Source organism: Carassius carassius, chromosome 11 (genome assembly GCF_963082965.1).
Source record: "Carassius carassius chromosome 11, fCarCar2.1, whole genome shotgun sequence".
Classification (NCBI taxonomy): Eukaryota; Metazoa; Chordata; class Actinopteri; order Cypriniformes; family Cyprinidae; genus Carassius; species Carassius carassius.
Window position 1 is genome coordinate 24,362,677 of NC_081765.1, and position 72,089 is coordinate 24,434,765.

The 72,089-nt window shown below is 36.1% G+C and overlaps 1 protein-coding gene and 1 long non-coding RNA gene across 5 annotated transcripts in view; one reads left to right on the forward strand and one right to left on the reverse strand.

Moving 5' to 3' along the window:
• Positions 1-28,091: 28,091 nt before the first annotated feature.
• Positions 28,092-40,503, reverse strand: LOC132152501 (uncharacterized). Of its 4 annotated transcripts, none has more exons than XR_009436532.1 (5): positions 40,448-40,503; positions 39,022-39,076; positions 31,563-31,665; positions 31,424-31,486; positions 28,092-28,968 (listed from the first exon to the last, which is right to left on the reverse strand). It is a non-coding gene; the product is annotated as an uncharacterized LOC132152501 (long non-coding RNA). The 4 variants fall into 4 exon arrangements; XR_009436530.1 differs by having other exon boundaries at positions 31,563-31,830; positions 40,448-40,459; XR_009436531.1 differs by lacking the exon at positions 40,448-40,503 and adding an exon at positions 39,317-39,340.
• Positions 40,504-68,355: 27,852 nt separating this feature from the next.
• LOC132153075 (serine/arginine repetitive matrix protein 2-like) overlaps positions 68,356-72,089 on the forward strand; it is an 8,276-nt gene continuing 4,542 nt past the window's right edge. The window contains exons 1-5 of the mRNA XM_059562252.1: positions 68,356-68,512; positions 70,163-70,262; positions 70,710-70,902; positions 71,003-71,073; positions 71,222-72,089. The exon at positions 71,222-72,089 is cut by the window's right edge and continues 1,601 nt beyond it. Coding sequence (XP_059418235.1) covers positions 70,235-70,262; positions 70,710-70,902; positions 71,003-71,073; positions 71,222-72,089 — 1,160 coding nt within the window. The 5' untranslated portion in view covers positions 68,356-68,512; positions 70,163-70,234. The remainder of the gene's footprint in view (positions 68,513-70,162; positions 70,263-70,709; positions 70,903-71,002; positions 71,074-71,221) is intronic.

The following is a 72,089-nucleotide window of genomic DNA, read 5'->3' on the forward strand; positions in this document are numbered from 1 at the left end:
AGATGAGAAATAAGTTTTTCATCTATCAAAATGATCTGTTTTTGGAAAACATTCTCCAGTGATCAGAACATTTCACATAATAATAATAATAATAATAATAATAATAATAACAACAACAAAATATAAAAAATGTATTAATTAATTTTAAAAAATCATCACTTGTTTACAAATGCAGTATATGAAGTTTTGCATGAAATGTAATGAAATTCAGACACAAATTTAGAATTTTTTATTTTATTTATTTATTTATTTTACATCTATTCTACATTACGTCTCAAAAATTTATTTTGGTGTGAGACGCCGCTGCAAATGATTTAATGTACAAATGAATCAAATTGAATTGCAAACAATTCCAGACCTTTTTGCAAACCTGTTTCACAACTGATTAGAAAAAAAGAGTGATTATTTTGCATATCTGGTACCAGTTGTAATTATAAACAGCTTATGACTTAACTGCTGAACTTATGACTTAACTGCGGAAATATCAACAGAGAACAGAATGTACAAGGATTTATCAGTGATATTTTATTGGGGCATAGTGGTATTTTACAATAGGCTTCTGCTCCAGTAAAAAGGGTTTAGTGATGCCCCTGCTCCGAATAAGGTGAGAGAGCATGAGCTAGCTCACAGTGAGAAAAAGTAGTGCAAAAGTACCTCAATCATGTTATTTTCCTTAAAATGGAACAATGCAACTGCATAAGTTACAATGACTTATTACCGCAACAAGTTTTGACCTTGATAAATCACCTTTGCTAAACCTACAGGAGCACAAATCTGTCATCCAGTGTCCAATCAAATATAAAATTCTGTATATTCAGTCTGACCTCATTGATAAACCCATGATGAAGTGCTATTAGGCTGCTGGCATCTTCTTCTCTGGCTCTCCTCTCAAGGGATACCAGAGCTTAGTCGCATGCCAACTCTGAGGATTTCAGAAAACACGCCGACGCTCAACACATCTCATGTGATTAATGCAGGTTGCTGACAGCTCCAGACTGGAATTGAAACACTAATGACACCAGCCAACACATTTTCACATTTTTATAAAACCCCATAATGTAGTGAAGAGCTATGGCCTGTGTGCAACTGTGGCATTTTAGAACAGCTCAAGCACTGAGACAGGCAGCTATGAAGAGGTTTTAATTGAGTGCCCTGCTACCTCAAACTTATTGAGAGACAGAACTGCTGCTGGCAGAAAGAAGCAGTTCGATGTCTGCTTTGTAAAGAGAAAGAATGCCTGAGAGGCACTTTAAAGAGCTCAGTGTTGGAAATGATGCATTTTATTAAAGTTGGATGAAGAGTGCCCATTGGTAAATGTAAAGGAAAGTTTGAGTAACGTTTTGGAAAAGCACTTTTGAAAACTGCCCCTGCTTTTAATGGATCCATCCGTTTTTTATCAGTCTGAAGCTTTTAGATAATATTCTGAGTCAAAAAATAAATAAAAATAAAAAGGCTCCCAAAAATGTCAGGCTAGATGATACATTTCGTATATGGATTTAGTATTTCATATATAGTTTCATCATTAGTATTTTCAGCAAATTGCTATCCGTCATCATCTATGTCTCAAGAAATTTAATGGAGAGAATTAATTATTACAACGTGTAATTCTCATGAAGCATTTTACACTTTATACAAAACTTTACAATAAAACAAACAATGGTTCTGTTAGGCAACAATACGGCAAGATAATCTGGAGTCCATGTGGTATTAAGGCCAACACTATACACAGTCATTCTCATATAAACACAAAGAAATATCACTTGATATTAATTGGCTTCTCACAAGTTGATCCTGATTGTTTCTACAGACTTCACAACTAGAATAGGGTTGTCAAAGCTATACAGTTTTGTACAAAGATTTACATTCTCCCAAGTTCATTCTTAGTATAGAATATTACGCATCAGTTAACAAGTTATACTAAATCATTATATATATATCTCTTGCTTTCCATACTGTGCTTTTGCTTCGATTTAAATTATCCGCCCACATCGGTTATCACCTTAAAATATATAAAGCACCCTTAAAAAGAAATAAAATTACAACAGATGCCTTGTTAAAATAAAAAAATAAAAAAGGGATGCTAGTGCGGGAATTTGAATTTATTTACATGTAAATGAGTAATGAGGGATTGTGTAGGTCATAAATAGTGTTTCACATGAATGATAAAGTGCTCTGCGCATTTCCATTGTATTAATGTCAAACTGGACGACAGAGAAAGGTCTCTGGTAAAATAGAATCAGGGGTCTCTCCAGGGTCATTGAACGTGGAAATTAGGTCGTACATATTTAAAACTTTCCAGGCCAAGCATGGATGAAGGACTCTGGCAGTCTAAAGGGAGGAATGTAAACTCCAAAACTGCAGGCAGAGATCTACTGAGGGTCTAGAGTCATTAGATACTAATGGCTGGTTGGTCCACTTAGCTTTGGCTCTACCTCAAGTCCAAGTCGGTTTCAGACTTTTAATTGATGCAGAATATTGAATATGTACTTACTGAAAAATATGTTGTGTTTTGGATGCTGTGTTGTCATGGGCAGATTAACCATATGACTAATTGGGCAAGTGCCCAGAGGCACTATGTCCAGGGAGGCACCACGGATATTTTAACAGTCTCTACAAAGGAGACTGATGTCAGTGGACAGACTGATATTAATCTACTGTATTGGCAGATTCACATGTACTGCATGAGCATCGCATTTTTAGTTTGCACCCTACAAATACATTCAAACTGGAAGTGTATCTCAATGGATCTATCGATCACTGAAAGTTTCTCATGATATACTTTTCCTTTCTAATTAAATTTTAGTTTAAATTATAATTAAAATTACATTTAAATTCTCCTTTATTATGTTCAAATCAATGCAATTTTTGTATCATTAATCTACTATTACAATTTTTGTTAATAATTTAAATATTTATATATTTATTTATATTTTTACAATTTAGAAATTTAGTTAGTTTTTATTATTTTCTGTTGTCTAATAATATGTCTAAACTGTTTTTTTATAACTAAAACTCGATTATGTTAGTTTATTTAGTTTGAGCTATTTTAGTACTTAAACTAAATTAAATTGTTAAATGTTGCCTACGAAATGCTGAATTAAAATTATTTGACATATTGTAGGTCTTATTTTAATTAAGTTAATGTTGATTATATGTAAAGTAAAGACATGTTAGGGTTTTAGTTTTAGTTAATAATAATAACGCTGGTTTAAATATGAATTATAATTCTGTATTCTTTTTGATTCACAAATTCACATTCTCAGTTCAGTTCTGAGTGGTGCACAGCCCTGCTAACCAGAATAAACCAGCCTTGACTAGCATTTAAATATTTGCTGTTTTAAATCTAGTCTTTTCAGTTGGTGTATTAGCCCACTGCACCCTAACATACCCTCTGTCCTTCACCACTCAACTCTGCCCCCTGCCCCCTGCCCCCTGCCCTAATGAGGACTACACTACTCAAGGAAGTACCCAATAATCCTCCTTTCTGCTTGTGTCAGGGCACCGGATCATGTGCAACTAAGAAGCAGAGTCTACAAACCCACAAAGGCGATTATGGATTTATCCAATTTTACCTCCATTCCTGATTCAGACCCCTATCCACCCCCCAAAAAGATGCTTTGATTGAGTCAGTGAGGCAGTAAATTTGATAGAGTTTTTAAAGCCTGTAATCTTCTGATCTAGGTTGGCTGAACAACAGGCAGTGACCATGTTTAGAGCAAATAAGACAAACACATTGTGAAGTCTGCGAACTCAGTGGGGGATTGCTGTGTTATGAGGGACTTTGCTGCTAGTTGGGTCAAGGTGACCCAATCCGCTGTGCTGTACGCCACAGACTCATATATCCCAGGGGTCTACATGCTCTCCACACTTCTTCCAGGTAGCAGATAGGAGGTTTTGATCTTGATTTTAAAGTGTGACCGACATTCTATTGGGATCACAAGCATCATGCATCTAGTGACAGAGAAAAACACATAAGTAAAAAATAAAAATGTCAAACTCCCAGTAGTGTTAGTAGTAGGCCTAACATACTAAAAGTAGCAAGAGTACTAACATAACTACATTTTTATTTATACATTTGGAAGGTGCCTTTATCCAGAGACATAATGTATGTGGCGTGGCTAGAATGAAAAGACCTCAAGGGTCTAACTATTTCTAAAGATTAAACCCCCGAGGGTCAACTTACCAAGCAACAACCACGTTCTAGCACACCGAACGATCACGCTTCCTTATTGTTAGGTGTAGTTTGAATCCCAAAGCCTCCGGCTATGTCCATTGCATATACCTGAAATATGCTAAAACAATATCCACACTAAGACAATGATAACACCCACAATATCTCAAGCTTAAAAATAAAACCTACCAGAGAGGATCGGCATTATAAAAAATATTGAAAAAAAAAACACGCACAGTCCGAGTGAAGTCGAGAATGACAAAGCGCACATGCGGTGCTAGCGGAAGAGGGAACCCCCCTAGACAATAGGAAATGACTCGCCACGATAGAGACTCCCGGACTATTTGTAGACAGGTAATTACTTCCAACTGCCTTCCATCCATTCAAGACCGGAGGAATAAGCCATCCCGTCACACATAACATGTATTCATAGTTTCCTTTTTTTTTCAGCATCACAGTAGTTCAGTTGTTTTATAAATAGTATAATGTTTCCAGTAGCATGTACTTTTTGTAATGAGTAGCAGCATGAGATAACTAAAAAAGCCACATTGCTATAAATATCTTTGTACTGAACACACAGCTTTACAACAGAGTGAAGGCAATAAGAAAATATGCGCTCTCCTGAAATATCCTCTCTCTTGTGGCATTGGAAAGTCTGATTCAATCAAGTAATAATAGTTTACAATTGCAAAGATTTGTGAGATACAATGTGAGATAAAATCACACTTGTGGGGGGGACGTTATAATTGGGCAATATACAGTACTGTCAAGTAACAATGCAAGATAAAGTAACATTTCTACTTTTAAAATCACATTATGAGAAATAAAGTCACAATGAATAGTGACAATTATGAGTAGCAAACATGTTCCATAAGTAGCTTATAGCACTAGCATGTCAAGCTAGTTTCACCATAGATTCCCCAACTCTGCAAGCCATTTCAACCTGTGCCACACATTGTGTTTTTAAAAGTGCACAAATCCACCTTTATGTAGTATGTTGTACTTTTGGTTTTTACTAGTGTAATTTCTAAAGATCTGACCAAGGTACCAGAGCTCTATCAACCAACAGCAGAGGATGTGAAGCTGCAGTAAATAATGCTATTAAATGGTGCTTCACATTGAATTAACTCCCCCAATGGATTTACAGCTCCTAGCATAATGAAGCCTGAGAGCAGACTCTCCTGCACAGTAAAACACCTGATCTAATCGCTCTCTCTCTCTCTCTCTCTCTCTCTCTCTCTCTCTCTCTCCTTCCACAGTGCTTATTCACTCCTTCTTACTCTTCATTCACCACACTTGCCTGGTGATCTTTTGTGTGGTTTGCTCTTTGACCAGAATTTGCTGGCAATCACCATTGTGGTTTTTAATACACAGTTATGATTGATTGAAGTGCTCTTTTATTGAGCAAGTGTGCAAGTCCGTTCAGAATAAGAATGACTATATGCTCAGATAAGAATCTCTCTCATTCAAACCAACCTTTGCAGCCTCCTGCTTTTGTCAAAATAGTCAATAAAGGATTTCTGAATAATGATGTTGACTTTGACTAATGATCAGTTAGAAGGGGGGTGACGTGACGGAGCATACGTGAACCGAAAAATATGTAAACCAATCTTTCAGCACAGCACTTACAGAAAGTCTGAGAGACTTTATGATGAAGTCATTCAAATTAACCTTGAATGAAAGCAACAGCACAAAAGCATACTAAAAAAACAGCTTCTTTGTTTGAAAAATTGACTCTCTGTCCTCCCTTCATTTTAGTCCATAAAGGCAATGTGAAAGGACACTCTGAAAGTAGATGATCAGGGGTGTTGAGCATATGGACCACATCTGTAGGTTCATAACAGCAGTCACTCATGACCATTGAGCGCAAATAGCAGTAATGTGCTATTGGCACACACTGTGAATAGCATGATGTGACCATTTTCATTTAGAGTGAACAACATGATTATAGAGAATTAATTTAGTTTCTGGCTGTTAATTTTCATTTGGGGCTCTCTGTGCTGTAAAAAGGTACATTAGGCCAACTATGTGAAGCCATGAAAATAATAACATATTATGCATCTCTTAATTATTTTTTTTTAAAGTGTGCATTTGCAAACTGTATTGTAACAATGACCTCATGTAAATGTGCTGTTTCTGATTTGTAACTTTAATCTTGCAATTTACAACAGGTAAATTACACAATAGCTTTCTTAAAAAGCAATGCTCAAACTTTAACCTTCATTATGACCCCAAATAAAGAGATTTATTGTGGTCTCTTTTTTTAATTATGAAAATGTGTGTGTGTGTGTGTGAAATGTTTTGAATTGAATTATTGACATCTTAAATAAACAACGTTGTTAAAATTCAGCCCCTAAAAATGCAAGACCTGAAAATTCAAGGCATAAAAATGCAAGCACTGTTTTTTTTTTCAATGACATTCATCATTATTTTTCTTCCATAGATTTGATGGATGAAATCACGCCTCATTTGAACTTTTTTCATGTCAAAAGTGATAAGACTGGATGTCACCATCTTTTCTGCTCTGAATTATACCTGGTTAAGGACAATGTAACTTGCATAATTGTGTTTGTAATATTAGTAAGATGTTCACATTGCAATGAAGTCCTGTATCTTCATAACCCATAGGCACTTGTTAAGAAAGAAGAAGAGGCTCAAATTTGGCATATTTGTGACATATTTAGGGCCTTTTTTGAGCAGTACTGATTTTTTTATAGGCTCTCATTCGGTCAGCAAAATCTTTCAACTTTCTGTTCAATACAATAGAAATGCCAGAGAACATAACACAGATGGTATGCCATATCTTCTCTCTTCCCATTTCTGCTTCTAACTCCTTTCAACAGATGGATGGTAGATTTGACGTTCTTCAAAATACTTTTACGTTTATTTGAAGATAACTGCTCAGACTTACTGCTCAGCACTGTTTGCTTCTGTAGACACAGCACCATTTACCACAGAGCACTTTACTGTTTATACTGTTTATATCAGCAAAATCACATACTAGTGTGCAACTTTCTAGGAAAAGCTAAGTATATACGGCCAAATATTACATATTCTGTATTACTATAGAAAAGTTCATATTTATGAAGAATTCCAGTGCTTTAAAAAGCAGCTTCCTTTGAAATAATAAAAATAATAATTTAAAGATGTATTTTCATTATTGTATTCGTCTTTGAATCTAAATCTTTAATTGTCTTTATTTCAGGATTTTTCACAGCAAAAATAAATAAATAAATAAATAAATAATAAAAATAATAATGTATGCAAATAATGAAATTAATTGGCATATCATACAATTTATTTAATTAACATTTTAATTGATTGACAGCCTGCAATTAAATTTTTTTCACTCTGAAATCTCACTGAAGCTGAAATACAGGTAGAATGTTGATGTAGGTAATGTAAGGCTGTCAGTTTAACAGTAATTTACTGTGATATATTGTAAAATAATAATAATATATTTGAAAATGTATTTACAATTATTTGAAATATTATGAAAATATATAATATAAAACATTATATGATGTCATTTTTTATATTATATTATCAATTTTTGTAATGATTTCATCTTTGAATTGTCTCTGTAAATTTTTCATGTTCAAAAATAAAATTTATCTGATTGACTAATTTGCTGCATGTATAATTCAGAATGTTTAGCGTCCGTGGTATGAAAATAAACGCTGTGAGACACTTCTGAAGTGAACGAGTCTTCCGAGAGCTGTGAGCGACAGCGTGAGACGCAGCCTCCGTGTTTGCCAAATCCAGCTATTGTAAGCAGTTTATGACTCATATTTTCACTTGATTTGACACTTAAAAAAGTTGGAAGTTGCTGTTTGGGATCAACGATAACTTTATCTTATCTAATTTTATATATAGCAATATAGCAATATCTGGCAACATTGCAACACCGCCATTAGTCTGGCAGTAATCAAAAAAGGCAGTCGCTATTTACACTAAGTGCAATTAGCAGCATTTTTTAGTGATATGCTATTTACGTGCAAATAGCTATAGATGTTAAAATATCAGGATTTTCTGCTATTTATAATACCTATTGCAAATAGTGGCTATTATCTGCACCTTAGTATTGTAGTAAATTATAAAACAGTATGCAATAATTAATGAGTGTACATTTTAATTTAATAATATTTTTAATTCAAATTATTAAATGGATGTCACCTTATTGGGGCAATAAAGCCCTCCCTATACACCTACCAATACTTTATTTTCAACTTTTTGATTATTTACTTCATTTTCATTGAAAATAAATGCTCTTCTGGTGTGATTTGAAAAGGGAGAAAAAAAGTTGTCTACACTCAAAAAAATAAATCGTTGGTCTAACTTAATATAATTATGACACCTATTTCCACACATTTGAATGGTGTTGCCTCAACTTAATTTAGGCTAATGGAACCCAAGAGCAAAATTCATTTTGAACCAACAAGATCAAATCATTTTCATTTGAATCATATTTTGGAATTTATCTGTAAATTATTTAATCTTGTTGAGCCAATTAATCTTAATCACTTAATTTAGAAGACCAGCAATATTTTGTTAACCACTACTGTTAAGTTAATTGTACAACTTTATTTACTGTAAACGAATGTTTAATTACTGACATGTATATCAAAATGTAATTTAATGCACAAATAAAATGTTCTCAACACTGAAAAAAAAACCTGTTGGATTAACATAAAAAAAATATGTACATCGGTTGCACATAATAAAGTTAGGTTTACGCAACATGATTTATACATGTTAAAGCTATATAATTTGTGCTTGTTAAACGAACATGATTTTTATATGTTCAAGATACATAATTTGTGCTTGTTAAATAAACATGATTTATATATGTTCAAGATACATAATTTGGGCTTGTTAAATAAACATGATTTATATATGTTCAAGATACATAATTTGGGCATGTTAAATAAACATGATTTTCATATTTTTCCATTCATATATAAATAAAACTAACCTGATTAGGTTTTAGAATACTATAAGCTGACTTTAATCTATTAAATGTATTTTTTACATCCACTAGTTTTAAGTACATTAACAACATTACTGTACAGCTTAAAAGCAGTAAGACAAGCAAACATGTTTCTTAAATCAAATCGCTGTATTCTTTTTTAAAGTTACATTTTTTTACACTAAGTGCTATTAGAACATTTTTGAAGTTAAAAATAGCTTAGATTCCATGAACAAATGTCAATGAACAATGACAGCACATCAGTACTCATTTAATTTACTCATAACTTTAAGTCAAAGACAAGGCACTGTCAAACACGTTGTGTAAAAGTTTAACAGTAATGACCATTCCTACAGTAAACTGCAACAAAACAAACATAAAGACAAATACACCGTCAAACAGGTGTAGAGGAAAAGTATCAGTATCAAGTAGTCAAAAACATACCTTGACATTTTTGTTTTCAATTTTAAAATCATAAGTCAAATTGATGCATTTCTTTGAACAGTACAACTCATTTTTATGTATGTCCTACAGAAGTGAACAGTATCAAGTAGTCTAAAACATAACATTTTTGTTTTCAATTTTAAAATCATATGAGATGTCAAATTGATGCATTTCTTTGAACAGTACAACTCATTTTTATGTATGTCCTACAGAAGTGAACAGTATCAAGTAGTCAAAAGCATACCTTGACTCCTATCAGAGTGTCCTTTTAACCAATAGACCATGGAAACAGCTCACTCATAGAGTCTGTTTCTGAGAACTTGTGCTTTCTTAGATAGAGTGGAGCCATCCAGCTCCATGACTATCTTCTGCAGTACCTCAAATGTACTTTTCATTTCAGGTGGGTAGTTCAGATTCAAGGCATACATAAGGCCAAAAAGCATTGCTGTAGCTAATGCAAAGTTGTCTAAGCCTTGTAAGATGTTCTGGCCTTCCAGGACAATCCCGATGTCGTCTGATCTGTCACGCAATTTGAGAATGTATATTCCCACTGTGGTCTCCTCTGTTGATTTTTGGAAGTCTTCGTCACCATCCTGCAGAATGCACAGACATAATAAGATTCGACAGAACACCGGGCACTGCTCTAGTAACATTCAAACAAATGCAATTTCAATAATTTAATAATGTAGATATCATGAAAAATTTGAACTTGTACATAACCATACAAGACCAAGAAAGACAGATGACTGATTACAGATTACTGATAGACCTCAGTTCTAGGATTGTGGATGGTAGTCCTACAAGTTTAGATCCAAGATATCCAATTGTGCAGTGGTCAGCAACCTTACCGCAGGCAGATGGATAATCACAGAATGGTTTGTTGGATCTGTCCTTTCTGAAACTTTATTAGTATCTTTTGCACCTAACTTAATAAAACATGCTATTTGACGATGTGGAATAATTCTCAAAATATACGTCCATATGCAATAGGGGTGTCGAAATTAATTGTTTCTACGATGCATCGCGATGCAGACAAGGACGATTTGGTATCAGTTCAGTAACAGACCATAACCAATAATAATGTACCGACGTGCTTTGTCGCGGTAGCATACAATAGCAGAGGGAGTTGAGACGCGAGTAATTAAAGCAACAATGTGTAATAGTTTAAGTTGATTTTTTTTTGCCAAAAAAACTTTGTTCTTCCAAAATTATGTTCTCATTAATGTGTAATCACTTCAAACAACTAATTAAGTATTCTCATAAGTGTATAAGTTGCCATTTAAAATACATACGAGTGAATCGTTCAAATGGCCAAAGAGGGACATACCTGGAAATTCAACCTTTGTGTGCATCTCTAATGGTAACATAATACACTGATGAATGAGCACTGCTTTTAAACGAAAATTTATTTTAAAACAACATTTATTTGACCAAATTTAATTTCCTAATGGCATAAACAGGCTTTACACCCTTGAAACTTAAACTGCAATGTAACTGTCTATGTCACTGCGACTTCCTGAACAGGTGAACACAAGCACACACAAATCACTTTGTGAAGTAAAATTGAAAATTGAGGATGCAATTGAACTAACCTTGTGTGTATTTGACCGTATTAGCACAATAAAGACTCGAAAGATAACTTAGTCAAGTATCCAGGCGCTATTAGACAGGCTTTTAGTGCGTGAGCTTCACACGTTAGAACAGTGCATCAGTGCGCAAATTAAATGTTTAACCGACAAGGCATTAAAGCACATGCAAATTATGAACTTTTGTGAACTGCAGTGTCCCGTTCCTCTGCGTTAACATTTAATGTGAATATACGTTGTGTTGTTCAGTATGTTGGGACAGAGGCGCCAGCAGCATGCACGACACTACGATATTTCTTCAGAAGCAGATTGTGGAGACATTTTAATCGTCCACGATCAAAGATTGTCATATTGCACACCCCTAGTTCAGCTTGACATTAAATCTTGTAGGCTCTTTAATAAGCCAGAGTATCCTAATTAGGGCTTAGACTTCGAACTTCGTTATTCGAATATAATTCGAATATTTAAAAAAATTATGATATTTGAAAGAATATTAGGCAGCCTTTAATATTCAAACCTTTTATGGGCATTATTTTATGTAGATGTGTTTGCTTGTAAACGTTGTTTTCGATTCAGATTCCGAGGCTTTTTCACGCATGGTGAAGTTGTGAATCGCGACCTCATTAGCAAGGCTATTATTGGCCATCTGGGCTCCAGTAGGTGACGTGAAGCCTTGTTTATACTTTCGCCTAGATCTGCAGACTGCGGCGCGCACCGTCTATGGCGCGCACCTCCACAAACAGACGAGACATTAGCGCCTATTTTGTATATATAGGGGAAGTCGTGGCCTAATGGTTAGAGAGTCGGACTCCCAATCGAAAGGTTGTGAGTTCGAGTCCCGGGCCGGCAGGAATTGTGGGTGGGGGGAGAGCATGTACAGTTCTCTCTTCACCTCCACCTTGCCCTTGAGCAAGGCATCGAACCCCCAACTGCTCCCCGGGCGCCGCAGCATAAATGGCTGCCCACTGCTCCGGGTGTGTGCTCACAGTGTGTGTGTGTGTGTTCACTGCTCTGTGTGTGTGCATTTCGGATGGGTTAAATGCAGAGCACAAATTCTGAGTATGGGTCACCATACTTGGCTGAATGTCACTTCACTTTCACTTTCATATATATATATATATATAAAAAAAAAAACAATGGTCGCGCACCAGCGCCTACGACAATCGCGTCTGACGAGGAGTTCAAAATCTACTCTTGGTAATTGCTGTCAGATCGCTGAACAATGTGTCAGTAATGGCCTCTATGGTAATGACTGGCTGGTAGAATATGTGAGGGAAACAATCTGTTAATGGACCATAATGGCTGGTGGGATGTGCTTGTTTTGAGGTCTACCGAATAGGACATAACTTTATTTATTTTGTCTTTTCAGTAGCCTACTTAGCCTGACTGGCTTATTTTATTTATTTTTGATAAGAATAGTGGATAAAACCTGTCGAAAGCATACTGTTTGTGTTTAATCCAGGGTCTGATTTTTTTATCAAAATAAATAAAAAAAACAGTCGTGACTGTGTTAGAAGGCATTTTAATGGTCAAAATATTATTAATAAATATTCAAATATATTCGGATATTCGTTTTAATATACAAACGAACTTCGAATATGATTTTTGGGCAAAAGTCAAAGCCCTAATCATAATATGGATAGTGTTCTCCATAAGGCCTGTTTTTAAAGGCCTATTAAATTGTAAAAATATTTGTAGTGCTTTTTTATTTGATTCTCAATTAAAACCACAATCTATAGCATTACTGTAAATCAAATGTAGTATTACTTGTTTGAGAAAAAAAAAAACAGAGCATTGACATTCAACAGAGCACTTAAGTATTACTTATTAATCCTGATCGGAACATCCCTACTTGCAATGGTTAATAAAAGTAATAACGTGTTATCTGTGGTATATTTTCACAGCAAATTCAGTCATTTTAAACCGTGAAAAAAAATCCTGTGAAAGGGACTGATCAATTATCTAACTAGCAGGTTGATTAATGAGCTTTTTTTTTTTTTTTTTATAAATAAATTGAACTTACCACATACTCTTTCACTAAATTGTCTGGGTCCTCGTTGAGGTATACGCAGAGCCCCTTGATAATACACTCTCGGCCTATATCGACATCATCATCCTGGCCATGGGTGACAAGCAGAGCAGAGGTTTTTTTTAATACATTTTTACCCCCACTGATCTATATAAATGACTGGATTGCTCATGGAATCCTAAACTCAAAAAAAGCACGAGGTTAAGCCACCCGAAGTGTTCGAGTGGCCATATTGCTATTCCCAACTGACTTAATATGCTTTTACGTACAACCTAGTCTTACAACTGGGTGTGCATCCAGATGGTGCAACCAGCCCCAGTTCTCTATTATATATCAGTGTTTTCCACAATAAAATGTGTATACACAAACCAAATCCTGACATACTTGAGCCATGGGTTCCATGATGGTCTGCAATCTTCTTCCCATCTGCCCTCCTCGCTTTTGAAAGACTTTTAGAAGTTTGTCAGACAGCAAATCGATTTGTGACAAAAATCTGGACTGTAGGGACATGGTGGTAATACGCTTAAATTCGGCATTTATCTGAAAAGAGAATAAATAAATAAATGCATTTCAAAATACAGTTGAAACGCAATTTGTAAAGCTATACACTGAAAAAGGGTTAAAAACTATTAGCATTAACAGTTTTCATTAAAGACATACCTCGCTTACATCAAAAAGAGCTGGCCATCTTGCTCTGAAGTCTTGGATCATGGGTGTGTCACGAACCACCTCAAATCTTCTACATGAAAATGTCTTGTCCATTTTTATCCCAATCACCTTCCTGTTGTTGGTTTTCTTCACATCTGAAAGAAGCGCCACTCTCAGATTCTCAAGGCTCTCATCAGATTCTCCGGTGGGATGAGGGGGGCAGTAGTTAACTTCCGATCGCCGTGGTCTTTTGATGGCAGAAGCAGCACTTGTTTTGCCCTCTGGCTTATGCTTAACAGAGTTTACAACTACCTCAGGGCATCCCAGTTTCCTCAAGTGAGTGCGGTAAATTGCAAGTTTATTCTTTAAGCTAGCTTTCCAACCAGCATATCCTGTCAGGGAGCCTTTTTCGGTTAAACAAGGATGTTTCGAGGTGAGGGCCTCCCCAACGGCGTTAAACTCTTTATCAGTGACATAAACTTTATATTTCACAATTTCTTGAACCAGGCCTTCAAGAATGTTCGACTTCAGTTTAGGATCGGGAATAAGAAATGTACCCTTCTCTTTGTATGCTGCATTGCCTCGCTCAAGTTTCAGCTCTGCATCAAAGGACAACTGAGGGACTGGGAAGACAGTGGGCCAAAATTGTCTAGAACTGAATGTCTCTAACTCTGTTGTGGAGAGTGTGTCAGTTTCAAGGCACATACTAGACATGGATAAGGATTCATCCAAAGAGGGATGGCAGAAAGCAGTCTCTGAAGTTGAAGGGATATCAGCACACTGTGGAGCTGAGGCCTCTGTCATGGGAATAATTCTGATTGTTCCTCTGTCCTGAACTTCATCAATTGAAATGAGGTTCATGAACTCGTTTCCAAATAGTGCATCCATAAACTGAAGCCTAAAGTTAGTTTTAACGCCACATTGTCTTTGTACCTCGGTAACAAGTTCACTGAGAGAACCTGGAAGTCCATTTTGAAAGTTCATTCTTTGACTGCTGTTGTCTCCAAGGATCACTTTAAGAATGGCTGGGGCCGTCATTGTCTGTCTCAATCTGTGAAGATGGAAAAAGATTTAGGTTTTAAATTTTTTTTGCATATATATATATATATTTATCACAGTGCATGTGTCGTCACTTCCAATGGCGAATAGTAGGGTAAACAGACTTCCGGTCTAGTCTGTAGCAATGGTGGCGAGCACAGCGAGGAATTGTTGTGTTCCTAAATGTTGTAATAGTTCTACAAAACAGCCATATTTCAGTTTGCATTCTTTTCCGACTGATGAAAAAGCGAAGAAAATGTGGATTCATGCTATTCGGCGGGATGAAGGCAAACGTTTTGCAGTTTTAAAAGGGAGTACGTATGCGGGCAACACTTCACAAAATCTGACTACTCGTCAACAGCCAATCGTAAGTCGGATTCTGTGAAGTGTTGCCCGCAACCGAAAACAAACTATTACAACATTTAGGAATGCAACAACAATTCCTCACTGTACTCGCTGCCATTGCTACATTGCGACTAGACCGTAAGTCGGTTTATGCTACTATTCGCCGTTGGAAGTGACGACGCGCACTGTGATAAAGGCCTATTAATTTGTTGATCATTTTTCTTCTAATGTTAACATGTATGTAGAGATAGCAGGTTTGTCAATTCAAATAACTAAGCTATATAGAACGGGAAATCAAACAGTAATAATTTTAGGACTGCAACTAATGATTATTTTCATTATCAATTAAACTGATTATTATTTTACCAATTTGTTGTTTACTACCAAAGAGGTCAAATATTGTGGGGGAAAACCCCTATATCTTTTTTTTTTCTTTCTTAAAACCATTAAAACAATACCATTTACATCCAAACAGATGACTAGTTGTAGCTCTACATCATTTCAAATTCAACCTGAAAATTTACATTGGTGCCTGAAAAAGACAAAAAACATGGCCCACATGGAAGTTAGTAAATTAAAGTTAAATTGATTTGTTACACAATAACTCCTAAATTCAATATGCAACAACAAATATACTGAGAATATAAAGTGGCATGCTCATACAAGTCTAGCAAGTCAATGACAGACTAAGACAGAGCCCTTGAAATTAGTTGTCAGCATGCACACTATGACTTTGTATCTCTTCAAGGCCAAACTTAACCAACATATTGCATGCATATACCAAAAATACATGAAAACAAATTAATTGCCACTAGGTTAATTAACCAACCTTTTAAGAGGATATGCCTTTTCAAGGTCACCATACGGTCTGATCCCACCATGTAATCGGCCAATGGATAGGTGTCAGTGAGTTCACTGAGTGCCAAAAGCTTGACTTCTCTTGAAGGCGACAGGTTCAGTTCAAAGGCTCTATAGTGTTCATTGTACCACCCCAACAGCACTTTCACGATGAAGAACAAGTTCTCATTGATGATACACATCTGAATAATTTCAGCAAATTCCGCTAAGCCACTTGCTGATCCATGAGCAACTATCATACCTTTGCTGTAGGTTATGCCACAAATTTTTGCATTCTGTGCAAGATGCACTTCACATGTATTAGGGCATTTAGACTTAATAGCCAAAGCCACTTCATCTTTCAGCACATCAACTGGGACTGTGGACACATTAGGTACATCTAGGCTAGATTTACCATAGGATGGTGAGTTGATGTGGAAAGCGATCATCAGCTGATGTTTTGAAGCCAAAGTCAAAGGTATATTCTTGAAGCAACTGGTGTGTTTCACAATCTTCTTAAAAAAACCATGCTTGGCTTCAAATCGCATTGTCCAGACAGCCGTTAGAGGGCCAAAATACCTTAACATCTGAGGGTAGTGTTCAAGATAGTGGTGTTTTGGTAGAAGTCTCACATCAGGGAACAGCTCTAAGTACCTCTGTCGGTGTTCCACTATTTTACTTTCAAGGTATGAGATGGATTCATCATTATGCACAGGAGCAACTACTAGCTCAACAATATCTTTTAAATCCATCAATACAAGCCATGCTGGTTCATTTTCTGGCACACAATGTCCAATCAGAAATGGGAGCAACCTCAGCAAGCTCCAATTTTCATGGGCATTGCCTCCAATAGTCTTCCGACCTGAGAAACTCTTTGGTACAACATGTGGCTTATTTGTTTTGTCTGACCATTTATAGGGGAATGACAATATAGCTTTATTTAGGTCATCAAGTGTAAAAAAATTCTTTGATATCAGTAACGCCAAGCAGTAAGCAAGTTCAACCGGCACAACACCCTCAAATATGTCGTGAGCAATGTCAGGGGGAAAACCAGAGACAACATGAAAATGAGTCAGATTTTTGGTAAAAACACACTCTCGTTTAACTCCAAAACACTGTTTGCTGTTCTCATAAGCTATTTTAACATGGTCTGAGTGGACCTCTTGAGTTCTCGGGCTAAAAAACCCAGATGCAACACAGTGAAACCTAATATCACAACTTTTTGCTGTGCAAAACCGACATACGTAATCACCAGAAAAACTCTCAGTAAAGCCAGCAATACTGTGCGCTCCTAAGTTATCAGCCACAACACTATGCACTGTACCTTTAAGAGATGCACCTAATAAAGGGACATACACACCGTGATCCTCCAGAGTTTTAAGATCTTTCAGAAGAGGTTCGAAAACTTTGTCATAACCAAATGTTTTTACATCATCACTTTTGCAAAGCACAGCTAGATAAATAGATGATAAAGATGAGTGATATCCTGGTGGAAGGTTTGCTAATATCCAATATACACCACAAAGTTTGTGTTTTTTCCTAGAGGTGCCTAGCGGATTGCAAGTCTCGAAATCATCCACATACAGACAAAGTGATATTCGTAACTCATCAGCATTCAAGAAGCAGTTATTTTTAAAATGCCAACCATCTTTAGGGGACGTGTATTCAAAAGATGGATCAAAATTAATGTCTTCCTTCCCTCTATGATTTTCAATTACCTTGTCAAGAATGATTTTTCTATTTAAAATTTGCTGTAATGATTTTAACACTGGGACATACTGAAAGGATCGTTTCTTTTTATGATCAAGTATGTAGGTAATTGGTTCCACAACACTAAATTTTTCTTTGTAATATTGTTTGCGTTGATATGAAGTAGCAAGAGGGCCTCCTTTTTCAATTGCTTTTGGAACAGGGTTAGATGCACAAATTGCAGTAGTAATTTCTTCAACTACAGAATCTGCAACTTGGATGTTGTTGCGCTTTAAGATATCAGTTACAAAACTTCTAGATACTGGGACTGATGCAGAGCTTATTAAGTGGTAAACTTCCTGTAAGAACTCATCAATAGCTGTGCCTGGCACATGAACCAAATATTCCAACTTCAGTAAGGCTGCTGCAAACTGCTGCTTAATTGCACCTGAGAATGCCTTGTCCTCATTCCAGTTAACGGATGTACCAGATGAGTCCTCCTCAATACAGTCCTCATCTAGACAATCAGGAAGGGAATGATCTACTGACAGAGATGCTACTGTAGTTGTTTTCACTATACCTGGTTTAAAATCAGCTAGGGTGTGAGGTGTATGTCTGCGACTCTTGTGAGCTTTAAAAGTTCCATAAATACAGGTCTGAAAACTACAACCAGAAAACATACAACTAACATTTACATTTTTCTTCAGATGCGAGTTGATATGGACAAAGTACTCCCTTTCATTTGCTAGGTTATTGCATGAACATAAGTGGCAGCTGAATATAGACAAATCTTTTAGTGTCTGACTTTCTTGTGTAGAATGCACTCTACTTTGATGTACAATTAAAGCATTCCATGTCTTAAATGTGCATGGGCATTCTGAATACGTACATGGATAATGGCTTGTACGTCCAAAGTGTGGATGTTTGAGTTTATAATGGTTTAGTAATGCCAATCTACTTGGAACTGCTACTGAGCACCCTTTACACTGCCACATTCACTGGAGAGAGAGAGAGAGACAAAAAAATAATAATAATCAATTTTAACATTTGCATAGAGAGTAGGGCTGGGTATTGACACAAATTTCAAAATTCGATTCACAAGCTTTCAATTCGATTCGATTCAATATCGATTATTTTGGACATCAGGTACAATACATGGCAACTTTTCTGCATTGGTGGCTGTCATAAAAACTTGCCAGATTTATTCAAACATGCATTAAATATTGAAGAACATAAAGAATTATAATGAATATTTAATATGGTGCATATATTTAGCAAAATACTCCAAGTAAATTTTATCACAGGATATTGTTTTTCTGAGGTAAATGTGACGTTTCATGAAATTGTTTACAAGCTAATTTACTGATGTCTTTCCACGGTTGAAACACTGATTGAGCGATTCCATGTGACGTGATACGGATTTCGATAAGTTGTACTCTCTCTTTTAACACACTTTTCAGATGCTCATTAGGGCTGTCAAAATTGCTCAAAAATGACGTTCGAATATTCCCTCTAAAAAAAAAAACCACATATATTCGAACTATTTGAACATCTGGTTGCGCATTTTGTCAATGACGCGCATTACGTCAATAACAAGACAAATTAATACAAAGAGACATAACTACTTGCATAGGTAGTTTATTTAAGTTTAAACATATTTGACAACGTATTACCTACACAAAAACAATTAAATCAACTAATGACCAAGACCGCAGACCTCACTCTCGCTCACTCGCAGGCTCTTTCTCTCTCGCCCTCAACCTCTCTGCGCATAACGGTTTAAATGAACAACAACAAAAAACAAATGTTGAGTGCTGATCAAGAGTTTTGTGCAATCAATTTAAGGTTGCGACTCTTGTCCCAAATATAGCAGGCTTCATTCAGTGATTGAAACAAATATTATTAACATTAATCAGGGCTCGACATAAGCAATGCCCGGGGCCAGTAAAAGAGTATGTCGGGCTTGTTGATTGGCCAGTGACTGGCCATCAGCAAAACAAACAGCAAACGTCATACACAGTGGTGCGAAGAGTGTCGATGATTATTTATAATGTGTTAAAATGTCAAAGAACTACGAGGCTGATACGAGAAAGAGGACATTTCTAGTGTCCTAGAGGCCATGTACTGTATTTTTGCTATTCGCAGTCAGAGAGAGAGAGAGTGAGAGATCTCCACAGCGCGCACAACACGACAGCCCTAATAAGTGACGACGGAGGACTAAACATTCAAACGTAACCTGTTACACTTTAGATCTGTGATATTAGTCTGATTTTATTTTAGATTTCGGCTTCCAAACATTATAAAAAGAATATACTTGAGGTAAAACCATTAATAACTATAGCCACATTCTGTCTAGTGCAATTCCTTCCCTTCACAGCAGTACGCTGTCATTTCTCCCTAAAACTCAAACGTAACGTCGGAATCGGCACGATCGGTGATTGTTCTAAAATGCGGTCTAGCTATTGCTCCAAATTGCGGGATGCGTTTAATAATAAAAAGAGCTAAAAATGTGCGCAAGATATTCTTTTCCTGAAGCGGCGCGCGCTCCGAAACCTTGTTAAGACCACAACGAGACGAGCAAATGTACACAAAAATATGTCAAAATGACCAGCTTGGAGATTCACTTTAACACAATTTATTTCTAAAATGGACGTAGTTATGGAAATAGTTGGGAGAAAATATTGTGCAGCAGCATCGGTCGCCTATTAGATCTGCACTCGGCCTTAAAGTGGAAGCAGTCTAAATAAACATGCTGACGAATGCGCCATTACTGTGAATCAAACTACAAAAGGCAAAGAGAAAATCACTCTATATAGTCACTTTAATAAGCATTAATCTATCTTTGATAAACTATGCAGCGTTATTTTACATTTGATTACTTAACTAGAATTATTTTTAGACCATACCTGACCAAGTAATGTTAGCATTGTGTAGGCCTATATAACGTGTATATTTTGTTAATTGTTTATCTTTATATATATATATATATATATATATATATATATATATATATATATAAGAACCGATAAGAATACTGTTAAAGTACCGGATCAATAAGCAATATCGGTAAGAGTAGTAATACTGTTAAAACCTTAACGATACCCATCCCTAGTGTCATGTCACAGCTAGCAACCAAGCCACATTAGCTAGCTATGTATAACATGTATATGTTTATGTGTATGTATATTTCTTTCAGGGCCAGTAAAAATATAGAAGGGACCAGCTAAACTCTGATCTACTGGCCCCGGGGGGATTTTTTGTTATGCATTAATTGAAGTTTTAGAGTAGCCTATATAGAACCGACATTGAACGCTACGAGCGAGCTGTGCTGTGGTAAACATGGAACTTTTCCTTGACATAAATAATCAAACCAGTGGAAGCCTGCAGTGCATGAACCTGCTGTATCTAACCTACCTTACTCATGCGATGTCCCTCAAGCCTTGTTTATAACCTACTCGACGTGTCCGCATGAGCGCGAAAATGACGTCATTGCAGTTTGGCCATTTTTTTTGTGTGTGTGTAACAGCGCGCGCGCCTCCGCATCCGAAGATGCACAACTTTGAGCCGAATCTGCCCGAGCAGACGGATATTAGTAAATCTCATCACACCGGGACCCAGTTTGCACATCTAAATCAGTTGCTTATATTTACAAAATGAGCCTACAATAGCATTATAAGCCTTTTTAATTAACATATTAATAAAAACGTTCACGAAACTTAACGAAATGTTTAGTGAAATAAGAAAACATTTAACAGATTGTTATTAGCTGTACATGTTCTCATATCCATATATTTTGTTCTACTAATAATCTCAAGGTTTACTGGGTTTTACTTTTGCACGATTCTTTTCTAGTGTGATATTTGTGGATGTACTAAAATAAACATTGTCACGCGTGTTCTTACTTCTCACCGCACCGCTGATTCCTGGTGGTTTAGAGGACAATTACTTGAGTTGCCCCCTGTCGTTTCAAAGAATAGTACAATGGCGAGCGTGTCAATGCCTTGTCCGTCAGCACGCCCACTCACAGCTGCGCCTCTGCTACCGCGGGCGTGTTTTTCCACATTCAAATATTAATTTTCACCTTTGAAATTCAGTTTTTTAAAACTATTAGAATATATATTCAAATTTAGAATATTCGTTGACAGTCCTAATGCTCATTCATGTTTATTTCGTGCTGTAACTGGTATTATTGAGGAAGAGAAGATCATGTGCTTCTCTTGAGCTGAGTGATCTCACGCCACAGCACCAAAACTGTATTTATGTTTTTGAATTTCGTAAGAAGACGGACGTATTTGAAATCTGAGACTTTTTTTTTTATATCAATAATAACAAAGCACAAAGATTATTGTGAGTTATTGGATGGGATGTGCGCTACAATGTTCCATTCATTCGTCAACTGAAAACAGGAATCCTGGTATTTAGGAATCGATATCGGTTCGTAAAAATTAGAATCAATTAAAATCAAGAAATCAATATTTTTTACCCAGCCCTAATAGAGAGAAATACTGAAAATAGAAAAAAGCAATCAAATATACTTGCAGTAGATTTACAAAAATACTCACCACTTCTATAGAGCATTTGCCAGTCAAATTGCACTTGACTAGATGAATCTGATCTCTGTAAAATATAAAAAATAATGCATTAGTTTTAAAGCAATAACATCTCCCCAGAGGTAGGCTAGTTAAGGATTTTAGAGAATTGAGCAATTTCCTTCTTAACTTAAAAAAAAAAACTGATAAATTCTTATTGTAACAGTGTTAACAATAAGTCTTAAAATGAGCTTTCATTAGTGAACAGTAGTTAATGTTTTTAACAGATCATAGTCTATCCGTGATTCGTACTGACTAGGCTTTCGGAACGCATGTGATTTGCGGATTAATTGCAATTTTAACCGCCATAGTTTTGTTTTGATAGTTTACACATTCAATAGATTTTAAACCCTTCCTGGGCTGGAAGAGGCAAAAGAGAATTTAATACTCGCGCGCACAGCCGCAGAGGCGCACACACATAGATGTGACACACAAAATTATGATTATTATTATTTATTTCAATTTGGATAGCACGTGAAGGCAGCATTAGAGAGCCAAGCATGTCACTGCAACTGGAGCTAGAGGCTTCATTTGCCATAGAAACAGTGTCCTGAGTCACGCATGGGTATTGGTTGGGCCAACCTGAAGCATTTTTTTTTTTTTTACATTTTACTTTTTTTCCCAGCATAAAACACAATTTTAAGACCATGTAAGATTTTTTGTGAGGATTTGAAATATGACAATAAATTTGAGTGTGGAATGCATTTTATGAGATTTCAGTATTTCCCAATTTAAGTCGATTACGTTCTGTAACATCCCCTCCCCCACCCCTTTGGCTCAACTCACTCCCTGACAGGATTTTTCCATTCGTTGCAATTAAGGTGTCAAGTGAAATTACTTTCTTTGAAGGAGAATTCGCAATAAACGGAGAATAACAATTATTTTCTTTTTTGATCAAGTTTAAAATATTATACAGTTCAGCCAGACGGGCTTTTAACGTTCTGTAAGTATCCCCTCCCTCCCCCACCCAAAAGTATTTGGCGCCATCCCTCCCTGACGCGAATTAGTTGTCATACACAGAATAAAAAACAAAAACATATGCCTTAAGGACTGTAACTTGCACAATTTGAAAAACGTTCATACAAGTCATGATGTAAAACAGGGGTTGCTGTTACCGTTAACGCGAACCAGCGTTTAACATTCGCACTAACTTTTGCCTTTCCATAAAATCAGTAAGGTAACTACATAAAAACGTTTACCCAAGTGAAAATACGTTCAAACGGACTACTAACTGTTTCTCAATGACATTTCAGTTCAAAATATTAATTACCTTCAGGGTTTAACGTTCCACCACGATAACTTGCAGATTCCACCTTCCAAATCGAGAGAGAAAATGGTGGACTGGCAAGCAGCAGAGCAGTTACCTTTGCGTGACGTGTTCGCAGGGGGCGGAGTTTCCAGAGAAAACATAACTAATTTCTTTCATTTAAACATGATTATTTCTAAAAGGTTGAACATCCTTCAGCATTAAATGAATGGCACAAGACTAAAATATGTTTAGATGAGAAACATAAAATAATCATGTAGGAAATACGAAATGCATTTGTGCAAATTCAACAATCTGCCCATTGCCATTTTTTCAGTGAATGTGAATCTCACAAGTTTCTCTTTATTCTTATTTCGAGGCAATTTTTCCTCTAAAACATTTTACCATTGCCAAATTTTAAGACAAAAAAAAAATCAGATAAACAATCAACAAAAACAATGTTGAGATACAAGTTGACGGATACTTTAGAAAATACTTTTTTTTTTTAACTACCATCCAAAAAAAAAAATCCTGCTTTTGCAAGTAATTGTCAACCACTGTCGATGCAAAACTGACAATTCAATTTTAATACTGTGAGAAATACAAAAACACCAACATGTGCTTACTGTTGAGCTACAATTTTAAAGCTAGTATATCTTAGAACAAGATAAAAATAATAAAAAAGTTAAAAGATTGACAAGATCAATTAGATCAAACAGCAGTTTTAAAGTTCCCTGCATTTGAAAGGTTTTGACAAAAACATGTCAAACACTAAACAAACAGTGGGCATACTGCAACAGCAATGGGCAGGCCACAGCTACTAACTTCTTGAATCAAGATTTCATCTTTTGAGACTTCAAACGTAAAGGAACTTACTCCAGCATCTTGTTCTTGAGGGCTTGTACCTTTGGTGAAAGTTTTTGTCCATCCAAGTTAAAAAACACTTTCTGGATGACCTCAAATGTAGCTTTGAGTTCTCGTGGGTAGCTGAGGTTCAATGCGTAAGTAAGTCCAAACAGCATGGCCACTGCTACAGCTACATTTTTCAAAGAGCAGAGAACCTCAGTCCCTTCAATCACGATACCAACGTCCACAGGCTTATCCCCTGGATGGTGTCCTTCGGATCAGATGATGTAGATCCCCATTACCATCTGCTCTATGGCTTCTTTGGCATTCACCCAGTCGCAATCCTGTGCAAAACAAATAAAATGTTTCATTTGTAGAACAACAATCGTTAACACGTTAGAATAATGGTACATTAGTTTACTTTAGTTACAATGATCGAAGCAAGAACAATCCTTCTACAGCATTTATTAATCTTGGTGATGTTAATTTCTACTGTTTTGTCCACCCTTTTTGATTATTGTTGTTGTAAGGTTTTGTAAAGCTAGAATGCACATCTATCGACTGAAACATATGAACTCTTGTCTGTTTTCCACATTGCTATTTTAAACAAACCATATTAGCCTACAGATGCATCGTCATTCGAGGTGGACTGCGGTGCAAGTGCATACAGAACCGTAAGTGGAGAACGGTACGGTTCTATTTTAAGAAGAACCGTTGCACCCCTAGTAAACGTATGAATCCTGTAACAAGTGTGCAAAACAATGTAAACATATGAAAGTGAAGAAGAGAAAAGCATTTGCTTACATTGTACTCCTTGAACAGCTGTAAATGGTCCTCATTTAAGTAAACACACAGTGCTTTGAGGATGCATTCTCTTCGCACATCTATGCTGTTATTCTGTTAAAAAAAAGGCACAAAAACATTGATTATTTGACTATAGCATATCGATCACAACCAAGTATAACATTGATTACTCGCCCTCCTAAGACTTTTTCACCTTTGGATGGCACATGAAGATCTTTTTGATGAATTCAGAAAGATTTTGTCCTTCCACAAACAGCTATGCAACTGAGACTTTGACACTTCAAAAAGTTCATAAAGAGATCACTACCTATATCAATCAAGCAGTTTAGTCCAATTTTTCTGAAACTCGACCGCTTGATGAAGAGATTTAATTTAGGCTTTTACTCACATAGAACGATTGATCAATTAACAAAATCAGAAGCTCAACCAAAAATGAATGACGGGTGAGAACAAGCCTCTACCGAAAGTTTTAAACGTGCTGTGTAACACACAAGAATGAACCTCATTCTCTGCAATAAACTTCCACGTGTTTGAGCTTCCGGAAGAGGTTTTTTCTTGCATGTCATCCAGGTTTGGTTGAGCTATATGTTTGTTGATCAACGTTTATGTGAATAAAAGCCTAAATTAAACCAGTTCATCATATAAAGCAATAGAGTTGCTTCAAAAAATTTGGACTAAAGAGCTCTATTCATATGGATTGTGTTATAAAGTTTATAAAGAGATCATAAAAATAAAGTTGCAATTGCACAGCTGTCTATGAAGGGACAGAATGCTGTCAGATTTTATCAATAAGATGAAAACATTCTAGGATTTTTCTCCATATTCTTTACTTGACTTTACTGGACTCCAAACGGTCGAAGGCCAAAATTTGTTTCAGTGCAGCTTCAGAGGACTTTAAACAATACAAGACGAGGAATAAGGGTCTAATCTAGAGAAACAATTGGTTATTTTCTGAAAAAGAAAAATACAACTGTATATGCTTTATAAAAACAATTGATCGCCTTGCACGTGTTTCTGCTTTCCGTAGTCTTCAAAAAGCTTACGTTGTATGTTCTACACCTTCCCTATTCTACTTACAGAACAAACGTGGCACCAGTCACATTTTTTAGATTTAGATCTATATATTTATACATTTAAATAAAGCATATACAGTTGAATTTTTTTTTTTTTTTCGGAAATGACCAAAGATTTATCTAGAGAAGACTCTTATTCCTCGTCTGGTATGATTTAAATCCCTTTGAAGCTGCACTGAAACTGTAATTATGAACTTAAACAGTTTGGAGGCCATTGAACTCCATTATAAGGAGAATAATCCTGGACTGTTTTCATCAAAAACCTTTATTTCTTTTCAACTGACAAATCTTGGATGACATGGGGATGAGTAAATTATCAGGAATTTTATTTGAAAGTGAACTAATCCTTTAATGACAGAACTTTCATTTTTGGGTTGAACTAACCCTTGACGTAATTAATTGACTGACCAACCTGTGAAATGGGTTGCATGATGTTTTTAATTGTTCTGCCAGTGACTCCACCCTTACTCTGAAACAACTTCATCAAGCTGTCCGAATACTGGTCAAGCATAGCAAGAAACTTAAATTCCAATGGGACAGTGGTGATGCGCAAGAACTCAGTATTTATCTGTTAAAAGGAAAAAAAGGCAAACAAAATCAGATTGGGTATTCAACAGGGGTGTAATGAGACGGATCACGAGATGTGATGCAAGATTGAGTTCACAAGAACGAGATGCTGTATTTTAGTTTGTTATAGAAAAACAGTATTTTTAAGAAATCCTCAATGACAAAATGTATTACTAGAAAAATAGTCTGCATTTGAAATGTTTCAACTAATCATATTTTAATGATTGTAATTCCAGCAGAGCACGCATACGTCATATACAATGCAACTTTTTGTACGGAAGAAAACGGGAAGAAATTCACTCGCACCAAGATACTGCCTAAAAGATATATAATTTATAACACGCAGCGATTTTCACTTACACGTATTAGAGGATCATCACGAACGCAAACTTTAATTCCTGTTTATCAACAAGGTGAGAAGCAGAGCCGTAATAAACCCAAATACACTCATATTAATTACATTAACTGAAAAGTGTACTAATCCAAGTAGTAATAGAGATGTCAGTAGCGCACAAAAGTAGCAGCTGTTCTGTGCTCCGGTACGGTTAGCGCTCACACTGCATGCGTACCGCGTTCGAGCCCAACCAAACCATGCTCTGGCCCACCTCTTCCAAATTTGCCAGGGACGGCTAAACGAACCGCGCCCAGGCATGGAATGGAGCGATCACCCTTGTCAAACGAACCAGGCTTTGGGGGTCAAAAGCGCTCGGGCATGGTTCAGAGCATCTAGTGTGAGTACACCCTCAATATTCAATGTACAAACAGAGACCAAGTTTTTCTTTAAGCAAAAATCAGAGCTAAGATATGGTTACAACTACACAGCCCAGCCTAAGATATTCATATTGAGAGAGATTTGCATGCATCAGGGAGCCGATTTCCTCTCGTCACGTGATCAGTGAACTCTGATTCTTGCTCCAGCTTTTCACCTCAAGAAACCTGGCAAGATCTCATCACACCCCTGGTATTCAAATTTCCAGGTTTAACATAACCTCAAGTAAAGTAGCATGTCTGCAAAGGATAGAAAAAAATATAAAACACTAACACTTACTTCATCAACATTAAAAAGAGCTGGCCATCGACTTTTGAAATCTGCTATCATTGGCTTCTCCTGGACCACTTCCTGTCTTCTGTAAGAAAAAGTTCGCTCCATCTTCTCTTTGACTAATTTGTCATTGTTTCTCTTCTTAATCGCAGACAAAACATCGACTCGTTCCCTCTCTAAACTTTCAGACGTTTCTCCCTTCGGATGTTGAGGGCAGTAATTTACTTCGGCTCTTCTAGGCTTTTTGATGTTTGAAGCAGCATGGTACTGATCTTGGCGTTTGTTCTTCATTGAGTTTATGCTTACTTCTGAACACCCAACACTTCTGAGCTTAGTACGAAAGTTTGCCATCTTATATTTGAGGCTTATTTTCCACCCATAGCAACCATTGTAGGAGCCTTGTTCTCGCAAGCAAGGGTGTTTATTAATTAATGCTTCTGCCACTGTGTTAAGGTCTAGATCAGTTGGATATGCTTTGTATTTTATGATTTCCTCAGCTAGGACTTCTAGAATGTGTGACTTCAGCTTTGGAGACGGATTGAGACGATTTCCGTTCTCATGGTATTCAGTATTAGCTTGCTGTAGAATTATTTCAGAGTCATAGGAGAAGCGTGGAATTGGGAATACAAGTGGCCATGGAGTAGATCTTGTTGTGGATTGCACTGACCCATCAGGAGAAGAAAGAAGAACAGTGTCGTCAGTTTCAAATGAAGATACAGATACAGAATCGTCTGCCTGGCACAGCATTAAGCGAGCAGGAGTTGATGCTGCACTCTGGTTTTGTCCTGTAGTCTTGATGATGACCTTTAAGGTTCCTTTATCTTGAACATCAGTAATTGTTGTTAAATTCACAAACTCGCCACCAAAATCGTCATCTTGATATTGCAAGCGGATATCCCCATCAAGCTGGAACATTTCAGTGATTTTTTGTGCAAGGTCCTCAGTAGTACTAGGAAGCCCTTCAGGCAGGATCAACTTCCTGGCATCATCATCAGCTAAAATTACTCTAAGTTTCACTGGTCGAGCCATTGCTCTATTTATCAGTCTGAAGAGGAGAGGATATATTAAAAACACAAATACACATAAGAATTAAGGCAATACGTGCTTTTAAAACAGATGGTTAAAGGAATATTATGTAACTTTTGGCACTCTAGCAGTTAATAAACAAAACTGCATGCATCTTGCAGGAGAACACTGTAGCCGGAGCTACTTCTCTACGTTTATGTCTATGATGAGTCACAGAGGTACTGTGCTACTAGCAGTGTTGGGGAGTAACTAGTTACATGTAACGGCGTTACGTAATTTAATTACAAAATTATTGTAACTGTAATTAGTTACAGTTACTACGAAAAAATGAGTAATTAAATTACAGTTACTTATGAAATTTTTAACGATTACAAAGGGGATTACATTTGAATATTTACACACATCCACATACAGATTTAACTGATTTCTTTCCCAAATTGCACTGACTATTCTGAGACATACGCCCTAATAATTTCCGGGATGCGGAAACACAGTCTGGTTCGTAGAATCCAGTCATAAAAACGGAATGCCTAACGCGGACGGAATATGCCACATTTTGGATGACTAAATCAAAAGTAGGTCAGTACACTTGAATCAAAACATGACATGGACTAGTGTCTGTGAATATTAAGCCCCAAAAATGCAATATATGACTTGCACATTCTGCGTGTCTGTGGAAATCAGGCGCGGACTGGACACCGGGAGAACCGGGACAATTCCCGGTGGCCTGACAGCTGATTTTGCCCCACTATTTAATATTATTATTGTATACTAAAGCGATCATTTGCGAATCCGCCATTTGATAATTAAATCTCTAAGTCATGAAGTGTTAGTCATGACTCGCGCGCTCTCCGCGCCTCCGCCAAACGGTTTGGATCAGACTCAGATTAATCAATGCGAGAGAGAGAGAGAGAGAGAGAGAGAGAGAGAGAGAGAGAGAGAGAGAGAGAGAGAGAGAGAGAGAGAGAGAGAGAGAGAGAGAGAGAGAGAGAGAGAGAGAGAGGACTGTGGAAGCGCACAGCTGGAGCAGAGAAGCAGAACTACTGTTCAGGGTTTCAGGTCAGTTGCATCTGTAAAGATGCTTTTTTGTCTTTGTTTTTTTATTTAATTAATCAAGCAGCAGCACGTTGCTCATCAGTCATCACTCAAAATACTATATAAAGGACATAATTATTATCTGTTGTACAGTAGTAATTTAGCTGAAAAAAATTCCGATTTTTTTTTATAGGTTTAGGGGGAGCCACGACAGACAACAACACAACCCTTACGAAAATTAACATTTTAATATTTAACTATAAATCCAGAGAAAATGGTTACTATTGTTTAACTGTGGTAACCAAAAATTTAAAATTATTTTACAAATGTATTTATTTAAAAATAAATACAAATCCATTTGCAAAAAAACAAAAACAAAACAAGGTTATTTTACTTTTATATAGGCTAATAAAAGCATGGTTAATTTTTGTAAAGGAAAAACATGACTCGTGTACAGTATTAGGGTTTTTCTATAAAGATATTGTAGTATTGTAGAGTATTGTATTGTAAAGTATAGTTTTGTTCAATCTTGAGAATTAAAGTCATGAGAGAGATGGATAACAGGGCAAAATAAAGAGACTGAAGAGAAAAATAGAAGTGAAGGTGCAGTTCAGAAGAGAAGTTTAAATTATTTTGCATGTCCCCAAATTAAAGATTTAAACCTTTTTTTTATGTTAGGTCCATACAAAAAAATAGTTTTGTCCATGAATTTGTTTGTATGAGTTTGAATTTTCCCGTCTGAATTTTTTTCCCAGTCCGCCCCTCCTGTAAATTAATGGAGAACATTGTTTTTTTTACTACACATAGGCCTACTGAAGCTCGCAGTGTTTTCAACCTCTGCCCCCTCAGTATAGGAGTACACAAGCACATAAACATAATTTCTAGAACTGCTTTGTGTCACTTCATGTGCATTTTACTTATTTTGAGAAAACTATCATCATATCATATACAAAGAGACAGCAGTTTAAAAAAAAACACCAATGTTTAGGAGTTTATTACACAGAATACGTCACATGCTTATTAGATAAATTTATTTAAGTTGATGTATATGCTTTCATTTATTATTCTTTAATTTTCACAAATTTAGAAAAGTAATCAAAAAGTACTCAAAAGTAATTAGTTACATTACTTTAATAAAGTAATTGAAAAAGTTACACTACTATTACATTTTAAACAGGGTAACTTGTAATCTGTAACCTATTACATTTCCAAAGTAACCTTCCCAACACTGGCTACTAGTGATTGGCATCCTGCTAGGTCCATAGTTTTCCAAATATAAACACTTATTAAAGGTGTATTGGATTCATGATATCCTCAGTCTTTATATAAATTTGAAACCAAAAAAAAAAAAGTTACATAGTGCACATTTAATCATTTACATTTTATTATTTTGAATATTTTGAAAAAAAAAAGAAAATAAAAAAAATTAGACAACTTACTCTCAAAATTATCTCGTAGTGTACAGCCTTTGAAAGTCACATCCAACTCAAGCCTCTGCAAGCCTATGGGAAAACAATAATAAAAAAAAAGTCAAGATTTATTGAAATTTGGATAAAAAAAAAAGTACTTTATACTTACAGGAACAAGTAACTTCACATCTATTATGCTGCTACGTGAATGTATCTCTTCAAAGTCAGCATCTGGACAGCCCCCACCAAGTAGCACACCAGTGGATAGTCATCTAACAGTTCAGCATGCTCGACAATGACCAACTCTCTCAGATGTGATGCATTTACTTCAAATGCTCTAAAATGCTCTCTGTACCAGCAACATAACTTCTTGCAAATGAAACTCAACTTGTCTTGAAAAATGCAAATTTGCATAATTTCCACAAATTCAGGGAGGCCTGCGAGTGATCCATGAGCAAGAATCATTCCTGTTTTGTAACTTATTCCATTTGCATTAACAGACTTGGCAAGACTAACTTCCATTACATCTGGGTATCTCTGTTTGATGGTGCAAGCTATTTCCTTGTTCAACACTTCAACTGGAATCAATGAAACATTTGTTACTTCAAATAATGGCTTCTTAAGGCAAGAGGAATGCAAATGAAAAGCAATCATTAGCTGGTGCTTTGCCGATAGTGTGAGAGCTATGTTTTTAAAACAGTTGGTGTGACGAGCAATCTGTTTAAAGAAGCTATGTTTTGATTCAAACCTCATCGTCCACATACATACAAGTGGCCCAAAGCACTGTATCATATGCGGGTAGTGCTCCAAAAAGTGATGCTTTGGTAGCAAATGAGCACTTGGGAAAAGCTCTTGGTAGCGATGTCTGTGCTCACAAATCTTAAACTCAAGGAATGCTACGGTCTCATCAGAATGCACTGGAGCTACCACAAGCTCAACAATGTATTTTAAGTCCAAGATCAACAACCAAGCAGGTTCATCCTCAGGCACTAGAGAGCCAATCATAAATGGCATTAACCTCAGCAAATTCCAATTTTCGTGGGCATTGCCACCTATGTTTTTTTTTGTTGAGAATGTGCTAGGTATGATATGAGGCTTATTCGTTTTGTCACCCCACTTGTACGGAAAGTTCAGAATCAACTGGTTCAGAAAATCCAGTGAAAAATATTTCTTTGAAATCAATACAGAGAGGCAACAAGCCAGCTCTACTGGCACTACACCTTCAAAGATATCGTGCACGATATCAGGAGGATATCCTTTTGTGACTTGGAAATGTGAAAGGTGCTGGGTTAGGACACAAGGCCTCTTCACCCCAAAACAATGAGTGGAGGTTTCACCTGCACACTTCACGTGTTCTTCATGACATTCCTTTGTACGAAGCATGAAAGCACCAGATGAAACACTATGAGTTTGGATATCATGTTTCTGCGCTGTACAAAATCTGCATATGAAGCCTCCTGAAAAACTTTCAACAAACCCACCTAATCCATGTGCAGCTAGATTATCAGCGACAACACACTGAACTGTGCCCTTTACAAACTCGCCAATATGAGAAATGTACACGCCTTGCTCCTCAAAAATATGCAGATCATGCAGAAGGGGTTCAAGCACTTTTTCAAATCCAAATGTCTTAATATCGTCTGTCTTGCAAAGTACTGCCAAGTATATTGAATTAAGTGCTGAATTAGAGCCAGGGGGGAGACTACCAAGTATCCAGTAAACTCCACAGAGTTTGTGTTTTTTGCGGGAGGTTCCAAGCGGGTTACAAATTTCAAAGTCATCTAAATATAGAGTTAAAGAGATTCTTAACTCCTCTTGAGACCAAAAATCTCCCTGAATGTAGAACAGTCCATCTTGAAAAGACTTAAAGTAATGACAATCAGAAGTACCACTTGCTACAGAGGTCTTCTCTTGTGCAATTTTATTCTCAATCACCTGATCCAAAATGTGCTCCTTGCTCAGTAACTGCTGCAAAGACTGTAACACTGGAATATATTGAAATGTTCTGTTTTCTTTGGAATCTAATATGAATATACTGCTGAATATATTCAACTGGCTCAATAACACAGAAATTTTCTTTGTAGAACTGTTTTCTTCTGAAAGCTGTTGCAAGCAGCCCATCTTTTCCAAAACACACTCCTACAGGGTTGGATACACACACCGCACAAGCAAGCTCTTTTATCACAGCCTCGTCAACCTGTAGTCCATGATTTCTAAAAACATCTAAGATGATAGCTTGTACAAGTGGTACAGAAGCAGATTTCAGCAAAAAGTGTAGTTCATCCACCAATTCATCTACCGCTGCAGCAGGTACATGTAGAATGTTTTCTAACTTCAGTAGCAGACACCCTACTTTTTGATTAATTACTTTTGGCAGGCTCTCAACAGAAACTATTTCACTGTCGCCATCTGATTGAATGTCTAAATCAGCTTCGGTTTCATCAGTAGAGCAGGATGGCCTGTTTTCTTCAGAACTCTCCAAAGATGTCCCAGGTTTATTATGAATTGTCACAACACCTGGTTTAAAGTCTTTTAACTTATGATGTTTGTGTTTTCTATTCTTGTGAGAATAGAAAGTACCATAAATGTTGGTCTGAAAACTACAGCCCAGAAACACACAACTACAAGTCTGACCATTTCTAAGATGTGTCCCAATATGAACAAAATAATCTTTCTCTGAAGAAAGCTCAGCACAATCGCACAACTGACAGCTGAATGTCGCTAATCCTGATGATGTCTGTGCTGATAATGTGTGGGCACGGTATACATGACTTTTAAGGCTACTCCATGTTCGGAAAGTACAGGGGCAACTCGCATAAGAACATGGATATCGTTGATTTTTACCATAATGACCATGACATAACTTATAATGTCTTAACAATTTGTACCTGCTAGACTCTAATGCTCCACATTCTTTACAAGGCCACATTCAAATAACTAGAAGAAGAAAAAAAAAACAAACACAATAAAATCATGGTTGATTAGTACAAACCTGATTCCAAAAAAATTGGGACTGTACAAATTGTGAGCAAAAAGGAATGGAATAATGTACGGATCTCATAAACTTATTTTATTCACAATAGAATATAGATAATAGGGCTGCACAATTAATCGCATGCGATTACTACACAGAGCAGTAGTTCGCGGACAAGCTACGCATTATCGCGTTCATAACCAAAAATGCGATTCACTTGCGATTACGACGCTAATGACAGAACCAGGTTTACTAACGAGCAGTGTTGGGAAGGTTACTTTGGAAATGTAATAGGTTACAGATTACAAGTTACCCTGTTTAAAATGTAATAGTAGTGTAACTTTTTCAATTACTTTATTAAAGTAATGTAACTAATTACTTTTGAGTACTTTTTGATTACTTTTCTAAATTTGTGAAAATTAAAGAATAATAAATAAAAGCATATACATCAACTTAAATACAGTTATCTAATAAGCATGTGACGTATTCTGTGTGATAAACTCCTAAACATTGGTGTTTTTTTAAACTGCTGTCTCTTTGTATATGATGATAGTTTTCTCAAAATAAGTAAAATGCACATTAAGTGACACAGAGCAGTTCTAGAAATGATGTTTATGTTTTCGTGTACTCCTATATTGAGATGGCAGAGGTTGAAAACACTGCGAGCTTCAGTAGGCCTCTGTGTAGTAAATTAAGCCATGTCTTTGCCATTAATTTACAGGAGGGGCGGACTGGGAAAAAAATTCAGACTGGAAAATTCTAACTCATACAAACAAATTCATGGACAAAACTATTTTTTTGTATGGACCTGACATAAAAAAGGTTTAAATCTTTAATTTGGGGACATGCAAAATAATTAAAAGTTCTCTCCTGAACTGCACCTTCACTTCCATTTTTCTCTTCAGTCTCTTTATTTTGCCCTGTTATCCATCTCTCTCGTAATACTCAAGATTGAACAAAACTATACTTTACAATACAATACTCTACAATACTACAATATCTTTATAGAAAAATCCTAATACTGTACACGAGTCATGTTTTTCCCTTACAAAAATTAACCATGCTTTTATTAGCCTATATAAAAGTAAAATAACCTTGTTTTGTTTTTGTTTTTTTGCAAATGGATTTGTATTTATTTTTAAATAAATACATTTGTAAACTAATTTTACATTTTTGGTTACCACATTTAAACAATAGTAACCATTTTCTCTGGATTTATAGTTAAATATTAAAACGTTAATTTTCGTAAGGGTTGTGTTGTTGTCTGTCCGTAACTCCCCCTAAACCTATAATAAAATCGGACTTTTTTTCAGATAAATTCCTACTGTAACATTACAACTGATAATAATGATGTCCTTTATATAGTATTTTGAGTGATGACTGATGAGCAACGTGCTGCTGCTTGATTAAATAAATAAAAAAAACAAAGACAAAAAAGCATCTTTACAGATGAAACTGACCTGAAACCCTGAACAGGAGTTCTGCTTCTCTGCTCCAGCTGTGCGCTTCCACAGTACACTCTACTCTCTCTCTCTCTCTCTCTCTCTCTCTCTCTCTCTCTCTCTCTCTCTCTCTCTCTCTCTCTCTCTCTCAGTCTCTCTCTCTCTCTCTCTCTCTCGCATTGATTACTCTGAGTCTGATCCAAACCGTTTGGCGGAGGCGCGGAGAGCGCGCGAGTCATGACTAACACTTCATGACTTATTAGAGATTTAATTATCAAATGGCGGATTCGCAAATGATCGCTTTAGTACATTCGGCAGGCAATTAATAATGATATTAAATAGTGGGTCAAAATCGGCTGCCAGGCCACCGGGAATTGTCCCGGTTCTCCCGGTGTCCAGTCCGCGCCTGATTTCCACAGACACGCAGAATGTGCAAGTCATATAGCTATTGCATTTTTGGGGCTTTATATTCACAGACACTAGTTGATGATATGTTTTGATTCAACTGTACTGACCTACTTTTGATTTAGTCATCCAAAATGTGGCATATTCCGTCCGCGTTAGGCATTTAGTTTTTATGAAGGGATTCTACGAACCAGACTGTATTTCCGCATCCCGGAAATTATTAGGGCGTATGTCTCAGATTGGTCAGTGCAATTTGGGAAAGAAATTAGTTAAATCTGTATGTGGATGTGTGTAAATATTCAAATGTAATCCCCTTTGTAATCGTTAAAAATTTCATAAGTAACTGTAATCTAATTACTCATTTTTTCGTAGTAACTGTAACTAATTACAGTTACAATAATTTTGTAATTAAATTACGTAACGCCGTTACATGTAACTAGTTACTCCCCAACACTGCTAACGAGACATGCATGACAATTGCATGCAATTAATCGTGCAGCCCTAATAGATAACATATCAAATGTTGAAAATGAGACATTTTGAAATGTCACGCCAAATATTGGTTCATCCTGGATTTCATGAGAGCTACACATTCCAAAAAAGTTGGGACAGGTAGCAATAAGAGGCCGGAAAAGTTAAAATGTACATATAAGTAACAGCTGGAGGACCAATTTGCAACTTATTAGGTCAATTGGCAACATGATTGGGTATAAAAGAGCCTCTCAGAGTGGCAGTGTCTCTCAATAGTCAAGATGGGCAGAGGATCACCAATTCCCCCAATGTTGCAGTGAAAAAATAGTCAGAAAGGAATTTCTCAGAGAAAAATTTAAAAGAATAAAAGTTATCATCATCTACAGTGCATAATATCTTCCAAAGATTCAGAGAATCTGGAACAAGCTCTGTGCATAAGGCCAGAAAACCATACTGGATGCAGTGATCTTCGGCTCTTAGACGGCACTGCATCACATACAGGAATGCTACTGTAATGGAAATCACAACATTGGCTCAGGAATACTTCCAGAAATAACTGTCAGTGAATACAATCCACCGTGCCATTCGGCGTTGCCGGCTAGAACTCTATAGGTCAAAAAAGAAGCCATATCTTAACATGATCCAGAGAAGCCTGCATCTCTGATGGTATGGGGTTGCATGAGTGCATGTGGCATGGGCAGCTTACACATCTGGAAAGGCACCATCAATGCTAAAAAAGGTATATCCAAGTTCTAGAATAACATATGCTCCCAACTAGACATCGTCTTTTTCAGGGAAGACCTTGTATTTTCCAACATGACAATGCCAGACCACATACTGCATCAATTACAACATCATGGCTGCGTAGAAGAAGGATCCGGGTACTGAAATGACCAGCCTGCAGTCCAGATCTTATAGAAAACATTTGGCGCATCATAAAGAGGAAGATGCGACAAGACAGATGAACAGCTAAAAGCCTGTATTAGACAAGAATGGGACAACATTCCTATTCCTAAACTTGAGCAACTTGTCTCCTCAGTCCCCAGACATTTGCAGACTGTTATGAAAAGAAGAGGGGATGCCACACAGTGGTGAACATGGCCTTGACCCAACTTTGAGATGTGTTGATACCATGAAATTTAAAATCAACTTATTTTTCACTTAAATTGATACATTTTCTCAGTTTAAACATTTGATATGTCATCTATGTTGTATTCTGAATCAAATATTGAAATTTGAAGCTTCCAGATCATCGCATTCTGTTTTTATTCACAATTTGAGCAGTGTCCCAACTTTTTGGAATCGGGTTTGTATGTAAAACTATAATTCAGATAAATCAGATAATTTCATTGCACATTTCTATATTGGCAATCAAAACATTAGGAATGTCCATTAATTAAACACTTTTAAACTTTACTATATTTTATAACAATTATAAATGATACATTTTCTAAAACTATTTAAAGGGTTAGTACACCCAAAAATTCTGTCATTACTCACCCTCATGTCATTCCAAACCTGTAAAACTTTCGTTTATCTTCAAAACACAAATGACGATGTTATTGAAATCTAAGAGATTTCTGTTCCTCCACTGACAGCTGTGCAACTGACACTTTTGACACTTCAAAAAGTTCATAAAGAGATAAAACTAATCCATATGAATAAAGCGGTTTAGTCATTTTCTTTCTGAAGAGACTCAATCACTTTATATATTATGAACAGATTTAATTTAGGTTTTTATTCAACTCACACATCAGTTGTGGTAAACAGAGGCTCAAATTTGTTTGACGTGCGAGAACAAAGGTTCATTCTCGTGTGTTACGCAGCATGTTTGAGCTTCCGTTTTTGGGCATCAAGCAGGTTCGGTTGACCTTCTGTTTATGTTTGCTGATCAACGTTTATATGCGAGTAAAAGCTTAAATTAAATCTGTTCATTATACTTTCGAACACCGAACTTAAACCATCAAAGTTGCATCGCTGTTCATAAAAGGACAAATCTTTCAGAATTCATCAAAAAAATCTTTATTTGTTTTAAATTCATTTTAAATAAGTACAGTTTTAATAATTTTAAAAGTTTTAAAATTGCTTGTTTTATTCTTGTTATTATTTTTCTTCACTTCTATTTTACTTTCTTTTATGTAAAGCACTTTGAATTACCATTGTGTACGAAATGTGCTATATAAATAAACTTGCCTTGCCTTGCCTTGCCTTATTTGTTTTCCACAGATGAACGAAAGTCTTAAAGGTCTGTAATGACATGAGAGTGAGTAATTAATTACAGAAATTTTATTTTTTGCTGAACTAACCCTTAAAGAACATTACTTAATATAACTTACCACATGAAATAGTAGACTAAAACCCATGGGATGCTGTTTATTGCTCTTGTAAAACCTGTAAAATAAATAAATAAAATTAGTCTGAATGAAATGGCTAATATAACTGAAACAATTTAGTAAAATAACTATCAATTGTATGAAATCAGAAAATTACATTATTAATATCTTTATTGGTTATCAAAACATTACGTACGTCAAAGCACACACTAATAAAACACTTTAAAATATATTTTATTACAGTAATAGTGAGCTAATTTTCTAAACCTATTAAAGATCATTACTTAATACAACTTACCACATGAAAAAGTAGACTAAACCCCAAGTAAAGTGTGCTGTTTAATGAGCTCTTGTAAAAAAAAAAAAAAAAAAAAAAAAAATTGATTACATAAATGTGCAGTGTTCTAGTATTTACCTGTACAGAGGTATCATCTACTACAGCATGCTCAGCAACAGTCCTCCAAATTAAATGGCTATCTAGTAAAACAACTATGAATTGTAAGAAATGACATAATTACTTTATACATTTCTATATTGGCTATTGAAACATTAGGTATGTCCAGATACACACTAAAAAAACACTTATTTCATTACAGTAATAATGAGTTAATTTTCTAAACCTATTTAACAACATTACTTAATACAACTTACCATGTGAAAAAGTAGACTAAACCCCAAGCATAGGATGCGGTTGATCAAGATTAATGTGTCTTTAAATAATGCTTTAAATACAGCTGATTTAATTACAGCAACTGTAACAATAATACGATGTTGTGCAGAAGCAATTACAACAGACAGCACAGTGATAAGTTTAAACTATAAATATCACAACTGTAAAAAATTACGAATTTGAACACGTAACTTAAAAGGAGTGAGGGAATCACTTACAGTCACAGTATTTATTTGTGCGAAATTACAACGCGTGCATTCACTGTTTGACCACTGTCAAGTGACACAGGCCTAGTGCGCATGTGCTCTTTACTGTATTGCTTACCGTCTGGTTGCTCGTCGATTTACATCAAGCATATAATTGTATTTACATAGACATAATTGTTTGTTAATTCGTTTTTACATTAATTCGCACTGTTCTCGTATTTACTTGTACAGAAACATCACACTCAACAACAGTTGCCCGAATGAAATGCCCATCTAACTTTATACGTTAATTGAAACAATCTAGCAAAATAACGCTTACAACATGAGTTAGAACTAAGCGACTACCGCATTAATATTAAATTATGTACATACATGCAGGCGTCTATATCGATTTACTGTTTCATCGAGTATGAACATGAATATGAACATGTAGTTCAAATATTCCAAAAAGCGATCAAATATCCGCTTAATGTTGAATTCTGACAGATTTAAATATGTTCTACTCTCTATCAGCACAATGCAGACAAAGATGATAAAGGATTTTTGAACTTACCAATTCGACACCATTCCACCATAGAATCCACCGCGTTAATGGCGCCCGCGTTAACTGACGAAGTCACGTGGATTTCCTGTCATCAGCGCATGCGCAAAAGTAGTAATTTGACTCGAATCATTATTTTTCGTTGTTTCGACAGAAATTAATTGAGCTCTTTTAAGGTTGTATGGATTTAGTTCAGACTGATTTAAAATAATTGTGTACATCCCTTAAACTGATTAATTTTATTTGTTTCAAAATGCTCTGTTTATTTTTATCAAACAACACCCAGATTTCATTTTTTTGAGTGTAAAAGGCGGATTCGATCCCGTCTAAATATATATGACACACGGTTTATCTTCTGCGCCACTAGAGGCGACGATCAGCGATGGTCTAAAAAAAAGTCCAGGGACAGGGTACTGACAAGCTATGACATTCGGTAAAGGAAAAAAAAAATGATATTACTTGTCACAAACGTTATCAATGCCATCAAAACGCTGTATAACACTAGTGCAGAGATCTGTAGAATAAATAACTTAGGGTACAGAATGAAATGAAATACGCAAACACTAGCCATTGAGAAGTCAATGCTACGTCATTCAGTATAGTATTAAAGCGATAGTGCACTTTCAAATTAAATTTTGGTATGCTTTAGCTTTCCTCAAGGACATCCAAGATGTAAGTTTCTTTGTTTCCGCAGTATTTCCCATTTTGATATTTCCCATTTATACGTGGGAAACTAAACACAACGTGCAAAACGCTGCGTCTCAACAGTGGAGAAAACTCAGGATCTTCAGTCAGGCAGGTGTGTGATGCGATACTGTCAATGTCCTCGTCGTCGTCTTGTTGTTGTGGCATTGCTATGTTCCATTCGTGACAACATATGCTCTCCACTTCTGTTGGCATCTCACACAAAACTTACAACACGGCTGCAGCGGATCGCTCCTGAGTACTTGATCTGTGTATTCTGGTTCAAATAAATATGGTTGTGAAAAAAATTCAACGTTGTCTGTTGATATATTGAAATTGTCTTCCATTGCAATTTCCTGTACGTCTAAATATGTTTAGATCTTCACAGTGAAAGGTAACACTTCCGAAATCTCTGTGTAAACCATAGACAGTAAGTGTAAACAATGAGTGATGTACAGGCGCGAGAGATCACTTCCGGCACTTTCCGCGCTTGCGCAGACTAAGCCAGAGCGCGTACACGTCACATCAGGAAGCACTCACGCCCTCAGATCAGTTGGATGTGGTTGTGTACAAGGGGTAAAAACGATATAAATACTGTTCATTTTCTTACACAAACCGCTCCTTTGGTGTCTCAGGTCATCAATGTGTACTTACGATGGGGAATTGTTTAATTTGGACTCCTCTGTGCATGCTCTTTGAGGTGGTGACCATAGACCTCCATTATATGAGTCACAGACAAGAACGGTTTGACCTAAAAATATCAAAATGGGAACTACTGCGGAAACAAAGAAACCTAAATCTTGGATGCCCTTGAGGTAAGCTAATACTTATCAAAATTTAATTTGAAAGTGAACCATCCCTTTAACCTTTCACAAATCATGCTATAAACATGCATAAGAGCACTAGACAAAATAATCAGCTATATAATGGTTATAAATAAAAACAATAACAGCAATAATAAACAACTGATAAAATTATCCAACTCATAAATATAGTAAAGTATTAACAAACTTTGATGACATAAATAGGGTATGATTTAAAAATGAGCATCCCTCCAAAAACATCTACATTTCTTTCTCTTTTCAAGTGTTAGTGTATATAATTAGCTGTATTTATAGGGGTTATTATAGCACAATTCTATAATAAGGTGGTTATTATAGAAACCCCCTGGACCTCACTAATTTTCAAAGTCTGGCTACGGCCATGTATACAAGCAGTGTCTTTCTCTCTCTGGCAGTCTCTCACCCTGCCTATTTTCCCCTTGGGTGGTAGCAGAGGGAGAACACACACTGAAATGCTGTGTTCTGAGAAAAGTGAGACTGACAGCTGCTGCAGCTCACCTTAAACACACTTTAATTGAATTACCAGCCAAGCACATAGCCAGACACGCTGTATGCACTGACTGAAAATGTGGGGGACAATTTCTAATTTCATTTCCTAAGCGGCACAGAAAACTCTGCCTGATGAATTTCATGAGCCATGAGTTCCTCATATACATTGCATTCAAGTAAGTAGACTTCTTATGGAAGGACTTTAAAATCACTTTCTCCACTGAAATTATTACCTTGTTCCGTGAATGTGCCATGTATTTAATATAACAGCAGTTTTGTAATGACTACTGCACCTTCAGACTCGCACACACTTCAGAAGGTCTGTAAAAATTATATATGTTCTGTTAAGCATTTTATAATGCTGTGTGGTAATGGAAATGATTAGTTATTATGTTAAGGCCATAGTTACACATTACAAAGTGTTAACTTGCTTGTTAAAATAGACATCTGTTTTATGTACCATGTGGTTCGTTATCTATGTTTTGCAGTGAAATTGCTTTATCTACTCATCAGAACTTAGCTGTAAACTTGAATGTATCGCTTTATTTACCTCTGATGAATGGGGATAATGTTCTTAAATGAAAATTCATAATGATCTGAAAAGTTTTATACTACTCTGAACAAAAAGCTGTATTAATTCAATAAAACTGCTATTATGTGAAAAATCTGTTAACTTAAGACAGCATTTTTTAACAGATTCCAGATATTGCACAATGAATAAAATAGACTTGCCAAAATGTCACAGTTTTCACACCTGTGCAGTATCTGTGTTAAAACTTGACTTCATTCTTTCAATCTTAATTTTATTTCACTTCAAAATTGAAATGAAACAAGAAGTGTCTTGCATAACGACTGAGTCCAAAGGATTAGGCTGCTGACTTGTTGCCTTGCTGCCCTATTATGATATCCCATTGTTTATGCACAAACATGCCTGCAGAAACTGATTTCTGTCAGATTTCTGAAGCAGCATAATAATGGTCTATGACAAAATAGAGTGCTTTCATGGTAACTGAATACAAATGTAATTACTACAATGCTGATTTCTCACTAGAAATGAAAAACATTTACACACCAACTACTAAACTTCAGAGATTTTATTTTTCAGCTCAACTGTCATTCAATGCACAGCATAGTGGGATATCATAAGGATACATAAAAAATGTTTCACATGAAAGCATCGCAGCAGACAGGATATTACACAATCGCTGGATTCAGACATGCCTTGTTGCCTTCCTAACTCTGTTTCTCAACCTTCAGATGCAGCCAATGTTTTCCACTTTTTTTATAGCTGTACCCTTCCTTATTTGTTCACTGGAATTTATCATCCATTACTCTGATGAAAGGGGAGTACTCTAATTAGATGTTCTCAAATGCAAATTCATAATTATCTGAAAACATTTTATTATTGTAAACAGTCAGAAATTAGGTATTTAATTTTGGTGCCTATTAACTGAAATCATGCTTATTTTCATAACTAAACAAAGTACACTCCATAATTTTCAAAAGCAGACATCATATTACCCAAAATGATGGTTGGCAAATTCAATACTGTTGTTTTACACAGCTTTCTTTAGACAACTTGGTCAACAATTATCACATATATATAATACAGGTGCATCTCAATAAATTAGAATGTCGTGGAAAAGTTCATTTATTTCAGTAATTCAACTCAAATTGTGAAACTAGTGTATTAAATCAATTCAATGAACACAGTCTGAAGTAGTTTAAGTATTTGGTTCTTTTAATTGTGATGATTTTGGCTCACATTTAACAAAAACCCACCAATTCACTACCTCAAAAAATTAGAATATGATGACATGCCAATCAGCTAATCAACTCAAAACACCAGCAAAGGTTTCCTGAACCTTTAAAATGGTCTCTCAGTTTGGTTCACTAGGCCAGTGGTTTTCAACCTGTGGTCCGCGGCCCCCTAGTGGGTCGCGGTGGTATTGTAGGTGGGCCGCCAATTACTATTAAAATAAATATTTTTTTTAATATATGTAAAAATGTCTAAGTCATAACATAACATCATTTCATATATATAATTGAAAAACAAAAAAGAAATATTAAACTGTTACTATGCTTCCACTATTCGAGCTCGCTGATTGGCTAAAGAATAAACCACCAATTTATCTTAGATATTTTTGCTGTATATGCTACAAAACAACATATTCAAACATGTGTGGCGGGATGCAGTTTTCTGGCTCATGCCTCCCTGGGTGACGCTTGATTTGCTGCAGCTGTGGGTGGTTCTGGGCAGGTAACTTTGAGCCAATCGCGAGGACTACTCCCCCTTTATAAACCGGGACTTTTCTTTGGATAAATGATGCCACCGGTACGCGACTTGTCTTGTTTACCTGCCCAGTGACCTGATGTCTGCCTGGTTACCTGTCTACCATAGCGCCGCAGGTATGGTTAGCTTTGTTTCTCTTTTCACTCGTTAACTCTATAAAGTGGGCTTATAAGGAATGTTTCATGTTGTAGAATCCCCGGTGCGGCAGCAGCCCTTTCACCAGCTGAGTGTGCGCTCTGCTATCAGCAATCAGAGCTCAGCGCCTGTGACGCAATGTTGTTAATCATAGGGAGTGCTATTTAACCGGGGGTGCGGCCGCCAGTTGGCTACATCGACGCTGAACAACTGCTGCTTTGCTTATACTCTTCACGTTACATGTTCACATATTTATGTCGTACCCGATTGCCTTTTCACACTGGACCAAGGAGGATTGAACTCAGTTGTGATGTTTTTCATTTGACCTTTTTATGTGATTTTGTCTAGGGTTTATTTTTGATTTATTGTGTGATTGAGTCCCTGTTCATATTGCTAACCCCAGTATAATCTTGGGCCTTAGAACGGGTGACTGATTAGACATTGTGTTGTAATTGTTATTTTCGTTTGTTTAACTTTCAAGTGTCCATTTTGTCCAGGTGCTGAGAACTGCCAGTGGGAGCAGTGCCCCTTGCGGTGGTGGGTCCCTTGGTGTGTGCTGTGGTTGTGTTCACTGAGTGTGGCCATTTCCCTTGCGGTGTGTGTGTGTGTGAAATCGACACGTGTGATTGGGGTGTCTTTTAAGGATGCTCATTGCTCGAGCCACTAGTCTCCCACTGGTAAGATTCCGCCCTGTCCCCCTCTTCTCTCGGGGGTGTGATCATTGTGTGTTTTTAAGTAATAATAAAAAATGCATTTTTGTACGGACCACTGTCTCTGGCTGATCCATCCACGAACTTGAGTGCCTGGTTAGAACGAGAGAACAAGATTCTTTGGGTGTAACTCCCATCGTGGCGTAGTCTGCTACTGTCCTATATGCCCCTCCACTGCCACACATGCATAAATGGCTGTTGTATTCCCTCCTGACTGCTTGCTCCGGTGACTATCTACCCGCTGCCGAGCTCTGCCTGGATCTGGTTTTCCCGTTTTGCTGAGCGGTGCCAGCCCGAGTTATTTTCTGTTCATTTCCAGTCCATTCTAGGGCTGTGCGATTAATAGAAATCCTCATAAAACCGTGGCCCTGACCTCCCGCAGTATGCTATCCGACCCAATCAGAATACAGCGTGCCTAGCGCGAGAACAGAGACTGGGCATATGCCTAACTCCAGGTTCACACACTGTCTGTGATGCACCTTTTTTCTGAGCCCATGTTGACGGATCAGAGCGTTCACACTGCACGCGGTAAAAGGCAAGAAATATAAACGTGCGAAAATAATTAATATCTAACACATGAGCATAGAGAGAATTGTGAGTACACAGGACGCAGTTTAAGTGAGAGGAGACACGTTTTAAGTGCGCACACTCTCTCCGCGCAGAACAGCGTCTATCTGAGCAAGCACGTCTGGTTTTGTGTCAGAGCAAAGGAAATCTGCGTGTGAACAGAGTCATTCGCGCTCGTGCATTATTTTAATGTGCTTTCACGTTATATTTATGCGCTCTCGCTGCTCACCGTATACACATACTGTATACACACTGCAAACACCTCTGGCACCGCTACAATTAATGAGCTCTATGAACATTGCATGGCAAAAAAGAAAAAAAATAAGTCCCTGGACACGGGATTTATTTATATATATTTTTTTTGCCATAAGTCTATAAATTTTGTTACATCTTTACTATGGTGATAATTTTGACTTATGTCTGTTCTAGAGACATTACAACTTTTTGATAAAGCTCTAATTGGTTTTCTTTTGGAAATATATTTCAAATTATTCCTGAATGCATTTATGACTGTAAAAGCATATCGGTGTGAGTCACAATCGCAAAATTGATCAAAGAAATCGCCATAGGTTTTTTTTTTTTCATATCACACAGCCCTAGTTCATTCAATAAATACAATTAACAATCTAGCTTCTGAGTACTAAGTTATTAACCCAACAATAGCGGGGTCAGTTAATTTTTTTTGAAGTGGGCCGCGCAAACATATGTGTTTGGTTGTGTGGGCCGCGAGTTGAAAAAGGTTGGGAACCACTGCACTAGGCTACACAATCATGGGGAAGACTGCTGATCTGACTGTTGTCCACAAGACAATCATTGACACCCTTCACAAGGAGGGAAAGCCACAAACATGTATTGCCAAAAAAGCTGGCTTGTGAACAGAGAGTTGAGTGGAAGGAAAAAGTATGGAAGAAAAAGATGCACATCCAACCAAGAGAACCGCAGCATTATGAGGATTGTCAAGCAAAATCAGTTCAAGAATTTGAGTGAACTTCACAAGGAATGGACTGAAGCTGGGGTCAAGGCATCGAGAGCCACCACACACAGACGTGTCAAGGAATTTGCTGAACCACAGAAAACGTCAGAGGTGTCTAACCTGGGCTAAGGAGAAGTACTGGACTGTTGCTCAGTGGTCCAAAGACCTCTTTTCAGATGAGAGCAAGTTTTGTATTTCATTTGGAAACCAAGGTCCTAGAGTCTGGAGGAAGGGTGGAGGAGCTCATAGCCCAAGTTGCTTGAAGTCCAGTGTTTAGTTTGCACATTCTGTGATGATTTGGGGTGCAATGTCATGGCAATGTTATGGTCCATTGTGTTTTTTGAAAACCAAACTCACTGCACCCCTTTACCAAGAAATTTTGGAGCACTTCATGCTTCTTTCTGCTGACCAGCTTTTTGAAGAGGCTGATTTCATTTTCCAGCAGGATTTGGCTCCTGCCCACACTGCCAAAAGCACCACAAGTTGGTTAAATGACCATGGTGTTGGTGTGCTTGACTGGCCAGCAAACTCACCAGACCTGAACCCCATAGAGAATCTACATGTATGAGGTATTGTCAAGAGGAAAATGAGAAACAAGAGACCAAAAAATGCAGATGAGCTGAAGGCCACTGTTAAAGAAACCTGGGCTTCCATACCACATCAGCAGTGCCACAAACTGATCACCTCCATGACACACTGAACTGATGAAGTAATTAAAGCAAAAGGAGCCCCTACCAAGTTTTGAGTAAATGTACAGTAAATTAACATACTTTCCACAAGGCCAACAATTCACAATTTTTTGTTCGTCTTTTTTTTTTTGTCTCATTAAGTATTCTAATTTGTTGAGATTGGTGAATTGGTGGGTTTTTGTTAAATGTGAGCCATAACATTTACATTTACATTTAATCATTTAGCAGACACTTTTATACAAAGCGACTTACAAATGAGAACAATAGAAGCAGTCAGGTCAACAAGGGAACAACAGCAGTATACAAGTGCCATGACACGTCTCAGTTAGTCTAGTATAGAACGCATAGCCAGGTTATTTTTTTATTTATTTATTTATTTATTTTATAAATGAAAAGACAAGAAAAGGAAAAGTGCTAGTATTAGTTGGTTAAGTGCTGTCAAAAAAGATGAGTCTTTAGCTGTTTCTTGAAAATGAGTAAAGACTCATTACTCATTACTCATTACTCATCACTCATTACTCATTACACATTACATTACGCTTAATACACGAGTTTCACAATTTGAGTTGAATTACTGAAAAAAATTAACTTTTCCACGACATTCTAATTTACTGAGATGCACCTGTATATATTAGGGCTGGTTAAGCGATTAAAAATTTTAATCTAATTAATTACTTGATGCGGTTATTAATTAATCGCACGTCAAATGTGGAGAAATTACTCTGAAAAGATTATTTAAAGTCATTGTTGTGCAAAGCATCAAACAGATATTACAAAAAGTAGGTTCAGCAAGAAATATTTTGTTTGTTAAAATGTATTACATCTACTCTTTTGGACCATGTGAGTAAATGATGACATAATTGTCATTTTTGGTTGGATGAACTATAACTTTAATAATTTATTTTCTTAATTTTATTATTATTATCACTATGAAAATATTAAATTATTTCTTTAATGAAATGATACTCTAAATAATAAACTAAAACTCCCAGTAGGTGGTGGTAAATATCTTAATGATTAAGTCATCGAGTCATTTATTCATTCACATCTGCATCTGTGAATGAATAAATCAAATGGCTGATTCATTTAGGAGTGAAGTAAATGGTTCTGTATGAATGGTTCATTGAATCATTAGGCTTGTTCGACTTGAAGTGGATCATCACCATCAGACCGATCGGTGTGTGACATCAAAGTACTGCAAGAGGTTTAGAGCTTTAGCAGACGACTCCTTGTGCTTTTGAATCGCTCTCGCGGTACTTTGATGTCATACAAAGATCGGTCTGTGCAGCGCCACTTCAAATCCGACGCGACTATGGCCAATGGTTCAACGCGCCAAATGATTCACCAAATTCGTTTAAAACATGGATTAAGAAATTAAATGCCACTGTGGGTTAGTCGGGGGTGAACAGTTCTGATTTGTCTTTATATTTTGGTTAGCAAAATTGAGCAAAACAGACAACATTGTGTCTAATATAACCCAATATTAACTTCTTAATGAACTGTTGTATAAGATGAGCATCACATTTGCACTTGTGTGATATTGCACTTAGCCTACAGCTCGTGTGATATTTCCTATGTTATGTAAATATGAGACAAACTTTCAAACGTACATTTTGCCCCAAATGTTGAATCATAGGGATATTCTCTAGGCTCCATCAAGCAGTAAGTTGTTGCTCTGCCTCATATTAGTCATCAATCGACTGTATGAAATGGAAAGATGATCCTAGGTCTGAAGTGCGTTAAATGCGTTAATAATGTTAACGCGTTATTTTTCTCCATAATTAAATAATCTAATTAACGCATTAAATTACCATTATATATATATATATATATACAAAAATTACCATAAATGTATAATAAAATATATCCTGTTCTGTGAACTGACATGAACAAATCACTATAAAGATCCTAGTCACAAGCATGATTCATCGTGAATTGGACATCACTTCTCACATGAGTCATATAGACAGATCCAATTCGAAATAATGATTCAATTATTTCACAAATCATAAAAGAAATAACAGACTCATCAAAAAGATCTCAATCAAAAGAATGATCCACTCATAAAATGTAGATTGTTACTAATAAAACATAGGTTGAACTACTTTATGATGCTCACATTATTTTTACAGGATATTCATTAATTTGTGTGTGTGTGTTCCACAGAAGTAAGAAAGTTTGTATTTACACATTTCTATCAATTTGTGCATTAATTTGCAGGTTTGAATCCTACAGTCAGATACCCTCTCAGTTACAGTCACTTTTCCTTTATAAGAAAATTGTTAAAATAAAATCAGTTACAAGGGACCATTAATTCCTGCTAAAAAAATTGCTTAACAAAATTTCTTCATGTCTTAATTGGACAGCCTCATCACTTGCTGTGGCCTCATCGACCTCCCAAATAACACCAGACCATTCACTGTGTTGCGACAAATGGAGAAAGCCCCTATCAACAGCAATTCTACTATCCTTTGTCTATACGTGTATGTTTCAACCATCAAGCCGAATGACTGCATCAGCCACCGGTGACTCATGTGTCTTCTAAAAAACATCTCTGCCATAAAGAAGACTATACGAAACATTCCCTGTCAACACAAGTTATGGTGTGCTGAGTTTGAAACTCTGAGGAAGATGCTTTTTTAATGCCCCTTCTCTTTTGGAAGTGTATCAGGCCAATTTCTGCAGCGCATAAGTCAGACCACTGCCTGTAAACAGAGACCACCAAAGCTTTCGGGCTTCTAGACAGAGACGCATCAAAAAAGTAACTATGAAACAAACTAAAAGTCACAGAAAAAAACAAACAAAAAAAATAAAATCTAATTTCTTAATGTATATTAAGAATTAACAATGAAATTGTGACATCATTTTAATGTAAATGTAACGTACATACACATACATGTAACGTAAAAAAATAAATAATTATATGTAGCTAACACGTCAATTTAATCTCTGTGAGTTTTAGGAAAATATGTGTGGACACTATGCATTTACCTGGGTTTCATAGATTGTTCACAAAAATGATCTGATTTCACAATAACTGACAAAGCAAGAATGTCTAAAGGGATAAAAATAAAAATTCTTTCATCATTTACTCACCCTCATGTTCCAAACCCTTTTTTTTTTCATTAAATTTATTTCTTATTCCTTTTGCTATGCTGCACATCCTTTAAATGTTGTGTTCCTGGCCTCCCTTTAGCAGCAATTACATCCACCAAAAATTTTTTGTAATTGCACCAAAGTTTCAGTTCAGCAAGAAAAATATACTTTTGTAAACTCTGCCAACTGTATGCAAGTCAACAATTCTCAATCTTGGGTGTTATTAGGTGTTTTGATCGAAGCATAGCTCATATGAGGCAGTGCTTTCCGTGAATAGCAAATTCAAAATGTCATAGTGTTTTAGTGCACAGCACACCTTACCATCACTTCTGATCTCCTCTCACTGATTGGACTCTAGGTTAGTAGACTTCTGACTCCAAGCTCTTGGAGAAGTCTTAACCCAGGGATTCACATTTCCACCATGCACTAAGAATGTTTACACATTGTGTTCAATAAAGCATAAAAATGCATCATGTATTTTTCAAGCAGAATTACTTTTTGTAACTTAGCTGAAGATCCAATTCAAATTATTTTATTTATTTATTTATTTATTATTTATTTTTTTATGAGCATTTAATGCATAACTTGTCACACTTTTCCCTGCAGTGAAGTGATGTTGACTGTTGTTAAGAAAAAATTATTTGTTTTTTTTATGTTCAGTATTTTTTCATTTCACAGGTATGGTTTTGTTTTCAGTGAATGCGTAGCATTTGGCCACATTTAATATAAGAGGAGCATTGAGCACATTACAACTGTTCTCTCAGACACAGTGCTGAAAGATCACATCTGAATTTATCCTTTCATCTGAAACGTTGAGTTTCAAATCTCTGAGTTGTCTAGGATGCTGGTAGCAAAACCTGAAGCAAATTTTGAATGTTTTGAATGAATTTTGAAAATTCTCTCTAGACATTGCTGCAGGCTGCTTCAAAAATATGATTATGGCCTCTTAACTTTGAAATTCTGACCTGCTATTGTCTGAAATTACATTTTACCACCTCTCTGGACCAAATGTTATTGGATTAAATGTAAGTAGATTTATCGGTTCTATCGTCTCAAAAACAAACAATGTGGCTGGTCCACATTTTTTGTTGACATATAGGCACAAATAAATCACAGTAAATGAATTGCAGCTCAAAATAAGATGACCTTGTCTTAAGAGAGACAGGGATTGATCAATACCTACACTGGAAGGTGACCTCCTACTTTAAGACACCTGGGCACCAGCTCTTCAGAGATGTGTACTGTACATCTGAATGAGTGTAGCATGTGGTTTCCCATAGAACTAATGACATCAGCTTCAAAAATATCCCCCTTGAAACAATCCGTCACACCTGGGGTTGAGCACGGTTCAATCTGCATCCTGGTTTAGAAGTTTATTTCTGCTCTGGCTCATACACACTGGTGACTATATGACTGGCACTGAGCATTCAGCACAGCTATCAATCAAATATGTGCTTAGAGAGACCAACACATCTGTCAATAAGCAGAGAGCTGCACTAGTCCATCAGTTCTCTTCTAATGACCCAAACCTGGTGTAAACATATAGACTGACTCGACTTGCTCTGTCTGGTTCTCTAATGGGGTGGACACTGGCCAGCTCAGTGGCGTTTCCATTAGAAGTGCATTGCACCTTCAGCTTTCATCCATCTAAAAGGCTTCCATTTGAAAACATCTAATACCATGCAATAATAAAAAAAAAAAATAATAATAATAAAAAATGCCATAGCGAAGGTACATGGGTAAATCCACAAATATCAGTACTTCAGCTCAAACTTACTAGTGGTTTCCGAAAGTGAAATTCCGAAAATGCTGTAAACAGAGTTAGAAAGGCAACAAAACACATCTGAATCCAATGTGTGCCTCCCACCGTCTACTAAGATGACTTCAACTGGATTTTAAAAGCACAGATATTTTGCTGCCTATGATATACCACAATCCTGTGTATGAGGCTCTGTGATTGGTGGAACAAACAGTTAAAAAAAGTACAACTATTGATCATTTATTTATGTATTTAAACATTATATACACACCACCATTCAAATGTTTGAGGTTGGTATGTTTTATTAATTTATTTATCTTTATTTATTAAGTCTCTCATGCTCACTGGGTCTGCATTTATTTGATTTAAAAAAAAAAACTACTGTAAAAACAGTAATAATGTGAACGATTATTAAAATTTAAAATAACTTGTTTCTTATTTAATATATTTTCAAATGTAATTTATTCTTGTGATTAATTTTCAGCATCATTACTCCAGTCTTCAGTGTCACTTGATCCTTCAGAAATCATTCTAGCTTATTTGCTACTCCAGAAACATATCTGATGAATAATCAATGATTAAAACTTTTTTTGTTGTTGTTATTTTGTTGATGAATTGAACTTTAATAAAAAAAGCCTTTAATATTGCTTTAGATCAGTTTAAATCTTCATACTTTCATAACTTTCAACAACTTAGTATATTGTATATATATATATTTAAACTTATGACTCAATTTCCTTAAAAATCGTTGTAGACCTTCTCATTAAATACTTGCTTGGTTATCACTAAAGTGCATGTGCATTTATTTAGATCCTTAATAAGTTGACATGATGGGGCTTGGAAGCCTGTCTGAAACCAATTTTATGAAAACACACAAACTTTTCCCTGCTAAGTCATTGACACAGTCTTTTGTTAAATGCCTAATCGCCCAAAGATAAAATTACTAATTTATTTTTCGTTTTGGTCTATATTTTCAGGTATAAAAGTTAACTCCTTTCTCTGAACAAAGTGGCAGTAAAAAGTAAAGAGAAAGTCTATTTATTGTTTACTCAATTACTCTATCAATTACTCTTTCAAAAGAGCTAAATGGATCAGTACATTAGCATCAGAATGAGGTTTCTCACCAGTATTGATACACAAACACTTTATATTGCCTAATAAAAGTCATCATACTTCCCTTCATCACATCATCTGCCCACGCTCTCCACAAACAGTCCTAACTTCCTAAAGACTTTTGTAACCAGCAGCAAATGCTGCATTCAAAAAACAATAGGAAATTTTGTTGAGCACCGATTTCAGTTCAGGCAAAGTGCTATATATGCTGTGGACATAAAAACCATTATACAAGTCACATTATCTGACATTAAAATTGTCAGCTTTATCACTGAAGAGGCGTCACATCGCAGTTTAGTATAGCAATTCAAAATCTCCATACACAGTATGCACCGCTCCCTGTTATTTCCAAAAGGCCTGGGCTTTACACAATTCAGAGTCTCCATTAATGTCCATTAAAATACAGCCAGCCAAGAGAGGGTGGTGGAGAGATTGATGGATCTGTTCATTAACCACGCTGCTGTGTTAAAAGCATGCTGGCAAGAATAGTGACAACATTGCTTGTTTAAACAAATGCCTCGCCATTCTTGTTTTCCACTTCTATTAAGAACAATAAGGGCCAAGGCATTTAAAAAAAAAAGACAAAACATATATGTGAGGCAGAAACCGTAGCAGCGTCTCTTCTGCTTCAACACATTTGTCTCTCTAGAATCAATCAGCTATGCTGCTGTGACATGACTACACAGGTCACTGAGGGAAAGATTATTTTTATGAAAGCTTGTTTCTTATATTCTCTCTTCCTCTCTACATAAAGTTTAACTCGGCAAGGGACACAGCTCTGAATACAAAAGCAACATCTGGTGTATGCTCACTTTTGACCTTTGCTTCCCATCATTAATCAAAGATGCAGCATGGGCCTTTTAATGCAGGAAACAACGACACACTCTGTACAACTCTGCACTGTGGAGAAAATAATAATAATAATAATAAAAATACAGTTCTGTCTAGCTAAAAGAGTGTGTGGTTGCATCTGAAATTTATAGTTGACTTGTTAAAATGTTGTAAATATCAAGATGGATGTTATTACCGGGTGATTCATGTATTGCTTTTATACAAAAGTTCTAAAACAAGAACCAAATATCAAACTCCTCATGCTTTTGCTTGTGTGATATTGCTTAATTTTACATTTGAGGCATATCTAAAGCAACTTTTAAAGTATCACATCCGTATGTAAGATGATAAGAGTGAATCTGAATGTTGCATGTCATATTTACTGTGACACATGCTCTTTAGGTTCCACATATGCAGCAAATATAGATTGTTGTGCTGAAATTATTAACAGGCTTACTCACAGTAATTTTAATGAACTAAAATTACAAAAAAATTATATAAAAGGTTCCCACAGTTTTTGACCAATAAATATCCATGACTTTTTCATTGTATTTTTGTGGTTCCTGATAAGGTATTTATTTATTAGTTTGTTTGTTTGTTTGTTTACATTTAGACTAGTACACTAAAGATTTATTAAAACGTTGAAAAGAAATAATGTGAAACAAACTTATTTAAAATAACTTTTTAAAATATATATATATATATATATAAAACTATACTAGTACTACTAATATTGTTAATAATAATAATAAAAACAACAGATTAAAAAAGACAAACCAACACACTCACTCCAACAAAGCTATTTAAACTATGAGACCAATATTTGGCTAATTAAATGTTTTTAATTATGTTAGTTTAATTTTTGATTATATCATAAGGACTGCTGGCTATATTCATTTTTTTAAAAAAATTATGAAATAAATAAATAAATATATTAAGTAAATAAATAATAAATATTTGTATATTATTCATAGTGAAAACCCTTGAAATAGTGGCTTTCAACCAGTTATCATTGTTTCTTTCACAGAACAACACATTGGATGCTAACCAGTCAGGTTTCAAAAGTGGCCATTCAACTGAGACTGTGCTACTGTCAGTCACGGAAGCCCTGCAGATTGTAAAAGCTGATTCCCAATCATCAGTTCTTATTCTGCTGGATCTATCTGCTGCATTTGACACTACAATCATCAGATCCTCCTGTCTGCCCTTGCATCACTGGGCATCACAGGGATTCCACTTCACTGCTTTGAATCCTATCTCACAGTTTGGTCTTTTAGTGTGGCTTGGGGAGGGGAGCTATCCAAAGCACATCAATTGGTCACTGAGGTTCCTCAGGGTTCAGTTTTTGGACCCCTCCTCTTCTCCATATACACAACATCACTGGGTCCCATCATACAGGCACATGCCTTCTCCTACCATTGCTATGCTGATGACACACATCTCTATCTTTCATTTCAACCACATGATCCTATGATAGCTGCACGGATCTAAGACTGCCTGGCGGACATCTCGGCTTGGATGAAAGAATACCACCTACAGCTCAACCTGGCAAAACTGAGCTTCTTGACTTTCCTGCCACTCCAACTCTACAGCATGATTTCACCGTCCAACTAGAACCTACAATTACCCCATCAAGTTCAGTCATAAATCTTGGTGCATCTTTTGATGATCAGCTGACCTTCAAATTCCACATTGCAAAGACTACTCGATCTTGCAGGTTTGCATTGCGCGACATCAGAAAGATCAGGCCCTTTCTAACCGAGCATGCTGCACAACTTCTTGTTCAGGCCTTTGTCATTTCTAGGTTGGACTACTGCAATGCTCTTCTGGCTGGATTTCCATGAATCACAATCAAACCTCTACAAATGATTCAGAATGCAGCACATGACCAGTCTTCAGTGAGCCCAAAAGAGCCCATGTTACACCTCTCTTTATCTCCGTGCACTGGGTAAAGGTTGTGGCTCTCATCAAGTTCAAGACATTGATGTTTGTATATAGAACAGCCGCAAGCTCAGCACCCACCTACTTCCACTTACTATTACAAATCTATATACCCTCCAGAAGTCTGAGATCCACTAGTAAGCGACGCCTCGTGGTACAATCACAGAGAGGCTCAAAATCACTTTCCAGAACATTCTCGTTTACCATTCCTGCCCGGGGGAATGATATTACCACCCCTATCCGGAATTCTGAATCCCTGGCAATTTTCAAGCGCCAGCTGAAAACTCATCTCTTTTGAAAAATAGTATTTCTCTTTATTTATTCCTTCTCTTTCTAGCTTGTATTTATTTGAACAAATGGTATTACAAGCACTTCCTATGTTTGTTTGCTTCTTTATTCACTTTATGTATCCCCCAGTTGTAACTCTTTGGATAAAACCGTCTGCAAAATGACTAAATGAAAAGCTAAATCTAAATGTATTACTTTGTCAGATTTAATTCAAAACACCATTTTAAAATTCCCTGATATTTACAGGTTTTCCATGACTATGGGCTGCCAGTGCATAATGATTGATAAAACAGGATATAAATATCCTATTACCCCTTTCATTCATTTTATTGCACCAATACTTCTTTCTTATATTCCAACACATTAGACTTTTACAGCATACACTTTATTATGCAGCACTGGTCAGCCTGACCCATAGCGAACCCTGTGCTGGACCGACAACCGGAGTAAATAAAGTTGAGCTAGTGCCAGAATGATTGTGATTTACAAAACCTGGAGATCTATCAAAACACTAGAAGACACCACACACACATATACACAAGCGCTTCTTTCCCTGCATGTCAGCATACACATCTATACACTCCAATAGCTTCTCTAATACCTTGTATTTTCTGGTTTGCAAGAGAGAGATTGGATTCTAGCCTGAGCCTTTCTTATGAGTTTGTGCACAGATAAGATTGAAAATTATATCCGCATAATTCCAGATTGCATTACAGCAAATACATTGTGTGCTCTCCTCAAGGGGCTATTTCTCAGAATATCAATGATCATGTAAGGGACAGTGAAGAAGAATGAGACTCAGATACAAGACAAGAGGAATACAGGATACAAGAGGAAAAGAGTGAGGAACCCAAGGGGAATCTCCACTATCTATAGAAGAATGTGTTCAATTTGCTCTCCAGGAATGCTGTGAAGTGCTCCAAGACCAACTGTGAGAACGTGATCTGTCGGTGGATCATGGTGAAAGTTCATCGGCTGAACCCACTATGCTTAGTTCTCCAATAAGAAATTGGTCAACACCACCTGAGACACCCTGAAGCAACGAGGGGGCTCAGAATCCAGCACTTTCACTGTTAATCTTATAAACAATTTATTCCCACCTACATGCTCTCTTGCTTTTCTCCTCAGTATTGTGGGTTGTGCATTATGGCTGTTTGCTATTCTCATTGTAAACGCATATGTGAAACTGAATATGCTGAGTTTATATGCAGCTCAACAATATTTTTTTTTTCTTTTTTTTGAACAGCTATATTGCTTTTACTTTGCAAAGCCGTCACTGCCATGGTAACCTAAGGTACAAAAAATAAAAAGTATCTCTTTTTAACCTTATTTCCCCCTAAATGGTACATTTTAGCCTATATTTGTACCTTTTGAAAGGGAACCTCTTTAGTGACAGTCCTGTACTTTTTTTTTTTTTTTTTCGAATAATGTTTTCATAGATTTGAATATGTAAGTTACACATTATTCGTCTACACAAATATTATTATTATTTTTTTATTTTTTGTCATTGAAATGTACAATATGGATGTATTAACAGAATCTAAGCTTTAGTATTTGTGTATGCACAGCCTTAAAAATGTAAAATCCTTTATGAATCCTTAATATTCTAAATACACTATAGTGCTTAAACATTTTTTTTTAAATACTTTCAAAACATTAGAACACTAAAAATTAAAAGCACGTAACTCCAACAGTACCTTTTCTCAGCAATAAAACATAATACATATATATATAAATAATGAAGCTTCTGCCATGGCCGCCTAGAAAATGAGTGGGGTGAACTGAAGAGAAGAAGCACCAACATGGAGCTGTGAATCTGAAGGATCTGGAGAAAATGCAGAAACGATAAACTATAAATCTTTTGTCCCACGTCTTGTGAATTTATGCAGCCCTGGATTTGCTACACCATAAAAAGTGCCATACATCTATTTACTGGGGCATGATGATTTCAGGGTCCTGGCACTCTTGTATGTATGTTTCATCAGAAAATGTGGTGATGAGAGGTTTTACCACAGTGTGTGGATAGTCTTGATTTCTGGTGGAACTTTAAACCAGGACATCCTAACAATGTATTCCTGAAACTAAGCAGCCTAAAAGTAAGAGCCTTTTTAAGAGCCCAAGGGAGAAGTGAGATCAATGGTAGAAGCGAGAAAAGAAAGTGAAAGGAAGAAAGAATAGCTTTGAGCACTTTGAGCACAATACAGGGCCATAGACTGAGTTATCTAATGGATGCTTTTTGGCTATCCGAACAGAGGAAAAAAGACAGAACAGTCCATCCTCTGTTGTCATTCTCCACAATCTGATGGATTTAATGGAAAAGGGAATTCGTTTCTACTGTTTGTCAATGCTGAGGGACCAGGACATAACTATCAGGATGAGCTGCAGTAATGGGGAGCTGGATGTGATGAAATGTCAGGTCAGACTCCTTCTCTAGAGATGTCACAAGACTTGTCCTACTGGTATTGCTGGTGACAGGGCCAGTGGGTTGCACCCTAGCAAGAGGCTGGTAATGGGACTGTCCTTGGGCGAAGACATCACAAAGGTCTCACTATTTCTAGTGCAGAAAGTCTTCTCCTTTCGTGATGGCGGCAGGTGAGCACCAGCAATAAACACGTTTATGTTTGAAAAATACTCTTACATAAACCAGAGTGAACATTTTTTTGCATTTGCAGGGGCTGCACAATTGATACTTGCTTATTGGGAGTGTAGGAGTGAACAAAGAAAGGCTAGATGGAAAGTGGCTACAGCCATAATTTCAATAGCAAGTTCAAGTTTACAATCTGAGATGTGGGAGGAGTGTGAGACATAAAATGCATCTGGAAAAAGCTTCAAAATAGGATTTCAAAATATAAATGCAGCTGCGTTAATGCTAAGGTGGGTGGCCCCAGATAAAAGCTGAATGAAGAAAATTGCTGAAATGTCAATAGAATAACCAGATGAAGGAATGCCATCAGAGAGGTGAAAAACAGCATTTGTACCAGTCGAAATGCATTTCTATACAAAGATTCACACTTATGTGTGTACAGTATATGTGTGCATTCAGTTTATACTTTCTTGTTTTCTACATTACATTTCTTTATTTTGTTAATCATGTCTTCTACATGTTCTTTCTGTGCACAACAATGCGTAACACCAACAAATTAACAAATGGATACTGAAAGCAACTTTTTATAAAAATAATTTGTATCTATAAAAATTATTTGTATTGTAATTATTTGTATATAAAATTCCAATATTTCTTCATGCACCCTAACCCCCACTTTGCTTGAAACTTATGTTCAGTTGCAATTTTGCTTAATTTATTGGGGAAAAAGTTCAGTTTTCAATCTCAGCAAAAACTTTACCACATTTTACATTTCCATGCAGAACTATATTTTACTACAACTGTTTCTGGGTTCTGCTCAGTGTCTCTCACATCGTTTTGTTTCTAGTCCAATAACTAATACCATTTTTAACCATATTTCATCAGCATCAGATACACTGGATGTGATTCAAAACCCAGCATACTACCTTTCCGTCTGCCAACACTGGTATCATCTCAACTGAAATGTAACCTCATTAGTGATTTGGAATAGTCTACATATTAAAATATTAACCATTAATGGAAACTACACCCCATTATCACAAAGAATATCGCTAAGCTAATGACACAATTCTCTAAAAAGCAGAACACATAAATGTTGGAATATAAGGTTTATTTTAATTGGACTGAATTATATAATGTGTATTTAAATTCTGCATCTTGCTATTTGTTTCACTTTAGCTCTTCAACAAAAGTTAAAAAACTAAAATCAAAACCATAAATAAACTTGAACTGAAATAGTAAAATATAAAGTAAAAGATATTGAAGAAGTGTTCCCTATTCTAAAGGGTGATATTTAAAACTTTAAAATTATTTTATTTCAGCTAGTTGCCAATGCATTTTTATTTAGTTCAACTTGATGTACTTATAACTAAAATAACTAAGAAATAAGAATGAATATATATGGATATTTAAAAAATTTATATCATTAAAAATATTATTCATTATTATAATACCAGTGATAGGCAGTTTGAGTAGAAATGAACTTATATAAATATAAATATACTGCATACAGAGACACCATCATTAGAGTACTTTAATCAATGTGGGAAAATAAATTAATCTTATAAGTTATTAAACACACATATTTTATCATCCCCTGCATTCTTCTGATTAACTACTAATACAACAGTAAGCAATTAGCTTATTGTGTGTGGTATCTTTGGAATTCCACATTCCAGTTTTATACAGTAAATGTGCTTCATTATTTTTGATTACAGACTCCCTTTGTCTCTCTTTTTTTGTATGTGTGTAACCTGGCCCATTTATAACAGTCATTCAATCGTTATACAATTAGAGCCTCATTTAACTAACGATTCTCTGCACCAGAAATGTCATTACCATTCGTCTTATGAGTCATGTAGATTACCATAATGTGCATTTTTTATCAACTGTTTGAACTGTTATTCTAATAGAACCCATTCATTGTAAAGGATCAGTTGATGAGAAAGTGACGTAATGCTAAATTTCTCCAAATCTGTTTTGGAACTCATCTGCATCTTGAATGGCCTGAAGGTGAGTAAGTTTTTGGACAATCTATTCCTTTAAGGTAAATTTGTCCTCAGTCCAATGTTTTTATTGAGCTGACTTTGCCTTTGAATGAGATTTTGGAATTTAGCATACACTAAGGTTATGACGTTTTCACAACAGTCTTCTGCGCTCTGTGGGGTTCTGGTGGACTTCAAAGAGGATTAAGCTCTTATAAAATGAGTTGATTCTGTTCTGATAGAATCAGAGGTGGGGGGGGGGGCTTCAAATTGAAAAAGTCAGAAAAAAAGTGTTCGAAGGGTAATTAAAATTTGACAGATGTGAGCTTGTTTGGGTTTATCCTTTTCTCTTGTTTGTCTCAAAAACAACCTGGGCTATTTTAATAAGCCTTAACTATTTCATAAATACCAAAATACACACTTTAGAATGGATTTTAATATACAGTATTAGGAAGATCACACCAGAATCAATGAAGATCATAGGACACTCATTGATTCCATCCGTCTCATTTGTTTCCTCTATCACAGATCAATAATGTGTAGATTACAGTCTGGGAGGGATCAGTACAGCAACTTATTCTTATCACTAAGGCTTGAGATTGACATAAACGTACATACTTGAGTAAAACCCCATGTCTGACCTTTGAATCAAGCAGAGACTATCAATCAAATTTCGTATGGCACCTGTGCTGTATAGATTTTCTACAAAAACTCAGTTTAAATAGACCACCATGGAAAAAGTTTATGAGAGTTCTGTTAAATTAATAGATTTATTTTACTGCCTTAATAGAAGATGTTTTGTCTGCAGAACTGTGGCACAAAAAAAAATTGTAACTAAACCACACACACACAGCAATAATAAACAGTCTGTATAGACCAAAATTAACTATCAGTATCAGATATAAGCCTGAAGCCGTATTTTGCAGACTCTGAGGGTTATATGTTCCACTGATAAAGAAAATGAACTGCCCTCCTTGTCACCGTGAGTTAATTGCCTCTGGATTCCAAAACTGGACCACAGATGTTTATGTGTATAATGTAGTTAGCTATCAGTGTTTATAATTCTCACTTTCTCAGTCCTGGAACAGATCCTAATGTTCCATAAACCCTTGAGGGTCAGGGGTGAGATCGTTGCTATTTTCTTTCAGCATGAATAAATAATTGACCCATTTACATAACATTTAGCTGCACCAGAAACATCACTCCACAAACTGTGCTTAAAAAATGTTTGTGAGCATGTTTTTTTTTCTATTGTAGTTAAACTACATATTAGTAATTCACGTCCGTTGAAAAAGATGAAGAGGGCAATGCTGAACAAAGCTCACATGATTTGAAAAACATTAGTCAAACTCAAGTTTTCAGACTTTGATTTAATTCAATTCCTCATATATGAAAGCTTCTTAAAAAACTAAAAAAAGATTTTTTTTTTATTAATTTCTGACATATAACATAACATTCAACACACAAACACACACTTTCTCTTTGCCTATGCCTTCATCTCACTGTCATTATCTGCTTGAAAAAACCTCAGCTGTACTATATGAGGTACATGAGAACATGTGGCACACATCTCTGTGACAGCACCAGGAGAGACGTGCTCGACAGACATGTTTTTATGAAGCCATTAACATCGGCCCATCTGCTACAGCCAATGATCTCAACAGCAGAGAGAAGTGCAGGTTTATGACCTCATACAAAGCTTACAGCACTGAATATAAACAAGTGTGAAAGAAACAACCTGCAGGTGATGGGAGACATTCATCTGGCAGGTGCTCATCACATTTGTATCCTTAGAAAACTTGGTTTAACGTTTTACAGACTTATAACATACAGATGAGATGTATTGTTTGGCTTTTGTGAAAGCAGTTTCAACATTATGCACTATATATATATGTGTGTGTGTGTGTGTGTGTGTGTGTGTGTGTGTGTGTGTGTGTGTGTGTGTGTGTGTGTGAGAAATGCTTTGTCACACTACATAATTATCCGGACAACTTAATTTTGATAGAAGCAAATTGTGGGCAATAAGAACACAATGACCTTGAAGCACTATTTCTGTTTCACACAAAAAGAAGTTAATTATCTGTTCTGCAAAAAGACAAAACATCATTCTATTTTTGAATAACATTTATGCTCTGCACCCTGAACGAACAACAGAAATTCAAGACATTCGATCCAGAGGAACTTTAGCCATGGAACTTATACGAAACACTAACTGCTTTACATCAAAAAACAACGACAGTAATGGCCTCTGTTAAAATATAATGGCTGATTTGTCAATTCTAATTGGAGATACGATTGTCTGAAATGGTGTCACCATTGCAGTGATTAGAAATGATACACCACTCACCCCCTTGACCTTCCTCTACATACCACACATGGTCTCTCTTTTTACATGGCTTAATTGCATCTTGCCCACTGAGGATGTGGGTAATTCAATATAACGTCATGTTCTCACACTAGGCTCGTCTGGATTAAATGTCCATCAAACTGCTGGAGTTTATCACAATATATTTTGTCGCCCCAGACTACTCTAGTATTACAGAAATGATCTGTTCTATTCGAGCCAGAAAGGTTTGTAGCGGATCAAATAAATCTAAATGTGTCACAAAATAATAAAACTGAACCCATATTCCATGTAAAGATCTGTCCGAACAAACTGAAATGAATTACTGCCAATGCTAACTGGCTCTCTGTATTGCTGTCTAATAAAATAATGACATCAATAAAATAAATAGAGTTGTACAGCAGAAATAAGCATTAAATCAGGAGTCAAAATGATTCAAATACTGTCATCATCATTTGCCTCCATTTGTGGATGCCAACATCTCATAAAGGTTATTTAAAACATCATAAACCAGAATTTATAGTTTGCTTTTAATCACCACTGCAGATGCAACAATAACAGTTAACATGTCTTCATCTAATCCTAATAAACATTTACACTACAATTCAAAAGTTTGAACACAATTGACTGAATTTAGGAGCTGAAAAACTGTTTGATCTAAAGGGTTATGTATAAATGATTGAGATTATTTTTGTAGACAATTATTATATATATTATATATTATTATCTTCTTTACACCCATTTTTAATGAAAAATAATACTGGGAATTTGGGGTATGAAATCATATTCTAATATTTGGTAGAGAAATATATATAAAAAATAGATTTAGATGTTACATAATTATTTATAATTTCTATCATTTATAGAAATATTCTAAATAATATGTCTTCATTACTACTTTTGGATCAGAATTTGAAAATCCATAGCTGTGGTCCCTTGGAGTTCCTCGGTATTTAAAAATTGAAAACCTCTGGACTACGTCACTTACCTATATTGACATCCTGCTAGATATCAAAGCTAGTTAGTTTGTGCTGTTTGTACTGTAACTCGCAGTGTACGCAGTGAAAATTTAACAGCAAAGAGATACCAAAACATTAATTTAACTTTCTTTGACAAATGAAAAACTTTCCCTTCTTCACAGTCCTAGTGAGAGGCATCTGAAAATAGAAGCAAGATGTTACCAAGCAGTGTTGACTGATCATGAAAGCAAGTATGACTCTTTGAGCGTAGAATCATGCGGTATGATGTGAGCGTGTAATTCAAACACTAATTGCCTACCCCGTGTATCAGTTCCCGCAGGCAACAAGGTATAGTGTTTTCAGAACAGAGCACCCAGAGCCATTATTTCTCCTGTTTTGCAGATGAGCACAGAGTCCCACTGTACATTATTAGTGTTGTCAAGTTAATATGAGGTGGTTTAAAAGCACCCTTGAACACGCAAATTAGTGGCACTACAAATATGAATATTCTGCAAATTAATAGTGAAACTGTGTGACAGATATCTCTATTTAAAGAGTCTTACTGACGTAAATTACTTCTCAGGTATAAAGGCATTTAGACCAATGGTTGAAGTCTTACAGAGCATCATGGTAAACTAAAGGGCCGATCAAAAGGCAAAATTTTCTTTAAATGCAACTGTCATTATGATACTGATCGGTTTATAGGCAGTACTCAAATTTCTGACAGGTTATTCATTCCAAAAGGTTACAGTTTGAGAATTAATGTCAAACTGGATGGACTGACAGTCCCCTGCAGTTTACTTAGATTAGGCCCCTGTGTGGAGCATATATGATTTAGAGAAACAAACAGTGTTTGCCTTATGTCTAAATGACTCCATGTTGTGTTGAAGCCCTAAAAGCAAGTCATTAATGTGCTATTTGAGCAGAAAACAACAGAAAAAAAGTCTAAATGGAATCTGATTTAGCTCTTGGGTGCTTTACATGCTGTAAAAGCAACTTAGTGGAAAAAGATGGCCTCTTCTGAAATTGCATCAGTTAATGCTTCCAGGAATAAGCCATTTGTTCAAAACTAATTTCAGAGGCCTACGTAAGACTTTAAATAATCTGTTCTCCTCTTAATTTTTCAAAGACGTCTGATACATTGGCTGCATGATGGTATGCATCCTGAAATTGCAGGGTTGATGGTGTACAAAGATTAAGAGCTTGTTCGCATAGACAAAATCATAGTGACGGTGACACTAACATCTGCGATTTGTCTTCACAGACACCTGAAGTACTTGTCTCTTCTCAGCAAATGGCATAATTGCTAGAGGTCTTGTTTGTTTTCATTCAGAGGAAGAAGCAATGTTTCAGCACAATGCAAGTGCTCCCTCTGTTGATTTTAAATGATACTGCATGTCCTTGCTTGCTCTAAGTGTGCTTTGCTTTTTATATAATTCGTTTGCATATCAGCAATAACCCACAAGGTTATTACAGACGCATCATTAAATTAATTTTTTGTTTTGTTTTTGAGAATTCTCAATAAAGTTGTCCAAATATAACACAAAGTATACAGTATTTGAGAATACATTTCAATTCCAATTACATTACTAAAATATATAATACAGAATTGGGTCATTCCGTGTCAAATCAAGCAAATTTCAGAAACTTGAAGGCTCATTTTTTATTTTGTTAAGAATTTTCCTATAGAAAGACAAATATAAATAATAAGAATGTTAAATGTCACAGATGTATATTTACTGAGTAATCCATTATATTGGAGAGTGGGGTCAAAATAACGATTTTCACCTGAGATTTGGAGCCAATTCATAGGGATGTAAAAATTACTTTAGTAAGCTGGCAGCATCATTTTATTTTTACACAGAGATTAGCAAAAAAACATATCTTGTGTCTTTGACTCGGGTTTGCATGCCTGTACTCAAGAAGTATTTATGATATCTTAACATCCTTTTGGATTCTTGTTCTTAACAAACGTCCCTTTTAGTATCTTCACTTTAAAGGCCCTCAATGATTCAGTCCCAGAGATATGGAGATTTGAATTTGGCTCCATGAGTAAATTGGTAAATTGTTCACATTTTCAGTGGTAAAACCAAATATAGGTAGTTTTTCTTTTAAAGAGATATATCAGAAGAACAAATTTTTAAATGTAGCTGCATCTCTTTTTTTTCTTTCTATCAGCTCAATTGCATAGAACACACCTATCTGAGTGCCATAAATATTATTAAAATTAAAAAGTTAATAATTAAAAATTTTAGCTGTTTGAGCTGACACGGAATGACCCAATTTCAGTTTGAATATAAGAATGGACTGATGGATGGATGGGCAGACGGATGGACAGATAGATTCTTCAGGACTGAATTTTGCACAACCAGTAATTTTTTTTTTTACTTTTACTGCGAGAACATATTAATGCTTGTGCACTTTATATGAAGCAAGATTGCTGTGCTGTTGTTGAGTAAGGGATCTCATACAATACATGTTGTATGAGAGATGTGCTGAGTTAGCAAATGCCTGGCTTCTCTCTCCTTCCCAAGTCTGACAAGACAGCAATCTTTTGCTAAACAGAAATAGTCAAGATCTATTTAGAGGCTACATACAGATATGCATCACATGTAATTTCAGCAATAAATAGAAGAGCTGCCGACACCAGTGGGGCCCTGAGTAATAAAAGAGCGTCTACTACACCTTAACAATGTTTAGCTATTATAGTTCACTCAGTGTGGTCTTATGCTGCCCTCTGCAGGAAACTGCAACATCATTTTACAACCTGTTTCCTTAACAAAAACACACACACATTCACATATAAATCATGAATTATTTTATCAAAGAGCACCAGAGGCAAAAACATCAACTATCTAAGAAATGTTTGATGTTCTTGCCTCTGTTGCTGTTTTTTTATTTTTCAAAAGCCTAAATATTATTTAATTTACTTTTTATAAATCAGGGGGAAGTCGTGGCCTAATGGTTAGAGAGTCGGACTCCAAATCGAAAGGTTGTGGGTTCGAGTCCCGGGCCGGCAGGAATTGTGGGTGGTGGGAGTGCATGTACAGTTCTCTCTCCACCTTCAATACCACGACTGAGGTGCCCTTGAGCAAGGCATCGAACCCCCAACTGCTCCCCAGGCGCCGCAGCATAAATGGCTGCCCACTGCTCCGGGTGTGTGCTCACAGTGTGTGTGTGTGTGTTCACTGCTCTGTGTGTGTGCATTTTGGATGGGTTAAATGCAGAGCACAAATTCCGAGTATGGGTCACCATACTTGGCTGAATGTCACTTCACTATCAAATGAAGAGTTAATTCACTTGTGCATATTGCACAAACTAGATGCAGAAACAAATTAGAGAGACTAGCCAAAATAAAATTATTAACAATAACAATTATTATTTATGATAAAATGTTACTTAAGTTAATTAGCTATTGCAGCATCTTGAGATCCAGTTATAATCTATCTATCTATCTATCTATCTATCTATCTATCTATCTATCTATCTATCTATCTATCTATCTATCATTCGAAAAGGTAGTAATATATAACTTATTACTTATTACTTTTCTTCCAACGGTACTGTAACTAGTCAAATACGTAGTGAAAAGGTAAATGCGAATCCAGTAAGATGACACTAGATGCCGCTCTGTTCTTTTAGCTACACCGACAGGCGAGCGAAGAAGTCCTGTCCTGTTTCGTGTGTTTCTGGGATACAGGCGGACTAAGTGTGCTCTGAATGTCATGGCGACCAACAGCGAGCAACTTTCCCGAGGTTTCGTAACGGTTACAACTCAAGAAATCCACAACACAGGTGAGTAAATGTGGGTGAAATATTTCTCAAGAATAATGAGGGCAAAATTTAAGAATATGACCGAAATGACCGTGCTTATGGCTGTATTTTTGATGTTAAGCCTGTTACGAGCTGGATGCTAAGCTAATACAAGCTAAAGAGTCTTTGTCCGCGTGTTCTGTGAGACGCTTATTCAGCCGTGTTTATAATGTATTATTGCTTCCTACGCCTACATAATTTATTAATATCACAGGAAATATAGATTAATTATATTGCACATGTAAATGAGCTGGCATTGTAGTTGCAAAGCACGCTTGTAAAGTTAGCCTTTGTAGCAGGCGCGTGGTGAGTTAACGCGCGGGAGCGCATCTCCATACCGTCTTTTTTATGAAACAACGTGCAAATAAAAACGAACGATGTACTCTATGTGTTTATATCAACAGTAGGTCTGTTTATGTTGTTTATTAAAATAACACTTACACAAAACAATGTTGTCTCTCCATGAGGTGCATAAAACCAAAACAATCACACGAGGTGTCTCGTGCGCCCTCTTTACCGTGTTAGCCGGGTTGCTTAACTGCATTTAGCAATCATTTACGTTATAAAATATATATATATATATATATATATATATATATATAACGTTTTTTTATTCCCCATGTTTTTTTAAAGTTACACAAATGTAGTATCTATGTTGTTTCGACTGAAAATGGGTAAAAAAAAAAACCGATGGTACTTAGTAACAAATTTGTATGATGCTTAGGGGTAATTTGTCTGAATGACGGCAAGTGATAAGACCTTGAGTTGAGGGATGCATTTAATCAGCTAACATAACCACTTCTTAAAGTAAAGAACTTCCAGTCATCTTAGACAAGCTCTGCCAATTGAACTGCAAATAATTTGAGAACATATTAAAAGCCATCTAAGTTAGTCTCTATGAGAGTAACAACTACTGTAGCTACTGTCCTAGTCACACTGATTCAGTGTCCTCCTGCAACATCATAAATTATTTAAAAATCGGGACTTATTCACTGTTTGAATAATTAATATTTTATAATCGTGTGAGAATCAAAAGTGATTTGCCAGGCTGATGTTATTATGCAACAGCTCTGTTGATTGATTGCAAATAATCTCTGTGCTTATCCAAGTGTGTCAGATATTATGTAACTAGCCCATAAAACATACGTTCATGTCTTTATACGCATTATAAGTATTTTTGTTTGTTCATGGCTCAATATTTAGGTTATTTTGCCCTAGTCATTCAGATTTGTGCTTACAATATTTTCACTAGCTGCATTGCAAAGCATTTTTTAGCAACATTTATATAAGGCAAACTATATTTAATTGTCTTAATAAATGTTTACAAATAAAAAAATACTGTAAGGGCTATGTAATTGCATAGAGGTATAACTTCATAAAAACACCAATGACAATTGGTGATTTGATTAGTTTTCAACCTATCTAAACTGATGCTTCCAAGACAATCACAATTGTTCTTGCAGAATCTTACTGCTTTGGTGGCATAAATAAAATTCACAACATCAATGTGTCACAGAAAACAAAATGATTGCATAAAATGTTTAGGATCACCACCATCCTTTTTTATTTGTGTGGTGTTTGTTGGTTGGTTTGTTGAATTTATATGCATTTCTGTATTTGTTTTAAATGTAGAGTGAGAAAACTGGGTCAGAGCAAAGACACAGAAATCATCACAAAAATTAAGATTGCGATTCAGTTTTTGAAATGGAGTGTGCAGTAAACACTGGTCCTGGTAAGTTACAAAGTCTTAGTCCTTTATACTGTCACAGTTGTAGCATTTTGCTTTAATCATGTTGAAAGTTGGTAATGGCACAATGATTGTTGGAACAAGTGTTTTCAATGATATCATATATTCATACATTTTCAGAAGTGCCATATTATTAATTTATCTGATCGCTTAAGTATATAATTTCTTCCTTGTTTTTCTCACAGGTAACAAGACTGATTTTCCCAGTATATGTTATTAGATCTAAGTGTGGTATTTGGGGTTCACACTGTTAACACCAACTGTTATGATTTAGTTATTGTTGGCCATTTTTAAGGTGTAGCTAAGTCTGCATTATAATTACGTAGCTTTTTTGTATAACGTTTATTATAATGGTTAGAAAACACTTGTTTCATGCTGTGGCTATCGTGTCAACATAAATTCGTTTGTAAACATTTTATGTTATCTCTACAGATGATGAGCCATCTGATACTGCTGTTCCGTATGAAGTCATTACTGTAAAGGATGGAAGTGAGACACCAAAAAAGAAAAACAAGAAACATAAGAAACACAAAAGTAAAAAGAAACGTAAGAAGCGTAAGGGTGAAAAGGAGAGTAGCTCTGAATCTGGAGTTGACTCAGATGGCGATTCCCAAACCAGAACAAGGTGAGTTTTAGTTGCTTGACAATGCCGGGTTATTTTTTTTTATTTTTTTTGATGCTTTCAGTTTCTTTTTAATTAAAGCAAATATTTTCTTTTTTTACAGTGTGAAAAAAGATGGCTCATCTAACCCTGAGGCTGATGATCATGCGAATGCCACAAAAAACTGTACCGAAGGTATGTTCGTGTTTTCTCAATTAACAGATTATCCAGAAAATTATTATTATTATACATGTATGCACAATTTAAAACCCAATTTACTATGAGTTTTAATCTGAAATTTTGAATTTGCAAAATAAAAGCACAATTATATGTGTCTTTACAGACCTCAGTGATGTGGAAGCTGATGCCAAGGTTAAAAAGCAGAAACATCGTGTTGGGAAAAAGAAGAAAAAAAAAAGACGGAAAGAGGAGGAAAAGCAGGAGAAAAAGTCCTCTTCTCGCTCAAGGTCGGCGAGTACCTCAGTGTCAGGGTCAGAATCAGAACCAGACTCCAAAAAATCACAAAAATTGCAGGTAGCATCTTTAAAGATGGACAGAAAGTCACCTATCACTGCAGCTAAATTTTCAAAAGACAAATTTAAAGATAGCACAGCTCAGTTGGAAGATAAAAAGACAGAAATTACTTCTGATCACACTGAAGAAGCAAGTTTAAAATTAGAAGAAATAAAACCGATGTCTCCTGAGATTGCACATGCAATAATCGCAGAGAGGGACATGAAGGTGGAAACTGTTGGGGAACATGAAAATTTTGGGAAAGCTCAAGAACTTCCTGATATTATCCCTAAGCAAGAGAATGTGCACAAAGAGCAAGCTGTCCAGAAGGACATTTCAAAGGAATCAAATGGGAATCAGAAAGAAAAGAAAAAACAGTCCCTCTCCAGGTCAAGGTCAAGGTCACGATCGTTTTCAGACACTAAAGGGAAAAAATCCAAACACAGTTGCTCTAGAACTCCAAAGAAGTCATCTGGTAAATCAGGACGTCATAATGACAGATCATCTTCAAGGGACAGGTCTGTGTCTAGCTCTCGTGGGAAGGATAGAACAAAACGAAGAAGATCTAGGTCTCCCAGACGGTCACCGTCCAAAGTAACAAAGAAAACTGGACGGAGGTCAAGGTCACTCTCTGGAAAAAGAGCATATTGTTCTGACTCGAGGTCCCACACAAGGACCAAAAGATCCAGGACCAGGTC